Source organism: Macaca fascicularis, chromosome 17 (genome assembly GCF_037993035.2).
Source record: "Macaca fascicularis isolate 582-1 chromosome 17, T2T-MFA8v1.1".
NCBI lineage: Eukaryota > Metazoa > Chordata > Mammalia > Primates > Cercopithecidae > Macaca > Macaca fascicularis.
Window position 1 is genome coordinate 72,934,276 of NC_088391.1, and position 72,089 is coordinate 73,006,364.

Here is a 72,089-nt window from a genome sequence, read left to right on the forward strand (position 1 = left end):
AGTAGGCAAATGTCTCTGGACCTCTAGGGCTGTGTCACAGGTATTGGTCACTCATATTTGGCTCAGAATAAGCCTCTTTAAATATTTTACAGTTTAATGCTTTGTGTCAACATTTTTGTCTCTTAAAAATATTAATGAGCAAATGAAATATACTTAATTTGCTCTAGGTTATTCCTTTATTTCAGTTTCATTAATTGTAAACATAATGGAGGGATCATTCATTATTTTCTCCCAATGACTTATGTAATCAAACATAAATTTTATGTAAATTAACACACAGCATGTGTGCCTCTTAACAGAGCTATAAATTAACCTTAATTAATAGATTTTTGTAACTCTCCTTGGCTCTATTTTAGTTGATGTTCAGTTATTAGATCAAATTAACTAAAGTCTTTATAGCCCTTAAATGTACTTAATGCATATTCACTTCCATTTTCTCTTTTGCTTCAAAGAGTTTAAGTAATTTGGTTCCAAGGTCATGGTGCTGTTAAGTTGCAAATTTAGGAATATAGAACTATCTAATGTTAAATTCTCACATTTTTTATTTATGCTTTCTAAAAATCTCTCTATGATACCACAAATACACACAGCTGATATTACTCCCATTGATATTTTCTCTATGTTGCTTAGCTCCTCCCTATTTCTGTTACCAGCAGCAAATCTGTCCAGGTCTGCAGCAACCTCAGTTCCTGCCCTCCCAGAAGAAAGAATTTGACCAAGGGGCATAAAGCAGAGTGAGAGATTGAACCAAGTTTTAGAGCTGGAGGGAAAGTTTTAAGAAAGTTTTAGAGTGGGAACGAAAGTAAAGTACACTTGGAAGAGGGCCAAATAAGTGACTTAAGAGATCAAGGCATGGTTTGACCTTTTAACTTCGGGTTTTATATGTTGGCATGCTTTTGGGGTCTTGTGTTACTTTTCTCCTGATTCTTCCCTTGGAGCGGCTGTCCATATGTGCAGTGGCCTGCCAGCACTTGTGGGTGTGGAGGGGCGCATGTGCAGTGCGTTTACTGAAGTTGTGTACACACTCACTCGGGGGGTTCCTGTCTTACCAGTTGAGAGTTCCTGGAGGAAGGCCATACACCAGTTAAACCCTGCTATTTTTGCCTCTTAGTGTGTATGCTCGAGCCCACTCACCCAACTCCGGGGATCTTATCAGGAAGCTGCTGATCACCAGTTTCAGGTTTTTGTCTATTGGGAGACTGCGTTTCCCTGGTGCCAGTAGCAGGACCAATTATTATTTTAGAGAAACAATGTAGCAACTGCCTGACCATCACCTGATGGTAGCCTGACATTCCTGATTGGGTTGGGGGAGCTGTCTCCTGCTGTGTTCATGTCTGACTAGCTGCCCCTTGTAATTCTTCAAAGTTCATCTTCCCTCTTAGATCTTCACTGCCCATGCTACCCATTTTCTTCTTAATTAGAAGATGGACAGCTCTGCTTGTATAACTCAAGTATATTAATTCTAACCCCATAGAATCTCATCTTCAACTCCAATATTTTCACTTTTTCTGTTGCATATAGATTCAGCTATCCCTAAAACAAAAACAAACAAAAAACTGCTACTGTGTATACATTCTTGAAATACCTCTTTATAATTCACATTAAGACCAGTGTTATTACCTCTGTTTCACAGATATGGAATATAAGATTCAGGAAATTTCATTTACACAAAGACAGAAATAACCAGAAATTAAAACTTTTGAAATAAATAGTGGGTCTCATGGATTGTCTAGTAGAATAAGGATACCCAGGCTGCACTGTGTATTTATTTATTTTTATTTTTTATTTTTTTGAGACAGAGTTTCACTCTTGTTGCCTAGGCTGGAGTGCAATGGCGTGATCTTGGCTCACCGCAACCTCTGCCTCCCAGGTCCCGGTTCAAGCAGTTCTCCTGCCTCAGCCTCCTGAGCAGCTGGGATTACAGGCATGCACCACAACACCCAGCTAATTTTTGTATTTTTAGTGGAGACAGGGTTTCACCATGTTGGACAGGCTGGTCTCGAGCTCCTGACCTCGTGATCCACCCGCCTTGGCCTCCCAAAGTGCTGGGATTACAGGCATGAGCCACCATGCCCGGCTGCACTGTGTATTTAACTGGGTTTGGGAACCATGTATTTTTAAAGAAATTCATCACAGCTTTATGATTTTCTACAGCAGTAAAAAGCACCATGGGTTTATGCTTGGGGAAAAAAAAATAGGAGAACTGAGCTGCATTAGCATTTTACTAAGTGTGTAAATGAGAGATAGTAATAGGAATTGTTGAAAATCTTTCCAAAGAGTTTTAGGAGTGATAGATTGGACCATAACAAAGGGATGAAGGAGGGAAATAAAGACAAGTGGTAAATAAATATAGGAATACAACAGAGTTCTAGAACACCATTGGATTTCTTGATAAGTTCAATTAATAGACATAGTAGAAGTAATTAGCATACATTTTGGAACAAAATAAAGATTTATGTAATGACTAGATAATTTTAGAATTTCAGAAATAGATTATTTTCTTCTTATAATAAGGTCTTAGTCTATTATTATGGGTTAGGGACATTCATAAATTTTTAAGTTTAAGAGACATAAAGATGAAAAGATTAAGGAACCAAGAGCCAAGATTTTACATAATACGGAATTTGGATAAAATCAGAATTGTTGAATTATTCTGAGATCCTTATTCTACTGCTGTTAAAAATATTTTAAAATTAAGCAATAATTGAATACTTTTACCCTTCATTTAATTAATATTATTAGAGTATGTCAACTTTTATTATTTTTATCTGATAATAATTTATTTTAACCTTTGTTGGCATTTAGGATCTCTGTCTTCTGGGTGAAAAATAAGGCAATGATTCTTACTTGGGAACAATGCCAAATAATAGTACATATAGCTGACTATCACAATAGGGTTAGAGGTTCAAAAATGCTATAAAAGGGAAGAGTTCTACATTGACAAGAAGATAGTCATAGCCAATAACATTCATCAAAAATTACCATCAATGGTCATTTCTAATACTTAGCACTTTCATACATGTACAAACAAGAAAGTTGCCATTTGCTTCCCTTAAAGCTGGGATGTCACGTCATTCTATTCTTTATGCAGGCTAGTTGGTCATTTTAACCAGATAATTTACTCTGCTTCTTATCCCAAAGTATGGTGAAGAAAATATAATTTTCCCTGGACTTCTTGTTTATTTTAATTTAAAAAATTATGGTCATCTTAGCTCTCAATTTTTTCCCCTGCTTATTTGGGATGTCAGTTGATGCTACATACACAAGAGTCAATTACACAAGCTTCCTGCTGTCAAACACGTCCTGCTTTTGTCTTTACCTCAAAATCGGTTTAGTTATCTCTCGCTGGTTTAACAGAAAATGTTGGAGCAACTTAGTACATTCTTGGATTTACAATATTTACATGATTTCATATGATCTTAAGTAACCAAATTCTAGTGCTGTAGATACAATTAAATCAATTTAAATCTGATAAAAAAGCCAATGTAAGAGATCTCATAATCAAAATCCAGCAATCAGAACTTAATTCATTAGCAATAAGAATTCAAGAAAGATGTCGAGTGGAGGATATTGATAAAAGCTTGGCCACCATTTTTCATGCATCCCTATATACACATCTTTCTTATGGTGCCTTACCATACTGACTAGAGATTTAGCCTTCGGATTCTTTTTCCAGCGAGTGGACAGTAGCATATTGGATGTAAGCAGAAGCTTGACAATTTGTGTTATGTCTCTGCTTACTTCCTTGGGCCCCTGCCAACAGGGCAAATCTACTGACATACGAGAGAGACCATGGGGAACAAAGCAATGTCATTGGAGTTAAGGCCATTAGGCTCATTCGGCTTAGCAAATAATTGCATATTCACAAATGGGCAGAGTCAAGATCAGCACACTCACTTGGTTATTGGTAGATTTGGGAGAAAATGTAAAAGCTCACTGTTTTTACGCTATAAGTTTGAGAGTAGTATGTTATACAGCAGTAGTTAATGACTAGAGAATGTTTATAATGAATAATATTTAAGACACCCTTGAGGAACTATCATTCTTCCAGATAATATGTATCTTCTAAAGTGGAAAGTTGTAATAGTACTGAGGGGAAGATGGACCAAAGATGAATCTCTTAAGTTTGAAGATATAACAACGAAAGAAGGATTTTGCTTTAACAGTTTATATTCTGCTCCAAATATCTATTATAGAATAATATTCAGGAATGTTCATTTCCTGATTGCATTATATCTAGCCAAAAACCTATAAGTTAACTTCTTTTAAATCATTCCAACTACAAAGGGCGGTGGCAAGTTTAAGGATGATGATCAAACCAAAAACTAATGGCTCAATTATTGTACTCATTTCTAAATCTTTCGAGGTAATTTTCAAGTTAGAACAGCAATGAAGGCTGTGAGCAGATCAAATCTTTGAAATAAGTTATAAAAATTTCAGTTATAACATGTGACAGACTAGAATGTTTTAGAACCCCTCTAATAGGTTTTTAAAACCATATGACTCAAAGACATAAGAATCATTGTCTGGAAATGTCAGTCTCAATAAAAATTCAGATTTCAAAATAAGATACACAATGAATATTCAGTGAGAGCATATAAAATGTATAAACCCATGTAACGGGAATTGTATACAGTAAGCAGATTCAGGAAATAGAAAGTAAAATTTTATCTGAAAATAAAAGAAAGCCCAGGGCAACATGCGGAGGAAATATGGGAGAGAATAGAATAAAAGTTTATCTATTTGATGGTAATGTAGTGTTCAGTCCCTGAAGAAATTTAGATCCAGAGTCCTTGAACTTAATGCACTGCACAATAACACCTGCAGAACTTGTCTGATTTCATCTCTGCCACTGATCTTGAACAAATGGAGCATTTTATTTATCCCAATTTCCTTAGCATATAAAAATAGCAACGATTCATAGATGATTTGGGAGTACTAAATAGCAAAGCATGTGGGTAGCCTTTCATAATCAGACAGTAAAATTAATACCGAAACTGATTTTTAACTAATTACCTAGCACACACCTATCAACTTCATGGTCCGCATAAAGCAATTCAAAATATTATTACAAATTATATACAAGAATATCTCATCTACCTCTAGACAACTCAAAATAGATAAAAAGGAAAGAAGAAAATGTTAAATTCTCAAATGTCCAGAATATACTAATATATAAATAACTATATATAAATGTGTTGATTGTACTGTACTTAAATTCAATGTGAATTTTAATAGATAGTAAATTATAATGGAGGGGATTATGATGTTGAAAATTGTAAGAGAAAGTAGCAAATAATTTGCTTTGTATGTGTAATAGTGGATTTACAAAGATAAATAAAAACTAATACTTCTGAGCATGATATAATTAAAAAACAGTCAGATAAGCTTCTGTAAAACTATAGACTTCAGTAAAATAATTACTTACATGACATTCTGAATTTTATTTTAGGATAGATATAATTTTAATAAATCTTTTCTAATGTACATATTCCACAGGAAGAACATATTTTGCTTAAACCATTTTATTAAATTTGATGACACAAACTACTATTAATAGAAAATAATTCAAATAAACTATGACGTAAAGTAAATTTAAAATCTTGTGAAGCACAAAATTAACAGAATGTGTTATTGAACCTGTGGTTTTAATGGGAATATTAATCATTCAAATGTGTGAAAATCGCTGCTGTTCTCAGGAAGCAAGTCATCAATTTGGCCTACATCTATTAGAAACCGTCCTACCACATCACCCAGAGTATAAATGGGAAACTCTTCTCATGCTCCTGCCAATTTTTACAATCACATCACAATTCCTGACTTATTATTTTAATTTGGATTGTGTTCACCTCATGTCTCTTTGATAGAAATCTTTTTGTTTTCTGTACTTCAGTCAATATTTAGACCCTGGGTTCTAATACAAAGTATAATTGATGCAGGCAAAGTTCATAAAATGATGTTATAGAATTTTTATTATGAGATCGCTTCAAACCTAAAGAAAACTTGCAAAGTTCATCACAAAATTTACAACTTTCACCCAGATTAGTTACCTGGTACATTTTTATGTTTTCTTAATCGTTTTGTCTCTCTCTACACTTAGGCATGTACTTTGGAACTATGTAAATATCATTCTCCTCATTAATGTTTAATCCACAAATTTTAACACCCATAAATAACACTTGCATAAATCCGTGATTACTATCATGGTTTCAAAAGTGATTTTTAACTTTATTATTTCTAAGTGTTTTAATAGGTATTTGAGCCGGGCGCGGTGGCTCATGCCTGTAATCCCAACAATTTGGGAGGCTGAGGCGGGCGGATCACTGAGGTTGGAAGTTCAAGACCAGCCTAACCAACATGGAGAAATCCTGTCTTTACTAAAAATACAAAATTAGCCAGGCGTGGTGGCACATGCCTGTAATCCCAGCTACTCTGGAGGTTGAGGCAGAGGAATTGCTTGAACATGGGAGGAGGAGGTTGCGGTGAGCCAAGATCGCACCATTGCACTACAGCCTGGGCAAAAAGAGCAAAACTCTGTCTCAAAAAATAAAATAAAATAAAATAAAATAATTAGTTGATATTCTTCTGTAATGGGGAGCTGACCTTTCTCTGTTATCTGTTCATTTACATATCTATCTAGCTATCATATATCTATTATTTATTCTTATTTATTATCTATATGGACTCATGGGTTTCTTTTTAATGGAGTGACTTGTAATCCTAAACTGCCACCTTTTTTTTAATGTTTGAGTTTTCCTAGATTTGTCTAAGTGGGGACCCCTTCGATACAGCTCATGTGCTAACTGACATGACCCCACGACTCTGAACACTCCCTTACTTTCTAGCACAACAAGATGTTGCAGTTGCAGTTGCATTTGCAGCTTGTGCTTTCTCTGCCTGCAATCTCTGCCTGAGATCAGCTGTCCTTCTCTAAGCTACCTTCATTATTTTTATTAGGGAATGGTTTTTAAAATCAAAATCAGGGTCTAGATATGTTCATTGCTATTGATGCTACTGGAAGTCTTGTTTCAAAGCCCATTCAGCAAATCAAGTTACAAAATATACAGTACATGTATGTATGTTTGCATATATTAAAAAGAGGTATATTGGTGTGTTTGTGTGTGTATTAAAATCATGAGTTTACACTGAAAATCCCATCTCTAATGCCGTCCACAAGCTCTTTCTAGCCTTCCCATATTTCATAGTTGTACCACTCTTCCCTAACATCATTCCACAATGTATAGAAAGCTTTTATATAAATGTTACACTAATACCACTGTGAAAAACAATCCTACTAAGTCAAGTTCAAGATTATTATTATTATTTATATCTTTAGACTTTAAGATATATGCTTTTCTCCTTGGGTTTTCATTCTGCATCAATTCATATTATAATATATGTACACACAAACATATATATGTAATGTATATAATTGTTCTCTTTTTTAACAGTTTCGTAGCAAAACATTGTGTGAATATAACCATTTTTTCAGCAGTCTCCTATGTATTAGAGTTTAGTTGCTTCCAATCTTTTGCAGTTACAAAACAATGCTGTAATGAATCATCTTATATGGATATATTTTTGAATTCTTAGAGAAACATCTTAAAAATAAATTTCTGCAAGGGGAATTTGTAGTTTTATTCCAGTTTATGTCAAATATTCTAAAGTATTATTTTGAATCATTACGAAAGCAAATTAATTGGACTTTCCACCTTACTGCACATATTCTTTAGCTTCAGTCCAGAGCCTATGACTAAATCTACAAGAAACAAGTAAAATCTAGAAATTGAACTAACTATAATTATATGGAAAAATACAAACACATTTCACAATATGTGGAGAAACAAAACAAAGCACAAAGAGCCTATACTTTATGATAACACATACGCATATATATGGACTCTTTTTGATAACACACACATATACACATATATGTATATGTGTCTATATATACATACATGCATATATGTCTATATATGCATACCTACATATATGTGTATATGTAATATACGAACATAATATACATATATATGTATGTGTAAACATAAAGTATGGACTCTTTGTCCATATGTAAACATTAGCTTTATATATATATATGTCTCTTTATATATGCTATATAGCTCTCTCTATATGTGCTATATATAGATTAGCATATATGTCACACAAACAAGTAAATGCCATATATCCATATTTATATATACATTTCATATATACAACATATGGCATAAAAAAAGTAAAGCTAATCTCAGTGTTAAGACATCAGAACAGTTACTACTTTTGGAGGCTGATAGTGACAGAGGAAGAACAAAGAAGGTCAAAGTTGTTGAATAATATTCTGTGTCATGACCAGGGTACTCCTGAAGTGACAGTGCCCAACTGGGACATATTTGTTAAGCAGACAATTTATCAATTATATATTTTTGTGTATAAAGTAAGAAATTGTTTAACAAAACATTTAAAAGATAAAATAAATCTTTTTTTATTATTTTTTTGCATTCTTTCCAAGTGTAAGAGAAAATATTTTGAGTTTAAGGATAGTTGTAAATGCAGCAACTTTGGGGACATACGTAAAACTTTAGAAAGAATATGCAGATTTTACAAAGGTAATGTTTTTGTGAGCTTACAAAATTGTGTGTATTATTTACCAATGTGGATAAATTTGGGACTTTTTAAAGATTTCACTGTGTAAAAGCTTGCAGTGAAGATAGTTAATGTTAACTACTTTAATGGCAAATGCTAAAATCTCAGTAACAACTAAACCAAATTATATTTCTCATTAAAGAAAACTGATTTAGATCTGGTAACTATACAGGACATATTTATCCTATTTAGTAACTGTTATTCCAACATGTTTTACAATTATGGCTCCACCATCTCCACACATGGCCACCAAAGGCATTGCAAGGGGTGAGGAGATAAAGGCCAAGCATACTGGTGTTAACAGTCTCAACCTGAAGTGACATACTCACCATTCACTAGCCAGATAAGTCCTTGTGGCTTCAGCGTAACTGCAAGAGATACTTCTGGAGCCCTAATAGGGGAAAAGGTGTCAGGCTGGCAGGAGCAGAGGAAAGCAAAAAGAAAGAGCAGACAAGCTGTTTTAAGTCGGCCTTTCTTCATCTTCCAGGGCACATAGCCCTCCTGCGCAAATAACACAATATTCCTGCACCAGACTTGCAACAGACCCTCGGCTCATAGAAAATTTCAAGTTAGCTCACTGCAACCTTGGCATTTATCAGTACTACACGTAGCCCTCTCCAGCACAAGCACTGTCGTATGAAATCCCCAGCAAGCCTTTGTCTGTTTGCAGTCAGCACCTCTCTTGCTGCTCTTCCTATTGCTTTTCTGTAACGTATTTTCCTACTTTCTCTAATAAATCTGCCTTTCTTTACCTACAATGGTCTTGGTAAATTCTTTTCACCCCCAGTGTTACTGGCCCTAGCTTGTTGCTACCCACAGTAATACTGGGAAATGGAAATTAGTACTTACTGTCTTAACGGTAATGTGGCAGTCTAGCCACTAATGTCTTTGCTCCTGTTGTCTCTCACACTATTCCTTTCAAAAGGGGGAAAAAAAGAAGCCTGCAATCACTGCATACAGGTAATTTGCTACACAGCCATAGTAAACAAACAGATGATGTGCAGGTTTGATTGAAAGAGAACACAAAGGCGGGGTGCAGTGACTCACTCCCGTAATCCCAGCATTTTAGGAAGCCCGAGAGGGTGAGTCGAGGAGTTCCAGACCAACCTTGGCAACATAGTGAAATCCTGTCTCTACCAGAAATATAAAACTTAGCCAGTCTCATAACCCAGTCTCAAAATAAATAAATAGATTAAAATTTCCAAATAAAATAAAAAAGACAGAAATATTACAGAGACTGAAAACATCGATGAAGCCAAGTAATTCTAGTTTCAAAATTAGCATATAAACAAATACTATTTGCACCTGTAATTCTTTTCCCTTTTCTCCTTGATGCTAAATTATCTCCTGTATGTCTCCCTTAATTAAGAAGTCAAATAATACATGTGAGACTTTTTGGTTTTAAGAGCTTTACCACATGCTCTGAACAGCCCAATGAATATTGAAAGCTAAAATGTATTATTTAGTCAATAAGGGTATAATCTGTACTGACTGCATGGTGGTATTGATTTGTACTTTGCCAGTTCATTATTCATCAATAACTATGAGTTCTTAGTATATCTCTTCTTATAGTTCTATTATGTTTCTTAAGAAGTGATGCAAAATTCCATAATAAAGTAAAGTGCTGGAGTATTACACATTTTATAAGTGAGTGATTCGTCTGCTAAAATGTTGAGAGCCTACAGAAAAGCTAGCAGAAGTGCTTAGTATGTCTCTATTATCTCTACCAAGGTGTCTTGATTTGATTTTATAATTCTTGAGAAGCTGTCTTTCTAAAATACGCATAATTTTTATTACAATACATTTTTATGGTTTAAATCCATCTAGAAATAAGTCTGAGAACTGGTTAGCTTCTGAAATCTGATGGATTATATATATTGCCAGCTCCAATAGGTCAAACCCTTACTTTCCCATTCTATCAGTTCACTCCCTTTTGAACTATTGTCAGATGAATTAGAGCTTCTCATTCTTCCCTACGTGTATCTTGACCTCTTTTTGGCTGATTTTTAGCTATCTAAATTTAATGTCATTAATATTTTTCACCATTGTCTTTTGCTATCTGATTTTTCTAGTTATTTTCTAGAACTTCCAGTTTGCTTCTCCTTTTTCCCGTTCTTCATGATCTTTTCTTTTCATTTATCTCAGTAATCTTATTACACATCAATAGGTGATATTTTCACATTGTTGTGTATTTCTAATCCTTAGGGCTCTTAATTGTCTTTTAGACAACCAGCTGATTCTCTCCATTGTTTTTCCATTTTTCATGAGGATTGTATTTTGTTGGTTTCAAAATAATTGTTATTTTCACTTTATCACTCATGGTATTATTTAGTGTATAAATTATTAAAGGGGACAGTGTGCATTTTACATAAAGGGAATCAATGCAACTTCTTGTTTGTACCATTAAATTACTGTGAGAGAGTAATTACTGTGATTTATTACTTTATGTTATGAAATTATTTTGTACTTAGGTACAACAAAGTCTTCAAAGTTCAAATTAATTTCTATGTTCCTTATGAAGTTTTCACTCTATTTGTAGCATGTTCTCCTCTCTTATTTACCATATAAAGCTATAAATATTGAGGCTGCAAGTAACCTTAATCTTATGTAGAATAAAATGCAATTTTTATATTCCCAAAAACTCAGAGTGTTCCAGATTGACTTTCATCTATCTGTGCTTCTTCTTCTGATGTGAGATAAATAACCATAAATGATCCTAACTCTGTGTTCCAGTAAATGGTTATGTGGAACCCAATGCAACTGACCTAGGAATTATCACACCAAAATCACAAGGCTGAGGAATTAGTAAAAACTTAGAGAAGGAATTGGAATTTGGAATGTCCCGGAAGCCACTACAACTATCTACTAAAGCCCTCTAGATGGCAGTAACCAAAAAGGAGTTTTTCAACCAAAGGTACTTCCCTTGGTTTCTTCTGCTACGAAAGCCCACTGCTTACTTCAGATGCTAAATAGGCCATTATCCATTTCATTTGCTTATATGTTCTTTTCAGCTGGTTTCTGATGTGTTTGAGCAAAATGGTTTATTTAAATATTTAAACATACATCATATTTTTCTGTACACTGTTGGACATAATGAATGTACTTTTCTAGTATATATGAAATTAAACTGAAGCTTAAAATCTTTCACATTCTGAATCATCACTGGTAAGTCACCTAGTATTCTTTGTGTCACTTTTTTTCTGTATATATTTATATATCTACATATTTAGTTATCCATAAGGTAAAAAGATAAAGTATCATGAGAAAATTAAACAATATTTAAATATAAAATATCAACAACATGAATGCTACTGAAAGATGAATTAAGGAATACTAATACTAATACAAATATTAATATTAACATGAATAATAATATTAATTCACTTTGGCAGAAAATGACAATACAATTAGTGACAGAATATTATACAATGTATTCATATGAATATAATTTGTGAATATTATAATAGTTTTAAAAGATGACCTATTTTTATAATATAATTACTAATTTATTATACTAATCTACTTTTCCATATATTTGTTACCTATATTAAATAATTAATTAGTATGTTAATATGCTAGCACTAGATTGTTTACATTTTAAATTTTAAAATATTTACAAAAGCCCTTTAAGTTTGCTTCAGATGTGAACTTTTGTTCTTCGTATTGAATAATTGAATGCCAAATCATGTAAATATTTCACAGTTTTATGGACATAAGAAACCAATATTCACTTATTCTTAAAAAAGGGAAATTTAGATTTTAAAAAATCTTTCTATGTAACACCTTTTTATTCACGTTATCTTGTATTTTAATATTTTTCCAGCACTAAAGTTTTAATTATCAGTTTTAAGAAGCTCGGAAGCAAAATTTTCAAATCCTTACTTCCTCCAAGAAAGTGTGTTTAAGGTTACATTACTTATAGAAGCTCTACATGTTTTTTTTATTTTCAAAATTGTTATACATTCCAAATAAAACAGTATTTTCTTCTGTTACATTGTGACATTTCAGATTTTAGTACTTTGCATTTCTAATGGTATAGATTTACAATAACTGCTAAAAATATTTTATGACTATTTATTTTCTATTATTTCCTCTCAGATTTTCCTTAAAGTCTGTTGAATTTATTCTGTTTTTATGTTAGTATAACTATAAGTTTTGTAAGGAAAAATACTACCTCTTCTCATTACATGATTATCAGTTTGTAACAATGAGCACAGCATGTAGAGCATCTGAAATAGGTTTCAAATGGTATCCCAAGATCATACTGGCAATCCTTGATAAGTTATTTGTGCTCCAGGGACGTCTGCTTTTAGAAAGAGTCACATAAAGATTTGTCTCTTTTTTCCTAAAATACTTTATCATTTACATCTTAACCAATCTCATGTGTCAAACTAATTATATATAATAGAGAATAAAAATATTCTTTTTTTATTTTTAAATAATTTTAGACTAACAGTTTATGTTTCAGTAATGTCTCACTTTGACTCATAACCTATCTTTTTTTGGTCTCTCATTTTTTGTATTATTTATTTGCTCAAGAATGTCCTAGGAAATTTAATTTTCCTGGTCTTCATACCATCAGTTTCAATATGATGTTAATAATATCAGAATAGATAACGCCAATAATAACATTATTAATAAAATATTCAGTATCATTCATTGATCTCACTACCACAATAGGCTGTTTAGGTATGTACCACCTATAGAGTCAAAATAAATTATGCAGAGATTAATACATGGAATAATTCCTGCCTTCAGGGATTTGATATCTCAGAGCAACAAGCAATATCATATAATACAGTGGATAAATAATATAATGCATTTAATTAAATAATATACATCACGTTAAATTGTACCTTTCTCATTTTTTTGAGTTATTTTTCTCTCTGGCTAATTGCATTGCTTTCATTCACGAGTAAGGAAAAAGTATGGAAGGACAATGGCAGCACAGAGATCAGAAAAGCACTGAGAGGTAGAGCAGTGGGTAAGAAAAGCCATGACTGTAATTCCAGAAATTTGGGAGGCTGAGGTGGGCAGGTCACCTGAGGTCAGGGGTTCAAGACCAGCCTGGCCAATATGGTGAAAACCCACTTTCTACTAAAAATACAAAAAAATAAAATAAAAAAAGATTAGCCAGGCATAGTGGTGCATGCCTGTAGTCCAGGCTACTCTGGAGGCTGAGACAGGAGAATTGCTTGAACCCAGGAGGCAGAGGTTGAAGTGAGCTGAGATAATGCCATTGCACTCCAGTGCAATGAAGGAAGGGAGGGAAATGAAGGGGAGGGAACGGGAGGAAGGAAGGAATGATGAAAGAAAGAAAGAAAGAAAGAAAGAAAGAAAGAAAGAAAGAAAGAAAGAAAGAAAGAAAGAAAGAAAGAAAGAAAGAAAGAAAGAAAGAAAGAAAGAAAGAAAGAAAGAAAGAAAGAAAGAAAGAAAGAAAGAAAGAAAGAAAGAGAGAGAAAGAAAGAGAAAGAAAGAAAGAAAAGCAAGGCAAGGCAGATAATTTGACAATGAAGAAAGACCCTGCTTGTAAACAAAGATAGAGGGAACTATAGTTTAGGAACATCATAAAATATGAAGGAGTTTCAATGCAAAATTTAGGAAGATAAAAGCATGCCCAAAAATTAACCCAAGATGGATTAAAAATTTAAATTTACAACCCCAAACCATAAAAACCCTACAAGAAAACGTAGGAAATACCATTCAGGACATAGGTATGGGCAAAGACTTCATGATAAAAACACCAAAAGCAATTGCAACAAAAGCCAAAATTGACAAATGAGATCTAATTAAACTAAAGAGCTTCTACACAGCGAAGGAAACTATCATCAGAGTGAACACGAAACCTACAGAATGGGAGAAAATTTTTGCAATTCACCAATCTGACAAACATTTAGTATCCAGAATTTACAAGGAGCTTAAACATATTTACAAGAAAAAAAAAAAAGAAACATCAAAAAGTGGGCAAAGGATATGAACAGACACTTCCCAAAAGAAGACATTTATGCGGCCAACAAACATAGGAAAAAAAGCTCAACATCACTGATCATCAGAGAAATGCTAATGAAAACTACAATGAAATACCATCCCACGCCAGTCAGAACAGTGATTATTAAAAAGTCAGGGAATAATAGAGGCTGGTGAGGTTGTAGAGAAACAGGAACGCTTTTACACTGTTGGTGGGAATGTAAATTAGTTCAACTATTGTGCAAGACAGTATGGTGATTCTTCAAGAATCTAGACCCAGAAATACAATTTGACCCAGCAATCCCATTACTGAGTATATAAACAAAGGAATATAAATCATTCTACTATAAAGACACATGCACACATATGTTTATTTCTGTACTATTTACAAGAACGAACACATGGAACCAACCTCAATGCCCATCAGTGATAGACTGGATAAAGAAGATGTGGTACATATACACCATGGAATACTATGCAGCCATAAAAAGGAATGAGATCATGTCTTTTGCTGGGACATGGATGAAGCTGGAAGCCATCATCCTCCGAAAACTAATATAGGAACAGAAAACCAAACACCACATGTTCTCATTCATAAGTGGGAGGTGAACATTAAGAAAACGTGGACACAGAGAGGGGAACAGCACACACCAGGGCCTGGTAGGGGTTGGGGGCTGAGGGGAGGCATAGAGGATGGGTCAATAGGTGCAGCAAACCACCCTGGAACATGTATACCTATGTAAATACATGCACATGTATACCGATTTTGATTTATTTTTAGAAGACATTTTAAAAAAAAAGAAAAAGAAAAGAAAAGAATGTTCCAGACCTGTGGACAAGATTTACTCACAAGATTTACTCACCATCTGGAAGACTTGGCTAAGGAGAACAGAAAAGAGTAAATATTCCTCTGCTGTGAGCTCGACCACAAAGCTTCTGTCTGCAGAGGTTAAAAGTTACTACACAGTTTCAACCCCAGGCTTTAGGTCATCTGAATTTCTCAGTGCAGACACCTGAATCCAATTCAAACTGTAAGTTACTTTTTTTTAATTCAAGAGTTTATTAAATTTGTTTTTCTACACATTGCTGTCAGATTTTGGAGAGAAATTCTAATACTGTAAGAATTATTTTTTTTAGTGAATGGTATTATATGAAGGGAAGTAAGCACATAGAAATGGGTAACTAGATGATTTACCAAGGGTGAGTTTTACTCTTGGTTTCCCTTTATTTTGTTCTCCAATTATGTGACTAGTAATGGAAAAGAGCATATACTATAAGATCCAAGACGCAGAGCTCCATAATGAAGACCAAATGTCAATAAAATTATATAATAATTAAATACATCTTAGAAAATCTTCCTGATTATTAATTAATAAACATATTATTAAGTCCTAGTTTACATTACAAAAGAAACTACACTAAGAATGAAATCCTAAAATGTATTTTAAAAGGATCTAGAATATCTTGCTAATTCAGGGAAAGAAACTGCCTGAAGCAGAAACCTAATCTTAGCAAGATTTATCATTTAGAATTGCTAAAAATAAGAATGGTGTAGGTGTCTAGGGAACTTACCCGTCATTCTGACATTTAAACTTTTTTTAGACTCTCACATTGTTCTTTGTTGAACCTAAATGCTCATGACTGTTTATGCAAAATTCTTTCTTTGGAATTATCCTGAGACTCTAATTTACTACTTGACTTTGAAAATCCATCATTGTACTCAGAGGAACATGGTAATTTTACTATACTTTGGCAGAGTGACCTACTTAGAACTCAAGTTAGTAGATAAAGGTAAGATGAGCTTTTGTAGTAGTTACTATGATCATAGGTGTAAATAAAATAATGTCATAATTTTTGTGGCATTAAATTTAGAAGATATTATTAATTTTGTATCTCTTTAAATGAAGATAATCAGTTTGTTTATTGTAACTACTGACAATAAAATTAGAGTTAATCAATAAATAATTTACGGCTGTATATTCTGATTATAAATCTTGGAGCCAAATGAAAATGAGTCAGACAAGTCATAGTATCTTTGCTCTTAGTAATTTTGTTTTGTTGGTGATTTCTCAGGAATGCTTAGAGATCTCTGCTATATAGTCCAAGCTAAAATACTTAAGTAAGACATTATTTCTTGTTTTCTTTTAATATGATTAGTAATCCCTCTTGTACTTCGGGCAATAGCACAAACAAACCTCTGCTTACCACTCACAAAACAGTACACCTAAGCAGATTAAAAAAACACACAAAAAAAACTATTATTGAACAGAAATCAAAGGTGAGAGTATAGTTTCTGTCCATGGCAAAGAATCAATTTAAGAATTGAATAAAATTCTAACTGTAACATATTTCAATACAAAATTGATGCTGCTCATGTTAATTTAGCATTTTGTTTTCTTGCTAAAAATAAATTTGCAGTAGAAAGTTGAAAGCAATTTAGCATGAACAATTAGGTAATTCCTCATACATATTGGGGAAAAATAAAGATAAACATGCAATTGCCATGGAGAGATTACCAGATGAATCTAAGATATCTGGGCAAGCATTTTAATCACATAAATGCTATCACTTTCAATTTTTTATTGATAAATCATTATAACATGTCTTATCATTATATATATGATAATATGCTGTATGAATTGCAGTTTAGAATTAAAAGTATATAAAATTTAAAAACCATTAATAAATTACAACTCTTTTAAAATGATATATTTCAGTTTGATTTTAATGTTATCTATAGTTTTTAATGTAAAAATTCAAGGAATGTATCATTTATATACTAACATACATGTTGAAATGTAAAGCCAAAAAAGACAATTAGGTGTATTTGTTTTAAAGGGAAAAGCTATTTGTAAAGCAGTTTTGCTGCATTTCTGTAGATGTGCAGTTTCAGGTTAGTGGTGTTTGCTGTGCGTGCATCTCAAGCAACTTAGAGCAGAAAGCCATGGAGGCAGTCACAACAGGAGGCGTAGAAAGGCTAAATTCCCCTGGTTGCAGGCTTGTTTTTCTTCAGGAATCAAAATCTGTTAGCACAGAGAGGGAACAGAGAACAAAATAAAACAGAGAAATAGGGAAAAAATACATACATTGTGTGTGTGTGTGTGTGTGTGTGTGTATATATATGTATGAAATCAATGCAGTTATTTTGTAGTATATGTGGAGAAAACCCCCACAAAATATGAGGGAAGAATAGCCTTGAAATATATTTATTGTTGAAAATGACAACTTTTGTATACCTATTTTACTTCTAACCTATTTGGAAAAAGCCTCTTTTATGTGAAACAACATAGAAAAGTGAGGAGGACTTTAAAAAATTTGCTTTAAAATTAGACCAGAAGACCCAGTTAAACATGGCAGTTCACTGTATGTGCTATTGTCTGTCTCTTGAACTAAATAACAACAAAAAAATAAAATGCCAACAAGGGGTGAAAAATATAGTTACCTGGAGAGAAAAGAAGAAATATGATAGAGTAGAAGTCTGAAAAATGGAAAGTGGAAGGCAGAGTTGATAACAGAGTTAATAGAGCAAAGCCTATTAGACTCAAATGCCTACAGCAACAACAAATGGCACTGATAAGAATAGAAACATTTTGTACTTTGAGAGGCTGAGGTGGGCAGATAACTTAAGCTCAAGAGTTGGAAACAAACCTGAGCAACACAGTGAAACCCCATCTCTAAAAAAAGAATAATAATAAACACAAAAATTAGCTGGGTATGATGACATGTCCTATAGTCCCAGCTACGCTGGAGGCTGAGGTAGGAGGATCACCTGAGCTAAGAAGGTCAAGGCTGCAGTGAGTTGTCACTGCACCACTGCACTCGAGCCTGGGTCACAGAGAGAGACCCTGTCAAAAAAAAAAAAAAGAAAGAAAGAAAAGAAAGAAAGAACAGAACTATTTTTTGGCCACAGGATGAAATCTTTGAAAGCAGGCATTGAGTAAGGACTATGGTGTTATGTATTTATTAAAATTGACATCTGAATAGAGAATAGGAGGAGCATAATTAGGCAAAAAAAAAAAAAAAAATGTTGAACCATGATGAAGTCGAAGTAAAGCCTGGGTCAATCCCACAGAAATCTCTGAAACATACATGGCCTGTCAGAGTTTTTCACACGATGGGTCAAAATAGATCTTGATTCCATTGCTGAATACCTTAAGGTGTTGTTTTGCCAAGGGTGGGTCCTTGTGTAAGGAGGCTCTTGTTTTAAGATAATGCTTCTTAATCTGTAACATTTCAAGTCTCACAAGCAGGGGAACTGAAGCTCTTGGTCTTGCCAGTGATGTTTTCATGGCAAATAGTCAGGGAGGTTAGACATATGACCACTCCAAGGCAAAAGTCTGGTTTGTTTGATGTCTAGTACAAAAGAGACAAAGTCTCCTTTCAGGACAAAGATGGAGCTCCCAATCCCTCATAATAGATTGAGGTTACTGAAGTTTGAGGTTCCTCAACTACTATACAGCATTTGCCTGGTCTACCTCTGCATCACCCCTATAGGAATTGGGGAGCAAGAGAACTCATGCTCCTTGTGCCCTGAGTAATCATGTCTTTTGCCTCTGACACAGGAGTCTCTTGTCTTCTTCCATCATCTAGGAAGATGAGATGCCCAAAAGTTGTCGTAAAAGTAGGGTAAAATCTTTAACCCATCACAGTTCTTGACACTTTGTAGGGATGAGGATGGGATGCTAACAGAGATACGGCTTCCAAAGAAAAGCACAACGGCTCCCCATAGGCCAGTTAGGGCATTTAAGAAAATTCAATGGGATCTGATAGCAAATGCTTTACATGTGGTGGGTGATGGGGGAGAGTAAGGGTTCCCACTGTTTAGGGACTATCTGTTAATGAATGTTTAGAAGCTGTGTCAATAGGGATAATTAAAATAAGTTCCTTGAACATAGTTTGTTTTTTCTACATTGCCCTTTGGGTTGGGGGAAGATGGAATGTTATCATGGGGCAGCAAGGGAAAGTGTCAGTGAGGCAGCAAGCCCACCCAAAAGGCAATGTGTCTGCTGCTGCTAAGAGAAGGGATTCCCAAAGTGGACATAGAACTTTAGGTGCATCAAATTGAAAATCCGTTTTGGGGAACTGTGAGCATCTGTCACGAAGTTTTTGAAAATAGAAGTAAATGTGCTTTGCTTAGTGTTGTAGAATTGCTGTCTCTCTCCATGCCCTGTGATCCCTCTCTTGCCCTGTATCCTGATCACATTTGGTTTAAGAAAAAAAAATCAATATGATATTGGCTGTGGGTTTGCATTAATTGCTCTTATTATTTTGAGATATGTTCCACCAATACCTAATTTATTGAGAGTTTTTAACATGAAGCAATGTTGAATTTTATAAAAGGCCTTTTCTGCATCTATTGAGAAAATCGTGTGGTTTTGTGTTTGGTTCTCTTTATGTGATGGATTACGTTTGTTGATTTGCATTTGTTGAACCGGTCTTGCATCCCAGGGATGAAATCAACTTAATTGTGGTGGGAAAGTTTTTCGGTGTGCTGCTGGATTCGGTTTCCCACTATTTTCTTGAGGATTTTCACATCGTTGTTCATCAGGGATATTGGCCTGAAGTTTTCTTTTTGTTGTTGTGTCTCTTCCCAGTTTTGGTATCAGGATGATGCTGGCTTCATAAAATGAGTTAAGGAGGAGTCCCTCCTTTTCAATTGTTTGGAATAGTTTCAGAAGGAATGGTTCCAGCTACTTTTTGTATTTCTGATAGAATTCAGCTGTGAATCTGGATTCACAGAGCCTATTTGGGGGATAGGGTGAGGGGAGGGAACTTAGAAGATGGGTCAATAGGTGCAGCAAATTACCATGGCACATGTATACCTATGTAACAAACCTGTACATGTATCCTGTTTTTTGTTTTTTGGTTTTTTTTACTTTTTTAGAAGAAATAAAGAAAAGATTAAAATAAAATAAAATGAGTATAAAAGGCAAAAAAGAAAAATAATAACTATGGGAGAAGATGAGGTCTCCCAGTTCCAGTGAAGGTTGAAGACCATTGCACTTGGGTGGGTATGCTGGGGAACTGGGGTTAGGAGGCTACAAAATTTTATGGCCCTATTAGATATAGGCATCAAAGTCACCGTCCAACCCCATCCTGTGGGCAGAGGTTTAATGATGGATTGTGGCCAGAGTTGACAGTTGGTGAGGTAATACAGTGTGACTTTGTAGGTGAGGCTCCACAGGCTAATTAAATATACTGCTTCTGTTGGTTTTATATGTGAATATATAATAGGAATTGATGTGGCATAAGTTTGCACATCCCTATGCCAAAACTTCCAGGGGGAAGCATCACTGTGGAGGAAGAGCTGCAGGTAAAGACAGGCTAGTGGGTCAAACTTCCCATTGATTTGCTGCTGGTATGTAGGTAATATTTTAACATGAATGATGCCTCTACCCACTGTCCAACGTTCTCACTCTATAGTGTTCTGTATTTGGCAAGTCAGAATCCTCAGTGCCCATTGTCCTGATTAGTATTATCACAACTCCTTCAGCAGAGTTGGCTGATAAATCCTGATAAAATTGGGAGGCTTGCTTCTGCTTGCAAAGTAAAGTTCCTTGGGACTATATGAGCAGAGTCACAACTCACTGCTAACAGCAATCAAGAAAAAACTGCTATCTCTCTGACCTTCACTGAGAAAAGTCCACACAATATTATTGGGTTCATTGGATATTGGAGAGAGCACACATCTCTGTGACTGATGGTTCTGTTGATTAGAGCTGCTGAGAAAGAGAGGCAGCCAACTTACAGAGGTGCCCTTTGAGATTTTGGACTCCTTGCCTCCCTGACATGGCTCTCAGGTTCATTATTATCATTATTATTATTATTACTATTATTATTATTATTGAGAAGCAGCTATTAGGTTTTCATAGACTCTGGTCAAGTTTAAATGGAGGCATTAGGAATGTCAGATTTTATATTCACATTTAATTTTTTGTCAACTCAGATTCTATGACTAATAGGACAGGAAAAGCCTAAAAAGCTTTGCTTGTTAAATGCAAATGATAGATTTAGGAACACATCACAAAGGGCACTAACTTTAAATAAAAAAGTGACAGATAATGCTTTAAAAAAACCCTTCATCTCCCACACTTCCCCAGATAGAAAGTTCCTAGCTTAATGGGGCACTCAAGTCATAAAATCCCTGAAATTTCTGGGCCTGATTCACAGATGTCTCAGCTAAACATAAACCTGGTGGTGCCCAACTAGGCTACCGTAGCTATTCAACCTCAGCACCAGTTCTACAGAAAATGAAAATGATAATTTCAGTCACTGAACAGACTAGCCAGTACTCTTCTTGATTAAACCTATTATTTTCTAAATAACTCTTAAGCTGCTATTAAAAGTCTGCAACTTAAAAAAAGCTATAGAAACTACCAAAATAAATTAATTTCTTTTTAAGTCCACAAACTTAGGGGTCATAATCATAAGTCGTTGTTCAAACTCTGAAGGTCACACTTGTAAATACCCAACCTAAAGGCCCATTTTCTGCTGAGACTGAAATCAAGGTGCTGATTCAGCTTGCACCAACTAGACTGCCACTATTTGCTGCCTGGATTCATCATGAAATATTCACTGTTAAAGACTGAGTAGAAAGTTAAGGACAATATGTTTATGACGCAGAAGCTGCCACTGCACGTCATACTTACTCATCTGCCAGAAGCTGGCCTATTTGACTTGTAGTTGGGGAGACCATATTATGCAAAGAATGGTTCTCATCTGCTACTGACAGATTGACTATGTCGGACTTGTGAGACCCCTTTTGGGTTATCCATGGTGCCTTACCACTGCTGATATTTTTTTCGGATTACTGTCAGATGACCCTATTCACGTATTTGTAGCCCTTGAAATTAATCTGTGCAGGTTTCTGTTTCCTGGAATATTTGGAGCCTATTAACTCTGCTCCTTTTATCACAAAAGCCACTCAACAATGGGCTATAGGCATCTGGTATGGCTGAGTGTTGGAAAATAAATATATTCATTTTCTCCTTCTACTTTCCTCACCTCCTAATCTGCACCATTTAGTAATGCAGTTGGAATATTGAATGTGACTGCCCCCCAAAAAGGGTTATCACTTCGTGGCTACCTCTTGTCTGAGATCAGGACAAAAGTGATGATGGCTTATACTGATCAATTTTCAAAATCAATACACATCCTGACTAGTTCCAGGCATGGCAAACTGTTTCCCTAACAGCAACCCAAGGCCAGTCTGCTTGGTATATTCACTGGATGAAAGCCTGGCTCAAAGAGAGCATTCAAGTTTAATTAAAAATATGAGTAAAAACAAAAGAAAAACAATAAATTCATAGTATACCAAAAAAGAAAACTCATTTATAAATCAAGAAGTTTATATATATATATACATATAGAATTTATATTGAATAATACTAAATAATGATGACAAAATGAAAGAATATACAAATAAATAAATAACTGGTCTGTGTATATTTATTATCCATATTGGTAAGATGATAATGTAACCTGTGGAGTCTGTGTAATCCCAACAAAAATATCAGAAAGATCTTTTGTAAATGTTAACAAACTGATACTCCAATTTATATGAAAAGAAAGAGAAATTGCAAACTGTTTTAAAACAGAAGAACAAAATAGGACAACTCCCAGTACCCAATTTCAAGACTCACTATAAGACTACAATAATCAAGGTATTATGGATTGGCAAAAGCATGGACACAGTGATCAATAAAATAGAATACAGAACTTCAAAACAGACCTACTCAAATACAACTAATAGTTGACAGAGATATGAATGTAAATCAATGGAAAAATGATAGTATTTCCATAATTTCCATGCTGTTGGAAACATTTAATGTTCATATGAAATGTTAAAAATTTGAATCTCCTAACATAACTCTTGTTTTATTGAAAAATTAATTTGAATGTGTGTTGAACCAAATGTAAGTGGTATAGGCATAGGATATTCAAAGGGAGATATGGGAAAACATTTGTGTCACCCAGTGTTTATCAAAGTTTTTACACATAATACCATAACACAAGCCATAGAAGAAATAAGTTGATTTATCCAAGTACATCAATATTGACAAATTTTTTTTACAAAATAAATGCTAAAAATACAAAGACAAACTACACATTAGAAGAAAAATATTTACTAATTACAACTGATAAAGAATGTTTATCCAAACTACATAAAATTTTCTCAAAACAAAACATTTATTAGATAATTTTAAAAATGTTTAAATGGGCAAAAGTCTATACAGACATTTTCTCAAATTTTATGTATATTGTTACCACATTAAGTATAAAAAAGTGCAGCATCAACAGTTATTAGTATAAAAAATACAAAGTAAAACCAAAATCAGACATCACAACATACTTAGTAGTCATACTTAGTAATAAACTCTGTACATTGTAATTGGAAGAATTAGTACAAATGGAATGATTCAGAAATATATTTATGTGTGTGTGCATATATACAGATAGATTCAGAAATGTATGTGTGTAAGTACACTTTTTAAAAATTTCAACTTTTATTTTAGATCCCGGGGATACATGTGCAGGTTCGTTATAGGTGCATGTTGCACCCAGGTAATTAATGTAATACTTAACAGATAGTTTTTCAAACCATTTCCTCCTCCATCCCTACTCCCTGTAGTGTGTGCAGCGTCTGTTGTTTCCATGTTTATGTCCATATGTGCTCAATGTTTTGCTCCCTCTAAGAAGTGAAAACATGCAGTATATGGTTTTCTGTGCTGTTTTAATTTACTTAGTATTAGGGCATCCAGCTCCATCCATGTTTTTGCAAAGGATATGGTTTCATTATTTTTGTAGCTGCATAGTATTCCATGGTGAATATGTACATTTTCTTCTTCCAATACACCATTGATGGGCACCTAGGTTGATATCATGTCTTTGCTATTGTGAATAGCATGGGGATGAACATAGGACTGGATGGACTGGATGTGTCTTTGGTGTAATGATCTATTTTCCATTTGGTATGTACCCAGTAATGGGATTGTTGAGTTGAATGATGGCTCTGTTTTAAGTTCTTTGAGTAATACCTAAACTATTTTTTTATAGTGGATGAACTAATTTACTTTCCCACCAACAAAGTAAAATTGTTCTCTTTCCTCCACAGCCTCACCAGCATCTGTTGTTTTTTGAGGTTTTTTGTTTGTTTTTTTATAGTAGCCATTCTGATTAGTGTGAGATGTTATCTCACTGTAGTTTTGATTAGCATTTTTGCATTTCCCTGATGATTAGGGATGATGAACATTTTTTCATATGTTTGTTTGCCACTTATATGTCTTCTTTTGGGAAGTATCTGTCTGTTTATGTCCTCTGCCCATTTTTTAATACGATTATTGGTTTTTGCTTGTTGGTTTGCTTAAGTTCCCTATAGATTGTGCTTCTTAGACCTTTGTTGTATGCATAGTTTGCAAATACTTTCTCCTGTTTTTTAGAATGCCTGTTTACTCTGTTGATGGTTTCTTTTGTTGTGAAGAAGCTCTTTAGTTTAATTAGGTCACACTTGTGAATGTCTGTTTTTGTTGCAATTGCTTTTGGGGACTTAGCCAAAAATTATTTGCCATGATTGATATAGAGAATGGCATTTCCTGTTTTTTCAGGGATCTATATAATTGGAGGTCTTACACTTAAATATTTATTCCATCTTGGGTTAATTTTTGTTTATGGTGATAGGTAGGGGTCCAGTTTATTCTTCTGCATATGACTATCCCAACTTCATTTAGTGAATAGGGAGTCCTTTCACTATTACTTGCTTTTCTCAGTCTTGTCAACGATCAGATAGCTACAGGGACGCAGCTTTATTTCTGTTTTCTGTTCTGTTCCATTGGTCTATGTTTCTGTTTTTCTTTCTATTTATTTATTTGTTTATTTTTTATTATACTTTAAGTTCTAGGGTACATGTGTACAATGTACAGGTTTGTTACATATGTATACATGTACCATGTTGGTGTGCTGCACCCATTAACTCATCATTTACATTAGGTATATCCCCTAATGCTATCCCTCCCCCTCCACCCACCCCATGACAGGCCCCAGTGTGTAATGTTTCCCTTCCTGTGTCCAAGTGTATTCATTGTTCAATTCCTACCTATGAGTGAGAACATGCGTTGTTTGGTTTTCTGTTCTTGTGATAGTTTGCTGAGGATGATGGTTTCCAGCTGCATCCATGTCCCTACAAAGGACATGTACTGATCTTCTTTTTTATGGCTGCATAGTATTCCATGGTGTATATGTGCCACATTTTCTTAATGCAGTCTGTCACTGATGGACATTTGGGTTGATTCCAAGTCTTTGCTATTGTGAGTAGTGCTGCAATAAACATATGTGTGCATGTGTCTTTATAGCATCATGATTTATAAACCTTTGGGTATATCCCCAGTAATGGGATGGCTGGGTCAAATGGTATTTCTAGTTCTAGATCCTTGAGGAATCGCCACACTGTGTTCCACAATGGTTGAACTAGTTTACAGTCCCACCAACAGTGCAAAAGTGTTCCTATTTCTCCACATCGTCTCCAGCACCTGTTGTTTCCTGACTTTTTAATGATCACCATTCTAACTGGTGTTGATTACTGTGGCTTTTTAGTACAGTTTGAAGTCTGGTATGTGATGCCTCCAGCTTTGTTCTTTTTGCTTAAGATTACTTTGTCTATTTGGACTCTTTTTTGGTTCCACATAAATTTTAGAAATGTATCTTTTTTAATTCTGTGAAGAATGACATTAGCAATTTGATAGAAAAGCTGTTAAATCTGTAAATTGCACTGGACAATACAGCCATTTTAATGATATTGATTGTTTCAATCCATGGTCATGGAATGTTTTCCCGTTTGTTTGGTTTATCTATGATATATTTCAGCAGTGTTTTGTACTTCTCCTTGTATTTATCTTTCACCTTCTTTCTTAGTTGTATTCCTAGGTATTTCATTTTCTTTGTGGTTATTGTAAATGGGATTGTGTTTATGATATGACTCTCAGCCTAGAAATTACTGATGTATAAAAATACTACTGATTTTTATTAATTAATTAATTCTGTATCCTGAAACCTTGCAAAAATTATTTATAAATTCTAGTGGCCTTTTGATGAAGTCTTTAGGTTTTTCTAAGTATAGAATAATTTTGTTGGCAAGGAGAGATAGTTTGATTTCTTCTTTTCCTATTTTGATGTCTTCTTTTTTTTCTCTTGCCTGATCTCTCTGACTAGGACTTCTAATGTTGTGTTGAATAGGAGTTGTGACAGTGGGCATCCTTGTCTCACTTCAGTTCACAAGGAAAATGATTTCAGCTTTTGCCCATTCAGTATGATGTTGGCTGTGGGTTCATGATAGATGGCTCTTATTATTTTTATGTATGGTCCTTTGATGCCTAGTCTCTTGAGGGCTTTCATGATGAAATAATGTTGCATTTTATTGAAGGATCTTTCTGCAACTACTGAGATGATCATATGGTTTTTGCTCTTAATTCTGTTTATGTGGCAAATCACGTTTATCAATTTGTGTATGTCGACCCAGCCTTGCACTCCAGTGACACAGCCTGCATGATTGTGGTGTATTAACTTTTTAATGTGCTGCTGGAGCGTAATGGCTGGTAGCTAGGCCAATACCCAGCCACAAAGCTATTTTGTACTCGCCCAGGTTGGCAGGCATACTCTCCAGTGTGAAGGGGAGAGAGATAGCCCCCTCATCCGGTCCTATGCCTACTTTTTTTTGTTAGGTGTTCTGGACTTTGGGGCCCCCTTGGACATGGGCTGTGGCATAGAGATAGGCCACATCCTTTCTAGACCAGACCTGTGGAGGGAGACACACTCTGCTCCCACTCCTACTCAGGAACTCACATGTCTCACCCCTTTTAGTGTTCTGAGAACAGGGCTTCTACCCCTCCCCACCACCCGCCCACCAGTGCTGGTCATAGATCTTAGCTCCTAAGCTATCCTTAGTACTCCTAAGCTGTAAGTCACAGCCCTTGGGTTGCCAGGATGTACCCCAGCTTAGGGTCAGGCTCTGGCTTCACTGAGGGATCTGATGTGCTCCCTAGTCACCAGGAAAGTACTCAGGTGGAGCAATGTGCTAAGGCTGGGATGCAAGGCTGTGCTGTTCATCTATGACTTGAACAGCACAGCCTTGCATCCCAGCCTTGGCACTCTAGGGATGGACACTTGGAGGGACCAGCAGCAGCAGGGCTTTCAGAACAGACATGCCCCAGTCCCACAAGGAAACTGACCCACATGTCTTCTGACTCAGAAGAAGTCAGCTGTGGCCAGAGCCTACTGGAAGGAAATAGGGAGATCTGGAGGATTGGTGTCTATGACCACATTCTGCTGGAGCTTCCCAGCACACAAAAACTCCTGGGCTTTGCACATTCTGAAGGCCTGCCTCTGTCTGCTCACCATGGAACTCACACATCCACGGAGAACACAGAGTCCCCAGTAGCTAGAATCCTGGACGTCCATAGCAAGTTAGCCATCCATCATTTACCTCACTCAGCCTCTTCCTAGGAGCTGCTGGGGGCTAGAAACTAGCCCTAGTATTCAGGTACCCCATGCAGTGTTCTCAGCTTCCCCCTGATCAGCTTCAGCTTCAGTGTCACCTCCGTGCACTCTTGGCATTTCTACTGAAGATCTTTCCAAATTAGGGTATTCTACTAGATGATTTGGTCGCTCTCAGTGGGAGCAGCACTTTCTAGCTGTGTCTTATCCCCATCTCCACATTTATTTTCTGAAAGAATGTTCAATGTCCAAAACTAAAATATTGAACAGGAATACAAATAAGGGTAGTATATGTTATAGCCCCCCCAAAAAATAAATAATATCAATGAGTTCATACTAAAATAATTGAATCAATAAACATGGAAAAAAAGACCTCTTTACAGAAAAATTCTGAGTAATAAAACTAGGAGGAATGAGGGAAACAAACAACCATTAGAACGGCACAGTGATAATTTCTACTGGCAAAATAAAGAGATGAATGCTAAAATTAAGTTTTAAAAATAGTATAATCTCACAGCTTCAATGTGTCTCCTCTAAAATATTAGTTGAATATATATAAAAAGAAAATAATGATTTTACATTGAAGTACTGGGCAGATACGACCTTAAGCAAGATATAAAAGTTAGTATCACTGGTGTGTCTGGTCCCCTGCTAAGGTCTCTAAGAAGGGCACATTAGCTTTGAAGTATTTTCCTCAAACAATTTCCATGGCCTCTATCAAAGTAAATGTAACAGCAACCAAAATTGAGGAATATTTTACAAGAAACTTCACCAATCCTCTTCAAAAATATCAAGGTCATGAAAATTAAGAACAAACTAAAGAACTATCACTTATTGAAGGAGTATAAAGATCTTGACTAGCAAATTAAAAATGTAATCCTAGATAGTACCCAAGAATATAGAAAGCATATTGGTTTAAAAACTGATAAAAAAGAAATAAGATCTATAGTTTCTTAGTTTTGATAGTTGTACCATAAAAATATGAAATGTTAATATTATGAGGTACAAAGAAAATCAATTTTATCTGTATTAGTCCATTTTCAAGCTTCTGATAAAGACATACCTGAGACTGGGTAATTTATGAAGAAAAAGAAGTTTAATGGACTCACAGTTCCATGTGGCTAGGGAGGCCTCACAATCATGGGGGAAGGCGAAAGGCATGTCTTACACGGCAGCAGACAAGAGAGAATGAGAGCCGAGTGAAAGGAGTTTCCCCTTATAAAACCGTCAGGTCTCCTGTGACTTATTCACTACCGTGAGAACAGAAAGGGGGAAACTGCTCCTGTAATTCAATGATCTCCCACAGGGTCCCTCCCATGACATGTGAGAATTATGGGAGCTACAGTTTGAGATGAGATTTGGGTGGGGACACAGCCAAACCACATTATTCCACCCCAACCCCTCCCAAAACTCATGTCCTCACATTTCAAAACCTATCATGCATTCCCAAAATTCACCAGTCTTAACCCATTTCAGCATTTACTCAAAAGTCCACAGTCCAAAGTCTCATCTGAGACAAGGCAAGTCCCTTCCACCTATGAGCCTGTATCAAAAGTAAGTTAGTTACTTCCTAGATACAATGGGGTATAGGCATTGGGTAAATATAGTCATTCCAAATGGGAGAAATTGGCCAAAACAAAGGGGCTACAGGCCCCATGCAACTGTAAAATCCAGCAGGGGAGTCAAATCTTAAAGCTCCAAAATGATCTCCTTTGATTCCATGTTTCACACCTACATCACACTGGTGCAAGACATGGATTCCTATGTGGTCTTGGATAGCTCTCCCCCTATGGCTTTGCAGGGTACAGCACCCCTCTATGCTGCTTTCATAGGCTGGTATTGAATGTGGGCAGATTTTCCAGGCACTTTTTCACAGTGCCACCTGTCAGTTGATCTATCATTCTAGTGTCTGGAGGGTAGTGGCCCTCTTCTCACAGCTCCATTAGACAGTGCCCTAGTGGGGACTCTGTGAGGAAGCTTCATCCCCAAATTTCCCTTCTGCACTGCCCTAGCAGAAGTTCTGTCCATGAGGACTCTGCCCCTGTAATACCTCTGCCTGGACATCCACACATTTCCATAAATCCTCTGAACTCTAAGCAGAGGTTTCCAAATATGAATTATTGATTTTGTTTAGCTCCAGGCTCAACACCATGTAGAAGCTGTCAAGCCTTGGGGCTTGCAACTTCTGAATCCATGGCCTGAGCTATACCTTGGCCCCTTTTAGCCATGGCTAGAGCAGCTGGGATGCAAGACAACAAGTCCCTAGGCTTCTCGCTGCATGGGGGCCCTGGGCCCAACCCACTAAACCATTTTTCCTTCTAAGCCTCTGGGCCTGTGTTGAGAGAGACTGCCACAAAGGTCTCTGACATGCCCTGAAGGCATTTTCACCATTGTCTTGGCAATTAACATTTAGCTCCTCATTACTTGTACAAATTTCTGTAGCAGGCCTGAATATTTCCTCAGAAAATGGGTTTTTATTTTCTATTGCATCATCAGGCTGCAAATTTTCTGAACTTTCATGTTCTCTTTCACTTTTAAAACCGAATGCTTTTAGCAACATCCAAATCACTTCTTGAATGCTTTGCTGCTTAAAAATTTATTCTGCCAGACACCCTAAATCATCTCCCTCAGGTTCAAAGTTCCATAAATCTTTAGGGCAGGGGTGAAATGCTGCCAATCCTTTTGCTAAAACATAGCAAGAGTCACCTTTATTCCAGTTCACAAGTTTCTCATCTCCATGTGAGACCACCTCAGCCTGAATTTCATTGTCCATATCATTATCAGCATTTTGGTCAAAGCCATTCAACAAGTCTCTAGGAAGTTCCAAACTTTCCCACATATTCCTGTCTTCTTTTGAGCCCTCCAAACTGTTCCACCCTCTGCCTGTTACCCATTTCCAAAATCGCTCCCACATTTTTGGGTATCTTCACAGCAGCACCCCACTCTACTGGTACCAATTTACTGTATTAGTCCATGTTCATGCTGCTGATAAAGACATACTTGAGACTGGGCAATTTATAAAGAAAAAGAAGTTTAATGGACTCACAGTTCCATATGGCTGGGGAGGTCTCACAGTCATGGCAGAGGGTGAAAGGTACACCTTACATGGTGGCAGACAAAAAAGAATGGGAGCCAAGTGAAAGGGGTTCCCCCTTATAAAACTATCAGATCTCATAAGACTTATTCACTACCATAAGCACAGAAACTCCCCAAGAATTCACTTATCTCCTACCGGGTCCCTCCCACATTATGTGGGAATTATGGGAGCTACAATTCAAGATGAGATTAGGGTGGGACACAGCCAAACCATATCATCATCTATCTAGCTCTATAAAAACATCAGTATCAAAGATAATTTTATTTACATCCCAATGCATAATCATTTTTCCAAATTAATGCTCAAATAGGAAATTTAAAATTTACCATGTTACCATATTCATGTACATTCTTGGAAATACTATTGATTAGGATTTGTTTTCCAGTTCCAGATCTTTATTTCTATTGAATTTTCATAATTAATTCTCAGTAAAACAATGAAAATATGCCTAGTATTATTCCTTCTTTTTCCAAGTTCTGCTATCTTTTTGTCTGCATATTACCCTGTTTTTGCTTCACACACATTGTATAGGTGTTGCCCTCTATTTGTTTCAGGCTTCTTCAGTTTCTCTAAAGCTTGTGGGTAATTTTCTTTAAGCAGGCCTTTCATAATAATTATCTATTTTTTCTACAAGGATAGTAACCTCACATACCTTCCATAAAGTGCTGGATACTTTTATATTAGTTAAATTGGGACTTCATATATTTGTTAGCTTTGTCTGGAGCTCTCTCTAACTTGAGTCATTGTCCTTTCTAGCATTCTCTTCTAGTGTCTGTGTACTGTCCATTTACACAAATTATGGATTATTTGTAGAGTTTTTTCCTCAGTAAAAATTCTGTATTCCTAAGTGGGTAACAGAATGTCTACTGTAGACTCCCATGAAAATCACTGTGTAATACCCTTAAATACACTGCTGGAACTAGAGGATCGGGGTACTTACAAGCTGCTTATGCATTTTATTCATTATACAAGCCTGTTGTTGTGAAGAATTGATCATGTGCTACCTGCTTAACATAGTCACATGGACTGAGCACTGAAATGCTGTATAGACATGAAACATCAATCTTTATTTTCAAGGATATAGTAGGTAATTGGGTAGCTATTTTTGTAATCCAATAAGAACAGTGTAGGCATAGTCTCTGAATAAGCTATTATAAAAAATTCATATTCACAGATTTACTGTGTGTGTGCTTTCAAGACAAACTGATACTCCTTTTGCCCTCCTCAACTACAAAGTTTCTAGGGGGGGCTATTAATCCTTTTATAATTTTCAGACCTTATATTAGCAAAGATTTTTCATGAACTTTCTACATATGGGAATTTTGTTGAATGATTAATTATAATGAGTCGACTTAGAATAATAACAGTAAGTGAAAAGTATCCTTTAACAATGTATGCTTTCTGCTTTTAGAAGAGAGTACAAATCATGATACCCAGAAGACAAAAACTTAACCAAGGCTGTTTCAAGGAATAATCTTTCACTGGGGGAAAAAAAACCTCCACTTCTTCTTTGGCCAAAATGTAAAGCCACAATGCAAAATACTTGAGTTGGTAGTTCCTGTATGTTGTATTTTGTTTCTTAATTTTACTTCACTCTGTGTATTTTAGGACAGTCTAACTGGTTTGAAAAAACACATTGTCTCATTGTGTCCAGCTTTTTCATTTAACTGCTTCAAATATTCTATAAACTAATGTATTACAATGCTTAAATAGATGTCTGGTATATAGTAGGTGTTTAGTAGATGTTGTTTTTCTTCGTTTACTTGTCCTTAGCTGTTGTCATCATCATCATCATTGATAAGTTTAAGCTGCAGTCAGGATTTTTTGACATAAATTTTCTGAAATAGTTCCATTGACATCATCATTTGTAATAGTATTAACGTTACACTTTTTCCGGCAATCCTTTTTTTCTCCTATCTTCTTTCCACTTTTAATTTTCAGAGGGAGGGAGGGAGAGACTGGGTAGGGGGGTTCATAATATTGGTATTAAATATTGACCATTAATAAACATTTGTTTCAATTCCAATTTACAGATACTAAAATGAGAATGAATAATCATAAAGAAACAGATTAGTAGAGGAAGCAAATGTATGAATCTAAACATATTATGTTTGAGGTATCTATTAGACATCCACTCTGCAGTTCTTAGTTTAAGTTTCTATTAAAAGCGCATATTGGAGCCATAGTTAAGCCTATAAATGAGAGCACCTACAAAGCTAATGTGGACAAATAATTGAAGAGATACAAGTATTGATCCTTGGATTCTAGAAATATTTAAAGGTCATGAAAAAAAAGAACACCCTGAAAAGGGAAGTGAGATGGAATGGGCATGAATTAACATCGAGATCAGACACGGTGCCCTAAAGACAAGCAATGAACTTTCGTTTACTTTCTTTTCTTTTTTTTTTTTTTTTTTCTACAGACAAGGTCTCATTCTGTTGCTCATGCTGGAGTACAGTGGTACAGACTTTGTCACTGTAACCTCAAACACCTGAACTCAAGTGGTCCTCCCACCTCAGCCTCCTAAGTAGTTGGGACTACAGGTGTGTACCACCACGCCCAGCTAATTTTTCCTTTTATTATTATTATTATTTGTAGAGACAGCATCCAACTTTTTTGCCCAGGATATTTTCAAACTCCCAGCCTCAAGCAATCTTCCTGCCTTGGTCTCCCAAAGTATGGGGATTGCAGGTGTAAGCCACTATGTCCAGCTTAACAACATTTTTTCAAGGTGGAGAAAAAAATAGAAGAGGTTGAGAAACTGGGTATGTAGAAGTTGTGGATGACTTTAATAAACATTATTTATTTGTGTTTTATGGTTAAAAGATTGTAATGAACTCAAGGGACAAGAACAGAAGGAATGTAAAAATTAATAGCATAGACAATTCTGAAGATTTTCAACAGTTGCTGAGATAGAATTGCATCTATAGATAGAATTGTAAATATCCTTTAGTGTATTTGAGAGTCCTCTTAATAAGAGATGGTCTATAAACATAGCTGTTGCTATATATTCAATCATTTAATTGTCAACCTGTAAGATAATTGAATACATTTTTATTTAATGTTTTAACTGATAGCAATCATTGTGATTAGTGCAACTATACAGATATAACCACATAAGCATGGTTCCAAACAAATAATCTACTCATTCATAACAACTACGGTTATCAAGTGATGATCTGGGGCCATTAATCTGGCAAACATATGGAGATTATTTCTGTCAATTTGTCATTGTTAACAAATAAAACCAAAGTGCTTTGGAAACTTTATAGACACAAAAATTCAAATATTTTGTTCTTTTAAAAGTGTTTTTCATCTTTACTGAGGTAAAATTGATGAAATTGGCATATATTTAAGATGTTTAACTTGATGTTTTGATATACACATACAATAATATGTATAAAATAAGTGCAGCAACCAAACTAATTTACATATCCATCACCTCACATGGTTAACTTTTTTGTATATGGTGAGAACACTCAAGGTCTACTCTTTTATCAAATTTCAAGTATACAATATAGTATTGCCAACTATAGTCACATTGCTATAAATTAGATTTCTAGGACTTATTCACCTGACAAAATGGAAATTTTATAGCCCTTGATCAACACCTTCCCATTTCTCCCTCCCTACAGCCCGTGGAAACCATCATTCCAGTCTTTACTTCTATGAGTTCAACTTGTTTAGATTTCATGTATCAGTGAGAGCATGAAGTGTTTGAATTTACGTGCCTGGTGGCTTATTTCAATTAACATACTATACTAAAAGTTCATCTATATTACCTCAAATGGCAACATTTCCTTTTATTTTTTGAGAGTTGGGCTCTCACTGTGTCATCCAGGCTAGAGTGCAGAAGTGCAATCATAGCTCACTGTAGCCTCCTCTAACTCCTGGGCTCATGTGATCCTCCTGCCTTCACCTCCTGATTAGCTGGTACTACAGTTGCATGCCACCACACCAAGCTGCCTTTTATAAGGCTGAATAATATTTGATATAAATATATATCTCATATTCTATTTCTTCGTCTGTAGATAAACATTTAGGTTGTGTCCATATTTTGGCTATGGTGAATAATACTGCAATGAACAAGGAAACACAGATATCTCTCCAAGATACTGATTTTATTTTCTTTTGCCATATACTTAGAAATGAGATTGCTGAATCACAGGTGGTTCTATTTGTAATTTCTTGAGGAAACTCCATATTGTTTTCCATAGGGCTGTACCAATTTACGTTCCTACAAAACAGCGTACAAGAGCTCCCTTTCCCCAAACTGCTGCCAGCACTGATTTTATTTTGTCAGGTCAACTGTAGGCAGGCCCATCCCCAGGAAGCACAGATGGATGTGGCTCCTCCCAGATGCATGGAAGATTGAGACTGATTGAGGAGGGCTAAAGCAGAGAAGACAGAGGAATAGGGTTGCTTCCCAGTCTGCAGCCAGGATGTTGATCAGTGATGTGACCTGTCTTCTCAAAGTGACTTTCCTTTGTCTTGGGATCCACTGGGGTTGCGGCAACCATTTATCTGAATCATTGAGTTCCCACAAAGGAATCCTTGTACATATATGGTTGCCAAGTTTGTGTTTCTGTGGGTGCACAAGGGCTGGGCACGTCCCACTCCTCGTCTTGCTAATATCACTTCTCTTACTCTGTTCTTAAGAAACAGTAGATACTAAGTTTTCTAATAATTTTTTTCTCAGTCAAATGAAAAGGAGAAAACATGAAATAATAACTGAGTGAACATTTATCTCAAGAAATATTTCAATGACTTCCTCTTCATGTTATATCAATGATCACAATATATTTGTATTAATTTTAATCTAATCACATGCATATAAAAGAGCAAATCTCACATTACTTATTAATAAAATACAAGTGCTTTTTAAAGATTGTACTAGAGCATTAGCTGAAGAACAGAAAATATATCAGCATATGCCTAAGCTGCATTGTTTGACATGGTTATGTTTTTTAGTAATTCTGAAAAGTATATTTTTTTCTGATGTAAAATGACATTATTTTATTGCGGAGATAGAGGGTTTCTTTTGAGAATGAGAAACTATGAAATTCCACTATAAAGATGAATGATTTATTGTCTATTGCTTTCACAGCATTCTGTATATAATAATGGTGCCTATGTTTGCTGTAGGGTACTTTAGAAGGTCAGATAAACCCAACAGTAGTAAAAATATTTCACATTCGAAGCAAATACAAGAATAAGAATTATTTGACAGTATTTCTGAGATTAAATTTGTTGCTTATGAATCAATTACGATTTTTCTTTCTTTTTGTTTAAAAAACTATCATAATAGACTTACTATATTTTGGAATATTTAAGTATTTGCCTTTAATTGTTATCCTTACTTTTAGGGTACCTTTGATAATGTGGTTGTGAATAGGTTCTTGTCACAGAACAAAATTACTCTTATGATATAGTCTTTAAGAAACATAAAGTGAAAATTTAAAATTCTATTAAAAGTTTTGTAAAGATAATAGGTGAAGGGTATTAAAAAGATTTTGTTTTTTATGGTAAGAACATTTGACATGAGCTCTGCTCTATTACCAATTATGGCAAATTGGTATTGTTAACTTATAAGCACAATACCGTAAGTACTGAACAGCTAAGTACTGAAAGGATAAAATGTATCTAAATACAAAGGTGCATTGACCACCTATTAATTATCATACCCTTAAGTAAGCCATAAAACAGTTTTACAGAGAATAACACACTCTACCTACCAATACAGTCTTTTGATTTGGTGATGCCTTAATCTGTGTATACCTATTTAGGTGAAATATGAGTAAAATTAATGATCTATTTTGTATGGTAGGCTGTGATGGGGACTTAAGGGAAGAATAATTATAAATGGCTGGAGACTCAAGTAAAATAGGGTAATACTGTAAAAGTATTTATATAAAAAAGAGAATATTTAGTCCAAAGAAGTAGCATCAGAAGATAAATTAGAAGAAAGCCATAAAGTGTAAATGTACTGGTAAAATAATAAACAACTTTAGAAACTTAATTTGGTCTGCATCAAATAACTATCAGCTAGGTTCATCTGCTGTTCAAATCATTGCTTCTAAATTTTTTGAGAAGGGGATAAAGTTTTCTCTTTTAAAATTTAAATGTACATGAATATTTTTAAAAATTTGCCTATAAATTTTCATATTAACCAAGGAAACTTCCAAAGGTATATTTATAGTATATATTCTTATTAAATGTTTACAAATTACAATTTTTACTCTGCCTTTTATGTATTACAGTTTGCTAATTTTCCTCATATTTTTGTAATTGAATGTAGCAAGAGAGTGTAAGTTTTTAGGGTAACTGTGGTGAATGTCAAGAAAAACTATGTTTAAATGTTTATTCAATTGAAAAGATAGTGATAAAGAAATGACTAATATTAAAATTAAGATAAATATATGATAGTAAAATTCAAGAAAATAATTATTTAGAATATTTGTCTAAAAAATAAATTGAAAAAATAAATCTATAGATTGCCTTCGGTAGAATGGATATTTTTAACAATATCATTTCTTCCATCCATGAATACCGCATATTAATCCATTTACTTATGTCTTCGATTTCTTTCATCAATGTTTTATGGTTTTCAGATCTTACCTCCTTGGTTTAATGTATTCCTAAGTATTTTTTTAGCTTTGTAAATGAGATTGTTGTACTGATTTACTTTTAAATAGCTTGTTTTTAGTGTATAGAAACACTACCAATTTTGAATTTTGACTTTGTGTCCTGCAACTTTACTGAAGTTTTCAATTAGTTCTAACAGTTCAATAATAACCATAAATAAATGAAACTGGAAGTTTACAATTTTTAATTAAAAAAAGATAAGACAGGTGCTTTATAGACATAATCATACATTCTAAAAAGAGATATCTAAAATTTTCATAAACTTTCCTACAAAATATGTGGGAAAAATAATTTAAGAAAAGAGTACAAACTGTCAATGACACTACAAACATATATGGGAATATTTGAACTAAATTTTAGAAAACTGTATCAAGAAATATTCTTAAAAGAAACATATGTGGATCAGTTTGTTTTCCTAGAAATGCAAGATTGTTTTAATTTTGGAAAACTGAGTAAGAGTAACTTTCTGTTAAATAATTATTAGTACAAATCTATTTTTTTATAGTCACAATATTTTCTGTTTTCTTGAAATGTTTCTGTTTATATTATTGATATGTGTCTAACATTCCTATGTGGCTTGTGATAATTACACCACAAAGATATTAGTTGTTCTTTAAGGTTGTTTAGATACATACATAGAGAAAATAGTATTTATATCTTCTGTCATTAAAATGGATATTTTAAATTAGTCTACTTTTGTGTAAAAGCTATTGCATTTTGTCATATATAAAGTGGTAACTAACCAAAGGAAGATATAAAATTAATAATTGTTTTTCAAAATGTTAAATAGTATATATAAATTTTTATCAATGAGATGTTCAGAAGAGAGTTTGCCACACGTCAGAAAAAATCTAATATGAAACCAAACTCATGGTATCCTTAGAAATTGAGTGTAAATGTAAAGATGACACAATTTTATATTTTCTGTTGTTTTAAGAATTTAATTGTGTTAAAATATGCATAATATAAACTTTGCAACCAATTGGCAGAACTGTTTTATGTGGCAAAAATGAAACTCTGTAGTCATTAAACATTTTATTTCTTCTTCTCCTCAGCTCCTGATAACCATTATTCAGATTACTATTTCTGTAAAGTTTGACTACTTTACATACCATATAAGTGGAATAACATAAAGTTCACCTTTTTGCGCCTGGCTTTTCAAAACTAAGAGAATGTATTCAATATTCATTTATATTACAGTATGTTTAGAAACTTCTTTGCTTTTGAAGGCTGAATAACATTTTATTTTTATGTATATGCCATATTTTACTTATCCATTCTCCTGTAGTGAACTTATGGTTTGCTTCCATCTTTTGCTTATTGGAATAATGCTTTTAAGAACATGGGTATACAAATATCTAATAGAGACCTTGCTTCTAATTATTTTTGATGTGTCTGGAAGTAAAATGCTGAATAATATGGTAATTCTATTTTTAAAATTTTTCTGAGGAGCTACTGCACTGTTTTCCATAGCACTGCACCATTTACATTCCCGCTAGTGGTGCACAAGTTTTCTAATTTCGCCATAGCCTTGTCAACACTTGTTATTTTCTGTTTTTTACTTGTTTCTTTGTGTTTTTTGGATAGTAGTCATTCTAATAGGTGTAAGGAGATATCTCACCCTGGCTCTTATTTGCATTTCCCTACTGATAATGACATTGATCATCTTCTCATGTGTTTCTTGGCCATTTATATGTCTTCTTTGAAGAAATGTCTATTTGACACTTTAGCCTATTTTTGAAATTGGTTGTTTTTTGTTATTTATTTGTAGGCATTGTTTATATATACTGGATATTAACTCACTATCAAATATATGATGTGCAAATATTTTCTTTCATTCTATATACTGCCTTTTCACCCTCTTGTGTCCTTTGATGCACAGAAGTTTTTAATTTTGATGCAGTCCAATTCATCTATTTTACATTGTTGCCTGTGTTTTTCCCATCACATGCAAGAAATAATTGCAAAATTCAATGTCATGAACTTTTCTTCTATGTTTTCTTTCAATAGTTTAATAAGTTTCATTCCTACATTTAGGTCTTTGATCTATTTTGAGTTAAATTTTGCATATGCTATAAGGTAATGGGGCAACTTCATTATTTTGCATGTGGATATCCGGTTCTTTTTTAACACCATTTGTTGAAAAGTCTGTCCTTGGAATGAACTTGACCCCTTTGTCAAAAATCATTTGACCATGTATGCATGGTCCTCCATTTTTAAGTTTCTGCCTTAGTATTTTCTTATTATTAATGTTGCTATACATGGAATCATTTTCTTAATTTTTTGGATTGTTATGTCTGTTAAGATTTTCCATTTCATGATTCTTTCTTTATAGGCTGTGTATTTCTAAGAAATTTACCTATTTCAACTAGGTTATTGAATTTATTGGTATATAATAGTATATAGTATTATTCTCCTATAATTGTTTTAATTTCTGTAAAATTGGCTGTAAGCTTCCCTCTTTCATTTCTGATATCAGTTATTTGATTTTTCTCTGTTTTTCTCTCAGTTAATCTAGCTAATAGTTTATCAATTTTGTTGATCTTTTCATAGAGCAACTCTTGGTTTCATAGATAGGTTCCATCTGTCTGTTTAATATTAGATTCATTCTCCACCATTCTCTACCATATAAAATAGAATAATATGCCTCAGCCTGCTTTACCCTCTGATTTCCTAATTGTTTCGTGTAGTAGAACACATGGACAATATATGCAGAAAGAAGAACATGAGGAGTGTCCTTAGTGTCCTTATCTGTGGTTGTATCTATCCTTTTGCTCCAGATTTCTCCAAATAAACCTTTTTTTTTTCCCCATTCTTTTAAACACTATAATTTGCTTATTATCTATATCACTGCATTTGGTCATATATTAATCCAAATTTCAAGGATAATGCACTAATATCTGTCTATACATGTTGATACAGACATTATTAATCTTTAAGATATATTTTCTGCCTGTTTATAAAGAAAATTTATCTTGAATGGATGAATAAATACTAATGAATACAAATCTATGTGTTACTGACAGATTTTTTTCACTAAGAATATCCTTTATCACTTTTACTCTGTTTTTTAATAAAAGGGGTATATATATTTGAAATGCTTTTGATATTGTCTTTTTGTCTTTATCATTAAAGATTTGTAATCTTTTTATATGTCAGAGTATGTTCTTTTTGTTTTCTTCATCTCATTTTTGATTGATTTGCCTATTTTTGGATATTCTTGGAACTTAGTATGTTTACATAATTTTATAATGAACTTGGTATTTACTGCTCACATATACTTTTATTCACATACACATAAACAAATGAAAACACACCTACAAATTCTACTGGAAATTTGATTGAAATTGAACTGAATAATAGATCAATTTCATGATTAACTTTTTCCATTCATAGACATATTAATTCACAATATTTAAATTACCTTGTCTTATCTTAAAAAAAAAAAGTCAATCTCAATCTCATGTCATACACAAAAGTAAAACTAAGTAAATTGCAGATATCAATGTGAAAATCAAAGTATAGAATGTTTTAAACATATAGTATAATAACTTTTTAACTTGAACATGGGCAAAAAATGTCTTAAATAGGACCAAAAAATGTTCTTATCTGTAAGGAAAATCACCTGGATTTTATTAAAATTAAGACTTTTATTCAAATAACACATCAGTAAGAGTACTAGCATGGTTTTGAAACTTAATACAGTTTCACACATCTGGCTAAAACAGGCAGAACTACCAGTTTATCCCAGCCGATTGTCCACTCTCAACACCATGAATTAAATAATGATTGATATTTTAGGTTTTGGAAGGGTATGTTATGTAGCAAACACTAACTTTAAAACCAAATAAAACTAAATGTCTAAGTGATATATTGAACTGCTGAGGAAAAAAAAGACATGCCCAAATGAATTATGAGCTGGTAGATGATTTCAGCAACCATAAGCACATAGTGTATTTTTAACCCCATGTACCCAAAAGAATGTGTATTTACAATTAATATGCGTAGAAATAAAGGGATATCATTGGGTAATTTTTTGTGTACATGATTTTGTGGGAGAAATGGGGGAATGGTACAGAAACTTAAATAAACTATTTTTCTACTTTTTTTCTCTATTTTATATGATTTTGTAGTGCCAGGACCTGCATTTCATTTATGAGGTCCAAAAGAAAAATTAACGTTTAAATAGGACACCACAACAATACCTCAAATATTATTATTCAAATTCCTCATAGAAAGTTCAGGTGGGTTATTCCTTCCCCCGTGGCTAGGCTGGGAAGAACAGTTTCTGCCTATCTCCTGCAAAGTGATTGAGACAATCTTATGAACTTGTGTATATTCAGCCTTCCTCCATGTGACTAGGGATGGATGATAGGGTAGAATTGCCCATTTTCATTTTGCTGACAGATTTATGAGTTATGCAAACCATCTCTTTAGTTCCTTAACACTCCTCAATTTAGTAAGCAGATGTTTCTATTGCTTTGTTTAATTTTTAATCACTCCATTATTTTCTGTATGACGATGTGTATGATAAGTCCATTGTCTATGATGATTCTTGGCCCATTGTTTTACCACTTGCAGTTAAATGATTCCTTGATCAAATTACATATAAACACAAAGTCCAAATTAAAATAATATTTCTTCTATAGATCTCTAATAGGGTTAAAGTTTTTGCTTCTATAAGCCAATATACTAATCTAAATTGAAATGAGCCCAGGGCCTTGCGCAACTGCCCAAGATCCTTTGCTTTTAGCCTTTAATGGTCTTATTAGTAAACAGAACAGTTGTTAGTAACATTGTGAGTCTCTGACAGAAACTGGGAAATACTTTTTGGTTTTCTACTCATGAGTGCATTTATTGAATGCCTACATAGTCATTAGTCTTGTGTGCCTGTGGGACAACCTTCAAATAGTTCAGAAAATCATCCATTTGTTGTCACTTGTCCCCTTCCAGAGTTTAAAGGTATTTTTAATGGCCATAGACATGACTTATTTGATGCTGTCTCTCCAATTCCATAAAGTTATGTATCACATTTTATCTTTTAGTGATCTAAACCTCATTTTCCAGAATATATAGTTAATTTAGTGATTACTGCCCAAGAATCATTAAAAATCCATGCCATTATGTTATATTCTAGTTCCTCTCATACCTCAAGACACTGCAATTTTAATTATGCTCTTTGTGTGATTGTATCTTTTCCTCAAGAGCAACCATCACCTAGATGCAATGCAATTGTTTTTCAGACTGAACATCAGTTACCTTCAATCTACCATTGATAACCTATGCTATTTGGTATCTTCCAAGAACTGGTCATGGGAAGGAGCTCCTTGGCTATAGAGTTAAGTAAATTCTAACAGGAATCTAACATAGACCTAGCCAAAAGCCAGGGCAGCCACCAATTCATATAGTCCCTGATGCTCCAGTAGTCATGTAAGTCATAAATTCTTGAATATATAATTTCTACTAAATGAGAGAAATCTTTACATCTTCATCTGTGTGGGACCAGAATTTGTCCTAAACCAAAATATGAAGGTTATTTCAACTCTTAATTCAGTGTAAATTCTGCTGTAATAGAAGTTTAAATGCAAATTCAATAAGAAGTCAATAAATTCATTTCAAATTGTGTGTTCCTTGAAGCTGTATCAAAGTCCCAGCAGTGGACTGAAGGTGACAGTTATAGTCTTTTCCAGAAGATTTCTAATAATTAGTTCTGGCTGATTTATTAGTTGAAATTTTCTTATTGCCACTTCCCCTCTATGTATCTTATAATGTTTTAAATTAACTACTTGAATTGGTACAGGTAATAATAAAGGTTCTCATTTTGCATGCCATATTAAACAAGATGAAGAGCAGATTTGCACTATATCCCTTTTGCAAATAGTTTGGGTATCAGAAGTACTGCCAATTATTTAATTATTCAGACATCTTGTGAATTTCAATAATATATTTTGATGAGGGTGAGCAAGAATTGTACGTAACTTTCCTTCATAAATTCTCCTGTGAGATATATTTTCAGTTCTAAATTATCTACATTATACTACCTATTAGCATAATTTCGTGCATTTATGTTATCTTCTAATATTTATTAGATTTAGGAGTATTGTTTCTTAATTGTATTTTACTTAGAATTATTTGGACTTCCTGATTTGTGTTTTTCAACAATTTTTTTTTTTTTTTTTTAGACAGAGTCTTTCTCACTTGCCCAGGCTGGAGTGCAGTGGCACCATCTCGGCTCACTGCAAGCTCCGCCTCCCGGGTTTAGGCCATTCTTCTGCCTCAGCCTCCCGAGTAGCTGGGACTACAGGCGCCTGCCACCACGCCCGGCTAATTTTTTGTATTTTTAGTCGAGACGGGGTTTCACCACGTTAGCCAGGATGGTCTTGATCTCCTGACATCGTGATCCACCCGCCTCGGCCTCCCTAAGTGCTGGGATTACAGGCGAGCCACCGTGCCTGGCCTCAACAGTTCTTAAAACATACTTACCCTATTGTATTTTTGAATACCGCCTCGTCACACTTCTCTATACTGCTCCTTCCAAATATCTGATTAGATATTTAAATCCTCTTTCTCTAATCTCTGGGTTTTCTACTCTCTTTTTAATACTTTATTTTTCACATTTTGCATCATTATGTTTGATTTCTTGTTTTATGGTCAGGGTTACTGATTTTATTTCCATTTGTAGTGAATCTCCAGTTTATCTCATATACTTAGTGACTAATTCTCTTTCTTATGTTTTTTATGTCTAGAAATATATTTGATATTGTGAAACCTTTTCCTTGTCTTTTTTATAGTGTGTTGTACTATCATATTTCTGATGTTCTCTTTTATTTTTGAACATATTGTATAGTTGTGTTTTATATGCAGTATCAAAACTCATTTCATCTTCTGCAGTATTTGGCAGGTCGATTCTGCTCTAAATGTTCTGATTTTTTAACATGGCAGCTTTTAAGTTTTTTTGATTTTTAAAAACTATTTAATGTGTTATTTGGTACTGCCTAAGAAAAGCCTGGGAATATATTATTTATCAAACAATTACTTGCATTTATCATTGCAAATTACAGGTAGTAAATATAAATTGAAAATCCATTTAAACTACAATTTAGCTTGAAAACTTTTTAAGTCACTCAAGTAATGCAAATACAAGTTTATAATTAGGAATGTACAAAGACACTGTTATTTTTTCTTTTTCTCCTTTCATGTGGACCTCTGGCGGAGTATTTTTCTTTCTTCATTTATCCGTGGAATATGCTAACTTTAGAATGGTTGGATTGTGTGTTATTTACTTGAATATTAGTCTTTGTCTGTTACCTCACGTGCCACTTTCCGTGCCATCTGTGTAGCACATTAAGTGCAGTTTCAAGGACAATAGGGATCTGCAGTTACCCCAGGTTTGGTGACTACTCATATCTCTGAACTTGTGATTAATTTATGCTTCTGGTTTCTGAAGAGTTCCCATATATTCTTGTCAACTGGTCAGGATTTTTTAGATACGTAATCATCCAACATTCAGTGTTTTTTCCTGGAAAAATTTTTATACTTCTCATTCATCACATGCTAAAAACTAAACAGTACATAGTGTCATTTGCAGGAAATACTTTTCTAGAATAAAGTAGAGCAACAGTCTTATTACAATGTATATAATTGCATTATAGAACATTTTACAATAGCATACTTGTCTGAGTTGCAAACACAGTTAATAGTAAAAAAACAAAGACCAAGAAACTGTAAAATTAATATGTCATTTATTAAGTAATTGCATATGTTGCTTTCTTACATTATGGTATGTAACCTTCTGAATCCTATAAATGGTAGTCAAACACAAAACCTACATCTTTTTTTCTTGGAAGCTTTTTGTGATCAAAAGAAAAATAAAACCAGTTATATCTTATTAATACCAATATTGTCTCTTCTGCATACGTTTATCATAACAGTCATCATACTCTAGTTACATGAAAGTTTTCTTCATATTTTTTAAGTCGTAGCACCAAGCATAATATTTGCTAGGCACACGATAGGTTTGTGATTTTCAGCTTTCTAGTTGTAAATCTGAGAAAATAACCACATTATGAGTAAGATGTTGGGTAAGAAAAGAAAAATGTCTTAAAACAATGAAATTATACATCTTGATGATTTTTTTATTATATTTCCTCAGTAGCATGCTAAAATACTGAAGACTATTTAGCTTCCTGTATGAAATGCATCATAAAGTATTTTAATTGCAATACTTTTAACATTCTTTACAATATTTATTAAACTAATAAATCCCTAATCTATAAAAAGTTGCCCTAGCATTTTTAGATATTGCTGATAAATTAATACTCCAAATGCTAATCCTCTACAATCAAGCTATATTAAATGAGTATTTTCATAGGGATTTAACATTTGCTAAGATCCTTATTATAAATGAGGAAATACAAAGTCAATTTTGTTTTAGGGGATGCTTCATAGCAATATGTTATTTTTACGGTGGCTAACATACATCCTCTTTCCAGAACAAATTGAAGAAAAAAAAGTGCGATAAAATTGTCACTTAGATAAAGTGTTTGCAATGAGTTTTTGTGTGTTGTAGAAAACTGTTTTATATATGCCTGTCATAATGCTGTGTTTCTGTTCAGTAAATATACAGCCTAAGCCAAATAACTGTGTCGGCAGTTGATTACAGATCAATATGTTCACAATACTGCCAAGTGCTGAATTAAAAAGAAAAAGTTATGTTTCAGAGACAAATAATATTGATGACTCAAGAAAACTTTTATTTAGGATATACTTCTGATGCTGTATAAAGTTGTATATTATGCAGCATATGATAGCTATATTCTTAAATTATTGCTTCTTTAATTAACTGTTTTTTGTAAATTTTTATTTAATTGCACTATTGTACAATATTTACTAAAATATTTTATTGTAACACCCTTACATTTAGATATGTCCACCAAAGATGTAGGTCAAGATATATTTCTTAACAATATTACTTATAATAATCTGATTTCTTTTAAATTTAAGATATTCAATGCTAATATGCATAGTATTACAGTTAAGTGAATTCACAAACTAATGTAAAATGTTTTTGTACTATACTGTAGCCTTGGGGTTTGCCTATCAAAGATGTTTAAATTTTTTTGTGAAAAGTGAACAGACATTTTGCAATTTTACTAATTACTGTTAAATTAATTTTGCAAGGATATTTAGATAAATGCTGTAAAGATTTAAACTTAATATACCATGTTAGTAATTAAATATTTTTAGTAAATAATTTACATCTATGAACATAGTTTTCTTTTCCCTAGTGACTTCAAAGAAAAATATCTCTCATAACTCTGGAATCTCTATTGAAATTTTCTACAATTTTATATAGCTTTCTGATTATAATAACTCAATAAAATTTATACGCTATTCATTAAATTATTTGATTCTTAAAGAGATAAGAGACTTTGGAATCATCATCACAATTTTTGTGAGTAGTGAAACTTATTTTGAGATGGTAAATCATTTGTATAAGGCACTGATGTTAATAGCAATGGAGGCAAGATTCGAGATGATGTCTTCTGATTCCAAATGCTACCTGTGCTTTATCCAATGAATTTATGAAAAAAATTACTTGAATTTGTATTTTGCCAAATGATGCTGCTAGAGTTATCCTATATGAAATAAATTACTCATAAAGTAATATCAGTTTGAAACATGCAATTCACCTATCCCATTGCAGATAGCATTCAAAGATGTGGCTTTTGAGATGGCAGTGTAAAGTAAGGATCTATGCCTTTAAAGTGTGAAAGCTTCGGTAGGGCTTGATGAGGTGGGAAATACTGTTTCTTTATTTCTGTCTGCTTCAGTAATGGCAAAGTTCTACTGATCTTATAACATGTATGAAACACTGAATTTTTTTATCATACTTGGAAAATCTGAATCAGAATTTTTTTACCTTGTAGAGTAATAATACCATCTTTATTGTAGAGCTTTGTCACTTCACATGGGTGCTGCCAAATAATGCAGTAATCCTGTCTGCTCTGGGACCCAGAGAATTATTTTGTTTTGTTTTTGAACCTGCAGAAACATCTTTTAAGTTAACCTTTTCCAGATTTTTGAAAGCCAATTTAGCATTTCTACATACTTGCATCTTCTATCGCTGATGGAATCTGGAAATATTGATCAGAATATCATAGAGCCATTTTCAGTTTATTCACCTGCCATGTACATTTCCTGCAACAATAAAGAACAAAGATGGAGAGTGCTCAGTGAATGAAAATTGATGATGGAAAATGAAGTACAGAAATGGTTCAATATAAGAGAAAAGAAAATAAAGTGTCTCAAAGTGATTTCTAGTCATGATTTAAATGATAGGACTAATATGTTTTAATACATAAAATGAAATATCTACTAAATGCACTGAGCAACATTTAATCATTATTATTGCAAAGCATAGTGGATGCATAGTCCACTCTTTGTAAACTATTTGGCATATTTCTAACTCTAAATTATATGCTTTATATACCATGTTATACGACTGATGCTATTCTTATAACTTAATGAGTAAATTCCATTTTCCTAAAATTCTCATTCTCATCTCATGTTTATTAAAATTTTATTCACAAATGAAATGTCCAAATATATGAAAATTAATGGTTGTACTCTTCAAATAATTTATTAAATAGTATAATTATAATAATTTTATGCATACACAAAACCAACACACATAAGTTGGGTCATAAGGTATAATGTAAATAATACTACCTGTGTATTTTATATATTAAATAACACAAATTTTATGATATATGATACATTTCAATCATTTTTGAGTTATATATCTTCATTATAAAAGCCCTAAAGGTAAAAAATAGTTAAAATAATTTGAGCAGATATTTATTGCACAAACATAGTTTTTAAATTATAATTTGATAGGAACAGTGAATAGTTAAAGGTGAGAAGTTATTGAGGCATATCTATTTGGTTGTTTAGGCTAGTTTTAGATGTGAATGTTTAACAGCATGAGAGTTTCACCCACAGCTTTTGGAAATTTATGAAAGTGCTAACAAAATGGAAGATGTTATCCTTGCTATAAGAAACAAAAGTATACTACAATAACACGTATGGTTGAATAAGAAAGCCAAATCTACCTGGAAAATCTTAAAATAAAACAAAATAAAACAAAACAAAAACCTTCTGTGGTATTGTCATAAGGTTATTTTTCTCCTGAGATCAGATGGCTCAAGTAGCCAAAACAAATTTTTTTTAAATACACACATAGATAAACTGATTACACATTCTTAGAAGTCTGTGTCTTTGTGAAATTTAATGTCATCAATGAAAACATTTTCAAGAAAGAAAAAGATGTAACTTAAAAATTAATAAACATGATATTAACTTTGGGCTTAGATTTCTAAACTGCAATGAAGCAACACCTTAAAGTTTAGATAGACAATTTCATTTTGAATTTAGAATCATGTATTCAACCAAGTTATTAATTATTTGTAAAATCAAATATGGATATTTCTGGACAATACTTGTGTTCCCATAGGAATATCACTTGAACAGATACCTAATTAAAATGTGGGAATTAACTATGAAAGGTAGTACATTGAATGCAGGAATTGGAGGATCAAACCAGGAAAAGTAGCTCTGATATAACAGCAGTGTTGTGGGAGGAAACAATAGATCTAGGATGGAGGAGCATAGCAATAGACTTCCAAAAACACCATATTAGAATATTTTCGAAAAGCTGTGTTTTGTAATATCAAGAGAAATTTCAAAGAAGATTTTATCTTCGCTGAATATAAAAGTAAAGGAAGTTCTGAGTTCACTTTAAAATCATTTTTTTAAAATTGGAAAATAATGCTTGGGAATAAATCAACCACTGCTCACAGCTCAACGTTAAGAGGAAAAACAGGTATTGTTCACTAATAACAAAAATAGTCATCACTTACAAAGTGCATCTTACATCATCATGTACTCTATATAGATACTTTGCTTGCAAAATTAAGGAATTATTTTTCTTGTACATGGAGCATGATAATTTCATTAAGGTATAGATATTAGAAAGGAAGTTTACAACAAGCAATCACACATTTTTATTCATATTCATCAAAAACTAGAAGCAACCTTGAATAGGTGATTAGATTAACAAGCTGAGATACAGCCACAAAATTGAGTATTATTCACCAATACCAAAAAATTCCTATTGCTAAAACAATAAGAAGCTATAAATGAAAACTCTTACTGTTAAGAAAAAGAAAAAAGTCTGTAAAAGCTGCCTATGTATGATTCAAATTATAGAACATTCTGGAAGAGGTAAAACTATAGCAAAGATAAAAAGGTGAGTGGTTACCATGAGCTTGAGGGTGTTATGGGCTTACTGGTATTCTCTACAATTCATATGTTGAAGACCTAAATCCACAGTGCTTCAGAATGTGACTACATTTAAGACAGAGCCTTTAAAGAGTAATTAAATTATTAGGTAACCAGAGTTATTAAATAATTTAGAGGTGGGCTCTAATCCAATCAGACTGGTGTCCTTATCCCAAGGGAAGATTAGGACATAGATAGAGGCATCAGGATGTGTGTTCTCAGAGGGACCACCACGTGAACAGGCAGCAAATGAATGGCCAATTGCAAGCCAATAAAAAGTCCAAGAGGAAAACAAGTCTGCTGACACCATGATTGCAAACTTTTATCCTCCAAAACTGTGAGACAGTAAATTTTGGTTGTTGAAGCCACTCAGTCTGTGGTATTTTGTTATGTCACCTAGCAAACTAATGCAGGGAGCCTGGGAGAACCTTGAATAGTTAAAGCACAGGGGATACTTTAGAGTGGTGAAGCTATCCTGTACGATGTGGTAATTGTGGATACATGACATTGCGCTTTTGTCAAAACTCATGGATTTTATAGCACAAAAGTGAAGTTTAATGTATGCAAAATGAAACAAAATTTAAGTGATTAGGGAATTCCATGATGAAATGAAGATTATTACAAAACAATCCAACTATGGATTGTAAAAACGTATGAAGGCATGGGAGACAAATGTTGCAGACATTATAAATGATGGATATATGTTAGAATAAATGCAAAAGCATTATAAATAAACAATGTTCTCTAGTTAATATTGAGTTTCTTATTTTCCATGGGCATATAGGTCAACAATTATAATAAGACCATATAAAACACTAAAATTTTTAAAATTAAATGAATATGTGGCAGATATTGGGAACAACCCTACTATTTCACTTCAACATCTTCCCATTAGTAATTTACCCATCCAGCAGACAGAAATCAATAATAAATCAATAATGATATACCTAACCTGAACAGCACTACTAACTTGATAAATGACATTTTTGTAATATTTCATCTAATGTATATATTAGGATATACATTCTTTTTCAGCTCACATGAAACTTCAACCAAAAGAGACACATTCTGGGTCATAAGATACAGTTAGATAAAGTAAAAAGTAGAATTATACAACTAATATTATCCGATAATAATGTTGTTAAACTAGAAAGCAATAACAGAAACATAGCTGCAAAATCTTAAAATATTTAATGATTAAACAAACATTTCTAAATAGCACATCAAAAATGTCTCAGTAGATATTGAAAAATATTTTAAAATAAATGAATATATAATTTATCAACATTTTTGAATTGCAATAGAAATTATGCTTAGAGAAAAATATTTAAGATTAAATATGCATATTAAAATCAATAATCTGTGCTTACAACTTAGCAAACAGGAGGGAGGAGAGCAATTTCACCCCAAATGAAGATAAATAATCAAATAAAAGAGAGGCAGAAATAAATGTAATTGAAAAAAGGAAAATAATGGAGAAAATGACCAGAACCAAAACCTGATTTTTTGAACAGATCAACAAATTGGAGAAGCAGCAAGCAGGCCAGCATAGCAGAAGTTGAGTGAGCCAGAGGAGAGTGCCAGAAGAGGTTGATGGTTGATTAAAAATATCAGAGGCCAGTTCACCTCAGAAGGAAGATCAGAGTTACTGGTGAATGTATTCGTTCTGAATGGAAAACTGAAGGAAGAGAGCCGGGGCCTATTGGAGCATCCATGGGAAGAAGCTGGGGTGCAGAAAAGGAAAGCAGCAATAGTCCTGCAAAAATTAACCCTTGAGAAACTTAAATACCACAGAAAAGGTAGATGGGAGTGCTCCTCTGCTCCCCTCACCTCTCTGACAATCTAATGACTGCCAACTGTTGGGAGCCTCTCTGCCCTCGTTATGCAGGGCAATGCTGTTTGTGATGATTTGGGAACTTCTCAGGGACAGAGAACTGGGGGACCAGCTCACATAGATTACCCTCACTCCACCCAGACCCAAACAGATATGGCAGGTGTCATACTAGTTGTGCAGCCATTATGGGTCATTGCCCTGCCTGGGGATTCTTTGTCCTTGAGTTACCACTAGATCCCCTGCAAACACACCCCACAACCCACTCTGACTTTGGCAAGCACAGGACACTGATCGATGGGTCCTCACAGAGCTGTGGGACACCTGGAAATTTAACACTTGATGTGGACTATCCCTAAGGAAGAGAGAGGCACAGTCCACCAAAGATCCACCAAAGATCCCTCAGGACAAAGGACAAAGGAAATGTGGGTGTGGTGCCACTCCCTGAAGAGGTCAAAATTGATACCCAGAAGACATGAAAAGGGGATTCTCTCCCACCCTCTGCACAGTATTGCAGACACAGTGGTGGTTCTTCCAGTTGGGCATCAGTGTGTGTGCACTTCGAGAAAGTGTGTTTTGGGATATTTACCATAGCTCTATCATGACTAAAAAGGTTTCCACACTGCTTGGTCTTACCCAAAGGATGGGGCCCAACTGCCTCTCACCACACAGAGTGTCAGTGTCCTGGCAACAGAATGTGGACAAGTCACAGAGTTCCCTGCTCTGGACTGGGAGAAGAGGCTTTGCCCTGAGCACAATTTGGTGGTAACCATCAGAGAAGTGTATCCACAGCCTGCAGCTGCACTGCAACTGGGAACCAAAGGATGAAGTGTTTATGAACTGAAGGTCATGAGCCCTACAACAGAGGTTTGATAGGAAAGCTGATCCCATTCCTGCCAGCTCAGGATGAGAAGCTGATGCATCCTCTGTTTCCCTAAAACTTCAGTACACTCCAACAGAATCTCTTCACAGCCCCTCCATCAGGATGGGGGCTTCCACTGGATATCAGCCTACCTGAGGGTGAGCTAGCTCTTCAGCTCTTGAGCACTGTTTACTGGACTTTAGGCTGAACTGCACCACCAATTACAAACCTGCTACCAGAAAGGGGTTAGTGCCAGTCTACAAGATCAGCTTCCCATGACCTCTGTATTCTCAGCTTTGAACTCTGCAGAAGATAGTATGTCGACTCTTAACACTAATATATCACTAAAACAACAACATCTGATAAAGCCACCACACTGTAGCTCTCCACAATCAAGGAAACCACACAGAGACATGACCTCCTGAAAGCACCCCGAAGCAAAGCCAAACAATCATACACAGTATAAACCAAAGTCATACCCCCAAGGTAATAAAGCATTAAAAAATTAAGAAGTCCTAGGCTGGGCACAGTGGCTCATGCCTATAATCCCAGCACTTTGGGAGGCCGAGGTGGGCAGATCACCCGAGGTCAGGAGTTGGAGACCAGCCTGGACAACATGGTGAAACCCTATCTCTACTAAAAATACAAAAATAAGCGAGGAATGGTGACAGGCACCTGCAATCCCAGCTATTCAGGAGACTCAGGCAGGAGAATAGCTTGAACTCAAGAGGCGGAAGTTGCAGTGAGCCGAGATCGTGCCACTGCACTCCAGCCCGGGTGACAGAATGAGACTACATCTCACTTCTCACACACACACACACACACACACACACACACACACACACACACACACACAATTAAGAAGTCCCATAGAGATGTTGGCAAATTAAAAAAAAAAAGAGAGAGAAGTGACTGCTCCTTCACATAATGAGAAGGACTCATCACAACTGCAGCAATACAAAAAGCCAGAGTGTCTTCCCACCTTCAACGCATTGCACTAGCTCTCTAGCAATGGATCTGAACTAAATTGAAAAGTCTAAAATAACAAATAAATAATTCAAACTATGGATTGTAAGAAAACTCAGTGAGATCCAAGGGAAAGTGAAATCCAACACAAGGAAACCAGATAAATGATTCAGAATAAAAAATATAAGATAGCTGCATTTAAAAAAGAATATCTGGAATTTAAAAATTTACTAAATAAATTCCAAAATATAGTTGGAAACTTTACTAATAAACTCCACAAAGCAAAATAAATAATTTTAGAATCTAAAGAATGGTCTTTTGACTTAATTCAGTCAGAGAGAAATAAAGAATATTTAAAAACAAACACAACTTTTGAGAAAAAAGGGATTATGTACTGTGACCAAACCTATAATTTATTGGCAGTTCTGAGAGAATAAAAAAGTAAGAAACTTGGGAAATATATTTGAGAGAATAATTGAGGAAAATTTTCCGAGTGGTCAACATATAGATATGAGAAATTCCAAAAAGATTTTTGAGATACTATACAAGATGACTATAGTCAGGGAATATAGTCATCAGACTATCTAAGGTCAGTGTACAAAAACTAACAAATAACAACAACAAAAACCTTTAAAGGCAACTAGAGAAAAGGGCCAAATCACCTATAAAGAAAATCACATCAAAATAACTGAAGATTTCTCATCAGAAACCTTACAATCCAAAAGAATTCAGGGGCCTATTTTTAGCCTTATTTAAGAAAAAAATAGTTCAGCAAAGAATTTCACATCCTGATAAAATATGTTTCATAAATGAGGAAGAAACAAAAATCTTTCCAAGTCAAGCAAACACTAAGGGAATTTGTCATTACCATACAAATCCTACAAGAAATACTCAAAGGAGTTCTAAACATGGGAACAGCAGAACTATACTTGCTACCATAAAAGCACATGTAAGTACAAAGCTCACAGATCCTATAAAGCAATTACACAATTGAAACTTCAAGCAGCTAATAACACTATGAAAGGAACAAAAACACACATTTTGTTTGTCAAAATATTCACCAACATGTCAATATTAACTTTGAACATAAATAGCCTAAATTATCTACATAAAACACATAGAGTGGCAAATTGGATTAAAAGAACAAAACAAACAAATGAACAAAAAAACAAGACCCAAACTTCCCCTGTCTTAAAGAGAACAATGTCATGTGTAAAGCCACCCATAGGCTCAAAGTAAAGGAATGGATAGATATTATATTTTCCTTATAGATTGTGTTACTGGCAATCCCAGTTATTTAATATTTAATACCTAATATTTTGTTCAGATATTATTGTTGCTAAATTAAGTGTAAATATTTTTAAATGACACTATCAAAACAAGTTATCTGTGGGAGAACATGTAAGAAGCATAATTTTAATTTAACTGGAGTCCTTTCTATATTACTATTAAACTCCACCAAAATAATAATTTAAGAAAGTTAAATAAAGTGTGCGTGATTAAAAATTAGCAACATAATTTACCAATATGTCTGTTTGTCCCTTTAATGTAAGTTATTAAACTTCCTTGCCACTTAATTTTAATTAAAATATTTTTTCTACAGTAACATAGAATAACTATTAAAAATTTTATACTATTTTTTTCTTCTGAGTATGTTTTTCCTAATTATCAATTTTAAGATTCACTTAAAATGATTTATTTCAGAATCCCACAGTTTCCATCCTGTACTCTTGAAGGTTTAATAGGAAAATATCTTCAGATAATTGGTTGATATGGTTTTGCTCACAGCATGGTCTGACACATTTGACAATGATTCTGTTTTTGACATGCCTACTAATAAGTAATGTATCCTTATTTACAGACAATTTCTAATTTTGTCTTTGATGATATAAATAAGAGATGTAAAATAATACCATATCACCCTTTTAAAAAATGAAGAAATGAAGAGGGAAAATCCTAAAAACCATTATTTTCTTTAAATTATGAATGTTGGTTTACAGATAAATAAGAAAGATAGGGTATACAGGAGATGAGTAAATGATAGAGTATCTATTCTATGATCTCATTATGGAAATAATGTCTTATTTGTAGTCCATACAGCAGTGTAAGCACTTATAGCATAGACCAGTTTCTGTCTGTCAGGAGAAAATGGAGATGTATTTTAACAGGCTTCATAAAATGATTGCATTGCAAAAACAAACATTTACACACACACACACAAATACTAATAATGCTTGGCACTAGAAAGCGACATCTGTGGTAATCACTGCCACTGGCTTCTCGCACAGTACTTGACAGGGCTATCTGGCAATAATCTGTTTAACAATTTGACCAATGAAAATAAATTGGATACAAATAGCCCATGACCAGTATAAGATCTAACTCAACTTGGAAGTTGGCAGGAAGACATGATGGTACAGAGAGATAGTGCCTTTGAAACAGCTGAGGAGGTCACAGGAAACTCTGAGGTATTTTACATTATAGTAACTCAACTGTGTGCTTCATTTTTAACTGTGCAGGTCTTTTATAGTCACATAATTATACGATCTTTTTATCCATTTTTAAAACATATCAAAAACACGTATCTACAGTCACTATTCTAAAAGTAAAATACCTTATATCAGACCATTCCAACATTCAAGGTGATGAGAATTTACTAATAGTCTCTTTAGGTAAGGGGGCTCAGGCTAAAACACCATGGTCTATCCAGGTAGTTTTCTAAACTTCCGAGGCATTCAGGTCTGAAATGCTGCCCCCAGGTCATGCTCAAAGTTCTTTTGCTTCTTAAATATCATCTAAGCGTACTAGGAATTAAATGATCTTGGAGAAATTCTCTAAAATCTTTCAGAAAACAATTTACAGCAACATTGGACAGCTCCACCCTTTAATGTTGACACTTTAACTTCTGTAGGAAATAAACTCAGAGCCTTTTCTAATGATTAAATAGAAAAACTCAATGCTATTGCTCATTGGGTCATTCCCTGGAGGATCATAGTTTTCTTTAATCTTGTATTGATGAATACGTAGGATCGTTTGATAAAATACTTGGACTTAATGAGACTCAGGAACAAAAATGGATTGTCTCTAAACCCTAACACCTCTCTGTATTTAAAAGGCTTACCTCCACTACCAAATTCCTCTTTATATGGCTTACTTGCTGCAAAATAATACATGTTGAAATTTAGTCACATCAAAAAATGTTTTTCAATTTCTATTTCCATTTAGCTATGTGACTAAGCATGTTACTTTTCCCCTCTGTGCAACAGTTTTCTCAAACTTAGGACAAATAGTGTTGACATAATAATATATACTTTCCCTTTTTTTACTTTAAAATTTTATTCCTGCAGTTGAAAAAAAATATTTTAAAATATCCCTGAGTGACATTTAGCAGTAACTTGTCAAAAGAAAATTGGATTATTGCAACCTACTTAAAACAAATTTCCATCAGAAACGCCAAACCATCAATGCATATCCAAGTGTATTACTGTGAGCTTGCATGAAACTGTATCGGTTTTACTTAAGAAGATTTATTGAAGAGGAATGAAATTTTATTTGCCATGATTTTGTGTGAATAGATCAAAATGTTGAAATATCAAAAATGAGGGGGAAAAATAAATATAAACAGGAAGATAGTTTTGAATTTTACATTGTTATTTTTCCATTTTTTTCTCCAAGCAACCGTTTTTTCAATTTTTGTTTCCAATAGTTTCTGGTTATGTACAACCTGGTACTAAGTGAGTTAAAAATAACTCTGGGAGTTTCAGAATTATTTAACTTGACATTTATATGGCCCAAGAAGTCTAAGTAAAATAACTGTATTTTAATAAAGGTATAAGGCAGATAATTTATCATTCTCCTGGATTTGTTTTAAATATGCTTTATTATCAGTGACAAAATAGCTTTTACTAATCTAAGATTTTAGTTTGTGGCAGTTGTTTCAGAGAGCTTAATGCTCCAAATGCATGTCATGGAAAACAGAGTAATGTAGACATGATGTACTTATACATGAAAAAAATAATCTCTATTCATAGTCCAGCAAGGCTTCTGTATAACAAAATAAACAAACAAAATTTTATGAAATGAATGTGCTAAATTCTGGCCATCGCTGTAAATAAAATGGATTCTAAGAAGCTGAAAGATACAATTTAGAACCTGCAAAATTCATGACTTGAAACTTAACCTCCATGTGGTGGTATTGAGAGGTGTGGCCTTTAGGGAAGTAAGTACTTCATGAGGATTCCGTCTTCCTGAATGAAACAGTGCTTTATATGAGGACTGGAGGGAATAACTCAGTTGCTATTTGTTCTTCCTCTCTTCTGCCATGTGAGGACACAGTGTTTGTCTCCTTTTGCCCTTTTTATCCCTCCCGTGCAAAGCACCTAGATGGTAGCCTCCAGCAGATACTAAACCTGCAGATGACTTGACCTCAGATGGCCCAATCTTCCAAACTATAAGAAATAAATTTCTGTTGTTTATACATTGCCCATTCTCAGGTATGTTGTTATAGGAGCACAAATAGTCATAGATAGGAAATTATACTGGAGGAATAGGTATTGCTATAACAAATACTTGAAAATGTGGAAGCAGCTTTGGAACTGGGTGATAGAGGCTGGAACACTTTTGAAGCAAATTCTGGAAAACGCCTAGATTACCATGAACAAACTGTTATAGATAATTCTGGTGGGGACTCAGATGCAGAGAAATCCTATAGGAAAAGTCACATTCATCTTAGAGATTCTGTAAGTGGTCATAATCACAAAGCTCATAGAAATACAGACAGTAAAGCTCATTTGATGAAGTCTTAGGCAAAAATGAGGAGTATACTAATGCAAACCCAAGGAAGTGGCATCCTTGCTTGTAATTCAAAAATATTCTAAGACTATCAACCAACTAAATGGACCCTTTCTCTCAGTCAAAGTCATTCCAAAGTTAACCTGAAAAACTAGTTCAGGACATGATGAAAAGTGAGGGTAAGACATGCCTCATTATACCCTCCACCCTTTGGAATTTAGGGACAGCTGACCAACATTAACATTAAAACAGTGGCCTTAAGACTGATAGAATAGCCAGGCATGATGGCTCACTTTGGGAAACTGACGTGGGTGGACTGCTTGTCTCAGAGTTCAAGATCAGCCTAGGCAGCATGGTGAAACCCTGTCTCTACAAAAAATACAGAAAAATTTGGCAGGGCATGGTGGCACACACCTGTAGTTCCAACTACTGGGGAGGCTGAGGTGAGTGGATCACCGGAGCTCAGGAGTTCAAGGCTGCAGTAAGCCATAATGGTACCACTGCACACCAGCCTAGATGACAGACTGAGACCCTTCCCCAATCCTACCCCTAAATAAGGACTGATAAAACAGACTCTTTAAGTCTATTAAGAAATATTTACAACCTATTCTCTCTGAAGCCTGCTACCAGGAGGTTTCATCTGCATAACAAGAATGTTGGTCTCCACAACCCCTTATCTTAACCCAGACACTCGCTCCTATTGATTCCATGTCTTTAGATAAACTCTTTCAACAAATTGTCAATCAGAACATCTTTGAATCTATCTATGACCTGGAAGCCTCCTACTTCAAGTTGTCCCACCTTTCTGAACCCAACCAATGTACATCTCACATGTGTTGATTAATGTCTCAAGTCTACCTAAAATGTCTGAAACCAAGCTGTAGCCTCATTATCTTGGACACATGCTGCCAGGACCCCGTGAGGCTGTGTCACAGGCATATTCTTAGCCTTGTCTAAATAAATTTCTAAATTGATTGAGACTTGTCTCAGATACTTTTTGGTTTACATTGCTAAAAAGTGGCAATAAACCTGGCTGAATTATGTCTGTTCCCTGATATTTTATAGAAAGTGAAATTTAAGAGTAATGGACAAGGATATTTGGCAAAATAATTTTTTTCTTTTTCTTTTTCTTTTTCTTTTCTTTTTTTTTTTTTTTGAGGTAGGGTCTGTCTCTGTCACTTAGTCTGGAGTACAGTGGCATGATCACAACTCCCTACAGCCTGGAACTGCGGGACTCAAGTAATCCTTATGCCTCAGCCCCTGTGTAATTGGAATGATAGGCACACACCACCACGCTCAGCTATTTTTTTTTTTTTTTTTTTTTTTTTTTTTTTTTAGAGACAGGGTTTTGCAGTGTTGCCCAGACTGGTCTTGAGCTTCTGGGCTCAAGTGATCTACCCACCTTGGCCTCCCAAAGGGCTGGGATTACAACTGTGAACCACCGCACCCAGCTTGCGGAAAGAATTTCTAAGCAATGTGTTCTAGACACTGTATGCTTCTCTTGACTGCTTATAGTAAAATATAAAAATATATAAATGAATTAAAGAAAAGTTTATAATTAAAAGGGAAGGAAAACTTAAAGAATTAGAAAACTCTCAGCCTAAACATCTAAAGAATGAGAAGTCCTGTTTGGGAGAGAAATCAGGGTGTGGACAAACAAATTTATGATAGGGAGATTAGAATGAATAGAAGAAAGCCAGAAGCTTTTTATTAAGACAGTGAAATAATAACCCTAAAGGCATTTTGGAAATCTTTCAGGCTGTCATTCCCATCCCAGGCCCAGATAAATAGGGCCTTGAAGGCAGAAAAGTTTTAAGTAAGGGCCCAGTGTGCTCTTTGGATATAGGGCTCACTGCCCAGGGCCACATCAAGTCTTTATTCTCCTTTTTCCAGTGCAAAGCTTTTTGCCACCCCAGGTGCAATGCAGACTATTGCTTTGGAAGGCACAAGCAGTACACCTTGTTGGCATGATGTGGTCCTTACTATGAAGAAAGTAGAGTGTACAAGTGGTGGAGGAATGGTTACTTCCACCTAGATTTCAAAGGATACTCTGGAGAGCTTCACTGCTGAGCCAAATAACTGCCACAGGGTTTGGGCTGTTGCAGAGAGTTTGGTTTGAGCTGTTGCAGACAGTTTCTGCTAGGGCAATCCTTAGTGAAACCATGGGCTCACAGCCACTGTGAGCCACCATTAGGACAATGTGTAGTGGAACCACAGAAATGGGGCTACTTCTGAGACCCCAGAAATACTAGCATGCAGTGTTGCATACAGGAATGCAACTACAATGCAGATATCTTAGTCTGTTTTGCATTTCTATAAAGGAATACCAGAGGCTGGCTAATTTATTTTTTAAAAGGGGAGAGTTATTTGGTTCATGATTCTGCAGGCTGTACGAGAAGCATGGCACCAGCATTTGTGTCTGATAAGAACCCCAACCATGGCAGAAGAGAAAGGAGGAACAGGCATTTTATGTACATGCAATGGTGTGGGGAGGGTGACACACTCTTTCAAACAGCCAGTTCTTGCTTGGACTAAAAGATCAAGAAGTTACTTCTCACCTCTACAACAGCACCAAGATGTTCATGAGAAATCTGCCCCACAATGGCCCAAACGCCTCCCACTAGGCTCCACCTCCAACAATGGGAATCAAATTTCAACATGCAATGTGAACAGGACAAATATCCAAGCTATAACAGCATGAGAGGTGAACCATGGGGTCCACCCAGCAAAGCCACAGGTGAGAAATTGTCCAAGGTCTTGAGGGTCCAACCCCTACACAAGTATATTAGAAAGGCAGGACATAGAGTTCCAAAAAAGAGTTACTGAGTTTTAAGATCTAATTTTGTTTGATTCGTTTGGTTTTGGATAAACTTGGGACTTTTTATCCACCTTTTTTTGCCTATTTATTTATTTTGGAATGGGACTATCTAGCCTATTCCTCTCTCAACGTGGTATTTTGGGAGCACATACCTTGTTTGATTTCACATATTCACAGATGGAAAGCAATTTGCCTCAGGATGATTCATATCTTGAATCTCACCCATATCTGATTTACACGAGACGCTAGACTTTAGGCTTTTGAGTTGATGCAGGAAAAAGGTAAGATTTTGGGGGCTGTTGGGATGGAATTTATGTATTTTTCTTATGAGAAACACATGAATTTTCAGAGAAAGAAGCAGAATGCTATGGTCTGAATATCTTTCAAAATTTATGAGTTAAAATTTAATCTCCAGTGTGGTGGTATTAAGTTGTGGGGCTGGTAGGGAAATGACTAAGCCATGAGGTCTACACCCTCGTGAATGGATTAGTGCCTTATAAAAGGGACAGAGAGAATTAATTTATGCCCTTTTAGTTCTTCCATTCTTCTCCCACATAAGAAGTCAGTATTCATCCCTATTTGACCTTCCTGTCCTTTACACCTAGGTGAGGACACCTAGAAATATGTCAGGTATGAGGAACAGTCCTTCACCAGATGCCAACCTGACAATGCCTTGATCTTGGACTTCCTGGCCTCCAGAACTGTGAGAAATAAATTTCTGCTGTTCATAAATTTTCCTCAGGTATTTTGTTTTAGTGGCACAAACAAAGACAGCAGCCTAATCTATACAATTTAGTAATTATCTATTGACTAGTTACTGTATAAAGAGATTGTGTTATTGTAAGAAATGTTCTTTGCACATTATATCGAAAGTCCACGCAATAAGAATCAGTATGCTAATTAATAGATGTCACATGATGCACAAAATTAATGAATAAAAACACTCTAATGAAGATCTAATAATCAGTAATAATAATATCTATTGTGTGCATGCATCAAGTTCTTACTACACTAGATTTCCAGTATTCATTGAGGATAATTAGAATAAAGACAACTTGAAAATTACATTTAGATAATTTAAACAGCACAGAAATCAAGAGTAAATGAAACTAGAAAATATATACAAATTTGTACTTGGGACATAAGCTACTAAGGAACTTTGTAAAATGAGAAGATAAATATGATGATATTACAATTCTCAAAGTGATGGCAATTAGGTTCATAACAAGAGTTATTTTAGAGGCATATAATGGTAGATGCCTTATTTGTGGTGGCTCACCTGAGAGCCACACAGGACAGGTGAACCCTCTCCCTCCAGCCAAGGGAGGTGGTGAGTGAGCGTGCGACCCAGCTGGAGAAACTGTGCTTTTTCCATGGAACTGCGCAACCCACAGATTGGAAGATCCTGCTCATGAACCCACGTCACCAGGTCTAGTGTTCCAACCCCGGAAAGTGTATGTTCTTACAAGCAAGTGAAGATGGCAGATTTAAAAATAAAACAAAGCTAATGAGAAGAATAGTCATATGTTGTATGGTGCATAAATGGAAAATCAATAGGTACTTCAGATTACTACAGTATGTTGTGGCAAATCCATAGAAATTTTCTAAATAAATGATTAATTTTAGGAAATGTCCATTACAAATATTTTTAAAATTTAGTTTTAGGTGATGATCAATACAATTAATACCCTCAAAATTGTGAAAACTTGACAATGACTCCATCAGAGATATTGAAAATGTATTAATCTAGAAATATTAGTTTTCATCATTTCCATTTAATTCTTTTATTTTATTTATTTCAGCCAAACTTTGTCAATGTTTGGAAAATAAATAAATAATCTTTCATTATAAATCATATAAGCTAACCTTCTAATCAGTTTTTGGATATTTGCCAGAAAAAAAATGTGTCAAAGGAAAGACAGCAAAATGATAAAAATGCTTTATTAAAAGATGGCCTGAGACTTGGGATATGTAAGCATTTCTAACACTTTGCTGCTACAATCCCTAGCCTTTCCCAAAGCAACACATAAATAGAAAGTTCTATGTGGTGTTAGTGGGCATTTTCAATTTATTGAGGATGATTTCTCAGACTTCCTTTGTTTTTCTCACTTTGAAAGCATTGAGGTTTTCTGGAATATGCTCCTCTAGAGAAATTTGTCTATTTTTTTCTCATGATTAGAGTGGAGATTTGGGTTTGGGGGTGAAAGATCAAAGAAGTAAAGTGCCATTTTTATTATATCATATCCAGGATACACATTATTATCAACAGGATTTATAATTTTTGATGTTGACCTTGATCAACTGGCTGAAGTAGTATTTGTCAGGTTTCTCCATTACCAAGTTAATCTCTCCCCCTTCAACCTCTTTCTGTACTATTTTGTTTAAAGGTAGTCTCTATACATAGCTCACAGTTAAGGAGTGAAGAGTTATGCTCCCTCTTTTCCATGTATTTTAAATAAAATATACAAATAAAAACCATTCTTGGTTTATGGGCATAGCATAAACAAACTCTTAGTTTATAGGCTGGATTTGACTTGCAGGTCATAGTTTGCTTACCCTTGATCACTGGTTAATTGTTTTTTCTATTTGTGACAAATGACATATACAGAATGTAAAGATGGTATGCAGTAAAATTTATTTCTGAGTCTTGATTTTTACCTCAATTGCATTTAAGTTTAGAATATACTTGAACTATAATTTTAAGGGTATCTTTTACATTTACAATTTAACACATGATAAATATACTGCAGATACATGGTATAAAGTAAAAAGAACATATTTATTTATTTTTTATATTGTTGGACAAATGCTTTCACAATAGCTACTGAATGAATGCATAATTTTTGTGGTAGGAAGAGGGTTAGGAATTTATTCTTTGTCCACACAGGATTCTTATATCTTTCTTGATTCTGCCCACATTATCTGCACTTTGAAATGATTAATTCTGTATAAATATAGATGTGCTGTTTATAAATATAATGCTGAAAAATCTGAAAATCAGCATTATTATATTAGGAAGAGGAAATAAGGTGCTAATTTATCCCTTATAAATTGATGATAGGAAATATTTTTGATAAAATTTAAACAAATTGCCTCATTGGAAAATAAATATAAGATATACTCTAAAACTAAAAAATTATAAACACTAAATATGCTTAATTTCTAAAATGCATAAAATCCATGCATTTTCTCTATCAGTTTTTAATCTGTCTTTCCTATTTATCTATCTATATCAGTACTTGCAAATAAAATGTTGGATAAAATAAAATTCTGCAGGTCTCCAATTAATCACCTCAGTAGAAGTAAAAGGCTTAAAAATAAAACTAAGGTGTTCTTTGAAGCTGTGACAAAATTCAAAGAAGTGTGGCAATTTAAAAGCTTTCATGGCCGGGCGCGGTGGCTCAAGCCTGTAATCCCAGCACTTTGCGAGGCCGAGACGGGCGGATCACGAGGTCAGGAGATCGAGACCATCCTGGCTAAAAACAGTGAAACCCTGTCTCTACTAAAAAATACAAAAAAATAGCCAGGCTAGGTGGCGGGCGCCTGTAGTCCCAGCTACTTGGGAGGCTGAGGCAGGAGAATGGCGCAAACCCGGGAGGTGGAGCTTGCAGTGAGCTGAGATCCGGCCACTGCACTCCAGCCTGGGCGACAGCACGAGACTCTGTGTCAAAAAAAAAAAAAAAAAAGCTTTCATAATAAGACAGAAAGGTAGGAATATTTACTAAGACAAGATTTGAGATGTAAATACATAAAATGACTCATGGTGAGACAAACTGACTTTTTTCAGTTTATATTTATCTTACATGTTTCAAACCTTTATTAGTTTCTGTAAGTGTAAATATCTCTAATGATATTTGGTAGGGTTTGGCTGTGTTCCTACCCAGGCCTCATCTTGAATTCCCATGTATTGTGAGAGACACCAAATGGGAGGTAATTGAATCATGGGGGCAAGTCTTTCCCATGCTGTTCTTGGGATAGTGAGTAAGTCTCATGAGATCTGATGGTTTTATAAAGAGGAGATCTTGCTCTTTTTGGCTGCTGCCATTCATGTAAGATGTGCCTTGCTCCTCCTTACCTTCCACCATGATTGTGAGACCTCCCCAGCCACGTGGAACTGTAAGTCCGATAAACCTCTGTCTTTTGTAAATTACCCAGTCTCGGATACGTCTTTATTAGCAGCATGAATACAGACTAATACAATGTTATTTAAAATTTTTCCTGTTTAGAAATTTAGAGTCCAAATGTGTAATGTTATCAATGGCGGAATAAAACCAAAAATTTTCAGTCTATATCTTTAGTTACATCATGAAACACAAAATATTAACCTAGAAAAACTTACAAGCGAAAAAGTCTTATAGTGATTGAAATAATCTTTAAACATACAAATTCAAGCTCTCTGATCATTCCCTAGCTGCCACCTATAACTTTATAGTGAAAACAAAGGTGTTCATCCATTTGTGTAACTAACTAATAATCATATGTTTTAAAATATGCTATTCTTCATTTAATTTCCTTACAAGAGCAAGAAGAATCAAAACTGGTAAAGATTAAAAGAGTTTCAGACTATTCCCCCAAATCTCCCCTACAGAAAAATGGACTACAAAATTTGATGATTATATGAGAAGCCATAGGCTTAGTACAAGCTATTTGTACAATTATATATAAGAGCTCATATTTCTACCCTAGTCAAATAAGTCTCTCTTCTTGGAACCTCTAAGCAAAGATAGTCAACATAAGCATAAACATTTGTTTATGAATTCCATGAGTTTGCGAAAAGCTGGTATTATTTTGTAACTCATTTGCTCACTGACACATTTTGCTGTTTTTTTTTTCTATTCCTGAGCCACTATCAGACTATTGCAAGTAATTTGACAATACATTTAATTGATAGATGTAAATATTTCCTTCTCACTTTTCCTTACAGAAATGTTTCAATGTGCACCGATTTATTCTTCCAAGTAAATTAAGAAAAAAACTTAGTCACATTTTCTATTTTTTTTTAAATTTTGTTGGAAGTAATACATTTACAATTTTTATAAAACTCTTAAATACATAATTACACTATTGTCATACTAATAAAGAATGTTGAAGGTGACAGGGCAGGAACACCATCATCTTGGACAAACATCACAATTTGAAGTTCCAGGTCCCTTTCTAACCTCACACATTTCAGGGAAATCACTTCTCTTCTAACAGCAAGCAGCCTGAAAGAGCAGACAGTATAACACAGATAAGACAGTTCGGGTATGGAAGGAGGAGTAAAGTCTCTTGGGTAACCACCAAACTTCATCCTCATACAATGGGCTCCAGTAAAACAGTGGACCCAAATAAGCACATTCTTTTCCCTTTAGGTGCACTAAGATGGGGAAGCTAAAAGCAGACTCAGGGGTTATGCCTGCAGCTACAGAAAGATGTATGGGAACAGACACACAACTCTCTTACCTAGATAAGCAAGACAGAGACACAGATACTCTAAGCCTGCGATAAGCAATCCCACCCTGAACCTTTAAATGCTCTTAGTCTGTAAGAGAGAGTGCTCCTGAACTAACTCAGCAGAAGCCCCTCTCAGGTTTATTCTTTAAAATAAACCTGTCTCTGACTGTTAAGCTGCTCTTCATGTTTCTTTCTTCTTTCTTCAACTCTTACAGAAGGAAAAGTAGAAGGTGTGAACTTGTTTAAATTTTCTTCTTGAGGATAATATTTAAACAGGTATCTGAAGAATGCATAACACTTAAATATTGATTTTTGTGCTTTACTTTGTAAATTGGCTCTTAAGTGAATCTTATTTTTAGATATAATAGCTTTCCAATTGATTTATCTAAAGTTTAAAGGTAGACTATTATGTCAACTGCTGATAATGGAAATTTTAGTCTCTTACAAAATGAATTCGCTAAACTTCCAGGAGATGATAAATCATATTAGTAACTGTGAGTGTCAACTTTTTAGTGTTTCCCCTACCTAGGCTAAGCCAGGTCCTCTCTCTGCTAGTGAACTACATCTTACTTTACTACATTTAATGCGAATAATATGTATTGACTCTTTATTATTTTTAAATCCTTTAGCTTAAACGTAGCATCTTTCCAAGAAACCTTTGAATAGAATTTGAATTTAGGATCCTATAAATGGAAATAATACCTGTGTGTTCATTATGTGAAGAAAAACTATTACTTTTCTCTCTTTTATATTTCCATAAGTTAAACATGTTATTCAAAGTGTATTGAATACATGTAAAACAAGCTTCTTTTCCTATTAAATACTTTGCACAAATATTCTAACAGCTTAATGGACGTTAGGTATTCATTATTACTTTCTACACAGTCCTTTATCCATACAAAACTCATCCTTGGTTAGGCACAGTGGCTCACACCTGTAATTCCAGCACTTTGGGAGGCTGAGGTCAGGAGTTCGAGACCAGCCTGGCCAAGAGGGTGAAACCCTGTCTCTACCAAAAATACAAAATTAACCAGGCATGGTGGCATGCACCTGTAGTTCCAGCTATGCAGGAGGCTGAGGCAGAAGAATTGCTTGAGCCTGAAAGGCAGTGGTTGCAGTGAACCGAGACCATGCCACTGCACTCTAGCCTGGGAGAAAAAGCAAGACTCCATCTCAAAAAACAAACAAATAAATAAATAAAAATAAAATAAAAATAAAACAACTCATCCTTAAATATCTTCAAGAGCCATATTTTGTAGTTTTGCTTTATAAACAATTTTTATCTGGTTTGGGGGCATTATTTAAAATTCATAATTCAGGATATTTAATATTTTCTGCTTAAGAAAACACATGGATCTATAAAGGAAGTGTCATGTGGAAAAGATCTGTGTTATTGTTAATAATGCAAGTTTGAGGATTATTTATTTATTTTTTTTCAAAAAAATTTTATTTTTTTAATTGGCAAATACAAATTGTATACATTTATTGTGTACATCTTGTTTAGAAATATGTATACGTTGTGGAAGTCTAAATCAAGATAATTAACATGCATTACCTCATGTTTTTATCATTTTTTGAGGTGAGAACACTTAAAATCTACTCTCTTAGCACATTTTATGAATACAATACATTGTCATTAACTATAGTCACCATGTGGTAAAATAGGTCTCTTGAACTTATTCCTCCTAACTGAAATTTTGTATCCTTTGACCAGAATTCCATTGTGTGTTTTTTTTATTATTGTTGTTATACTTTAAGTTCTAGAGTACATGTGCAGAGCATGCAGGTTTGTTACATATGTATACATGTGCCATGTTGGTGTACTGCACCCATTAACTCGTCATTTACATTCTGTATTTCTAATAATGCTATCCCTCCCCTCTTCCTCCACCCCACGACAGGTCCTGGTGTGTGATGTTCCCCACCCTGTGTCCAAGTGTTCTCATTGCTCAATTTCCACCTATAAGTGAGAACATGCGGTGTTTGGATTTCTGTCCTTGTGACAGTTTGCTCAGAATGATGGTTTCCAGCTTCATCCATGTCCCTACAAAGGACATGAACTCATCCTTTTTTATGGTTGCATAGTATTCCATGGTGTATATGTGCCACATTTTCTTAATCCAGTCTATCATTGGTGGATATTTGGGTTTGTTCAAAGTCTTTGCTACTGAGAATAGTGCCAAAATAAACATACATGTGCATGTGTCTTTATAGCAGCATGATTTATAATCCTTTGGGTTTATACCCAGTAATGGGATGGCTGGGTAAAATGGTATTTCTAGTTCTACATCCTTGAGGAATCGCCATACTGTCTTCCACAATGGTAGAACTACTTTACACTCCCACTGACAGTGTAAAAGTGTTCCTATTTCTCCACATCCTCTCCAGCACCTGTTGTTTCCTGACTTTTTAATGATTGCCATTCTAACCGGTGTGAGATGGTATCTCATTGTGGTTTTGATTTGCATTTCTCTGATGGTCAGTGATAATGAGCATTTTTTCATGTGTCTGTTGGCTGCATAAACGTCTCCTTTTGAGAAGTGTCTGTTCATATCCTTTGCCCACTTTTTGATGGGGTTCTTTGATTTTTTTCTTGTAAATTTGTTTAAGTTCTTTGTAGGTTCTGGATATTAGCCCTTTGTCAGATGGGTAGATTGTAAAAATTTTCTCCCATTCTCTAGGTTGCCTCTTCACTCTGATGGTAGTTTCTTTTGCTGTGCAGAAGATTTTTAGTTTAATTAGATCCCATTTGTCAATTTTGGATTTTGTTGCCATTGCTTTTGGTGTTTTAGTCATGAAGTCCTTGCCCATACCTATGACCTGAATGGTATTGCCTAGGTTTTCTTCTAGGGTTTTTATGATTTTAGGTCTAACATTTAAGTCTTTAATCCATCTTGAATTAATTTTTACATAAGGTGTAAGGAAGGGATTCAGTTTCAGCTTTCTACAGATGGCTAGCCAGTTTTCCCAGCACCATGTATTAAATAGGAAATCGTTTCCCCATTTCTTGTTTTTGTCAGGTTTGTCAAAGATCAGATGGTTGTAGATGTGTGGTATTGTTTCTGAGGGCTCTGTTCTGTTCCATTGGTCTATATCTCTGTTTTGGTACCAGTACCATGCTGTTTTGGTTACTGTAGCCTTGTAGTATAGTTTGAAGTCAGGTAGCGTGATGCCTCCAGCTTTGTTCTTTTGGCTTAGGATTGTCTTGGCAATGTGGGCTCTTTTTTTGGTTCCATATGAACTTACAAGTATTTTTTTCCAATTCTGTGAAGAAAGTCATTGGTAGCTTGATGGGGATGTCATTGAACCTATAAATTACCATGGGCAGTATGGCCATTTTCACGATACTGATTCTTCCTATCCATGAGCATGGAATATTATTCCATTTGTTTGTGTCCTCTTTTATTTCTTTGAGCAGTGGTTTGTAGTTCTCCTTGAAGAGGTCCTTCACATCCCTTGTAAGTTGGATTCCTGGGTATTTTATTCTCTTTGAAGCAATTGTGAACGGGAGTTCACTCATGATTTGGCTCTCTGTTTGTCTGTCATTGTTGTATAGGAACGCTTGTGGTTTTTGCACATTGATTTTCTATCCTGAGACTTTGCTGAAGTTGCTTATCAGCTTAAGGAGATTTTGGTTTGAGATGATGGGGTTTTCTAAATATACAATCATGTCATCTAGGCCTTCGACAAAATACAGCAGCCTTTCATGCTAAAACTCTCAATAAACTAGGTATTGATGCAACGTATATGAAAATAATAAGAGCTATTTATGACAGACACACAGCCAATATCATACTGAATGGGCAAAAACTGGAAGCATTCCCTTTGAAAACTGGCACAAGACAGGGATGTCCTTTCTCACCACTCCTCTTCAACATAGTGTTGGAAGTTCTGGCCAGGGCAATCAGTCAGGAGAAAGAAATTAAGGGTATTCAATTAGGAAAAGAGGAATTCAGATTGTCCCTGTTTGCAGACGACTTGAGCATTATTAATAATTTATTATGTAGTAATCATTTGAAAATTGAGTCTTGTAGTTTTTGAGCTGAGTTTTATAGTATTGCATGGTTTTTAATAAATTTTATACATACTATTTCATAACTATTTTCAATCACATTCAACTGATAAGCATTCCTTTTGTTATCAATTTCTCCAATAACTATTGTTCCACATTTTCTTTAGTTTAAATACCTAGAAAATGTACATACATGTTGTGTTTGAATTATTTAATGAATGGCAAAATACAATACATGTAATTCTCCAACTGATCTTCTAATTCTAATCATTATGCAACATTAAAAATCACAATTATATGTTTCTAATTTTGATATTGAACCAAACAGAATTACTTAAACTAATGTGAGATAAGAGTGACTTACACCAAATCTATGATCTGGTCTATTTTGGTTTGCTGTATCAGCAGTGAAACTGCAAGCCAATAAATATGTCAATTAAAAGTTGTGAGCAGGTTAATTTAAATTGATTTCCAAATGCTTCCCTCTCTGAAAAAGAAATCTATGGTCATTTTAGTGAAGCACTTGAATCATTGAAGAAAGAAATGTTGCACTGATTTCTCTTACATTTTCAGGTGGAAAATTTCTGAAGTATTTTGTAAAAATAAAATTTTCATTGACTAAAATCAATCTAACTTAAAACACTATTCATCTTGTTTAAAGGTTTATATCACAGCCATATACATCATTTGAAATTTTCTCATGAGTTCATTAAGAATATTAATAGAAAACATATTTAAATATATTTGACCTTTCTGCATAAATATTATGGGGAGTATGCTGTGACTCTCAGAAATGATTCTTGACTGATAGACGATGACAGCCAGAATTATTCAGTGGACTCTTCTGGAACACTTTCTCTGCAGCTTTTAAGGAGTTCCTCCTCAAGCATGGGTCTTGGTAACTGAGAGCTGTAACCATAATTGTAGTAGCTCACCCATGGAGAGCTCCCCGACCCTACCTGCCTGTATCACTCTTCCCAGTCCTCCACTTCTGATACATGTGATTGCTTCCCCAAATAAGCTTTCCAAACCCAAACCTTGTTTTAGAAGGAACCCTAGATAAGACACAAAGGGAAAAATCAAAACAAAATAAAACAAAAAAAACCCAATGAATTTTGTTATAGTTAAGAGTGTTACATTAAAAAAATATGTCTGGCCTTTTCTTCTTATAGACACTACTATTATATTATTCAGGATTAC